This window comes from Coptis chinensis, chromosome 8, assembly GCF_015680905.1.
Source record: "Coptis chinensis isolate HL-2020 chromosome 8, ASM1568090v1, whole genome shotgun sequence".
Taxonomy (NCBI): Eukaryota; Viridiplantae; Streptophyta; class Magnoliopsida; order Ranunculales; family Ranunculaceae; genus Coptis; species Coptis chinensis.
The window spans coordinates 81,776,491-81,848,579 of NC_141463.1; the positions used below are offsets into that span (position 1 = coordinate 81,776,491).

Below are 72,089 nucleotides of genomic sequence, written 5' to 3' on the forward strand. Positions count from 1 at the left end.
TTTTGAGAATGAAATATATATTTATACTCATATATGTTTTCCACTTAATTAGATTGCTTCACAGGTGACGGGGAATTTGAACTCTGCCTTATATGAACTCCAAATGAACTCCACCACCAAAAGTGGATTTATAATATGAAAACGGGAAATTAAAAACTTGATGAAACTACATTGACAAAAAATAATTAATGGAAAATCGGAAATTGGATGTAATTACATTGAACTAACTTCAAAGAGTAATTAACGGGAAATTATAAACTTGATGCAAATCATTAAATTAACATCGAATAATAATTAACGGGAAATTGGAAAATAAATGCAAATGCATTGAACGAACTAACTAACCTCAAAGAAGAATTAACGGAAAATCAAAAACTGGATGTAGCTACATTGAACTAACTTCAAAGAATACTTAACGGAAATCGAAAACTGGATGCAACAACATCTAACTAACTTCAAAGAATAATTAACGAGAAATCGAAAAATGAAAGCAAATTCATCAAACTAATATAAAATAATAATTAATTGGATTTGGAAATAGGATGCAAATGCAACAAACTAATATCCAAGAATAATTAACGGGAAATCGAAAATTGGATCCAACAACATCGAACTAACCTCAAAGAAAAATTAATAGGAAATCGGAAACTGGATGCAAATGCATCAAACTAACCTCAAAGAATAATTAAGGGAAATCAGCAGTTGGAAGCAAATGCATTGAACTTAGGGGTGACAGTTTTGTACACGACCCGGTACCCAACACGAAATTAGCAGGTTCGGGTTAAGAAAAACGGCTTTTGGGTCATTTAAGGGTTGACCCACCAAACCCGTCAAATAAATGGGTTGGGTTAGGGTCACATATGTTAACTCGCATAACCCGATTTGTTCTCGGGTCTAATGGGACATGTATAACCTGTTTTAAGATAAATTTGTTTATATTTTGTAAGATCTCATCATCCTAACTACCTAAAATAAATGATTAAAAGGAGAATGATTAGTCGTCATATTTATTCATTCAACAAAAAAATGTTTCATTATTCAATTTTCATTGATATGCAATTGAATTATGGATGGACCAACTTAGGAAATAATATGGGTTGGGTTTGGATTTGACAAACTCGACACGGTTAGTAATTGGGTTGGGTTTGGATTTGCTCTCCTAACGCATGACCCAGATATGAGACAACACATATCCAACCCAACACGACCCATTGCCACCCTTAATTAAACTAACCTCAAAAAATAATTAACCAAAATCAACAACTGGATGCAAATGCATCGAATAAACTCAAAAAATAATTAAGGGGAAATCGGCAGCTGAAAGCAACTGCATTGAACTAACCTCAATAAATAATTAACCAGAGATCATAAACTGGATGCAAATACATGAACTAACCTCAAAGAAATAATTAACGAGAAATGAGAAACTCGGTGCAACTACATTGAACTAATTTCAAAGAATAATTAACGAAAAATTGGAAACTAGATGCAAATACATCGATAACCTCAAAGAAGAATTAACGGAAAATCTAAAACTCGATGAAAATACATCAAACTAACCACAAAGAATAATTAACATGAAAATGAAAATTGGATGTAACTACATTGAATTGACCTCAAATAATAATTAACATGAAATTCTAGATGCAACTGTGTAGAAAAACCTCAAAGAATAATTAATAGAAAATCGGAAAATAAATGCAAATACATCAAATGAACTAACCTCAAAAAATAATTAACATGAAATCGGAAATTGGATGTATCTACATTGAACTAACTTTAAAGAATAATTAATCGAAAATTAGAAACTTGATGCAAATGCATTGAATTAACCACGAATAATAATTAAAGAGAAATTCTTGATGCAACTGCATAAAACAAATCTCAAAAAATAATTAACAGGAAATCGAAAAATAAATGGAAATGCATTGAACAAACTAACCTCTAAAGAATAATTAAAGGAAAATCAAAAACTGGATGTAACTATATTGAACTAACTTCAAATAATACTTAACGGGAAATTAGAAACTAGATGCAACATCAAACTAACCTCAAAGAATAATTAACGAGAAATCGAAAAATGAATGCAAATGCAACGAACTAATATAAAATAATAATTAACGGGATTTGGAAACAGGATGCAAACGCAACAAGCTACTCCAAGAATAATTAACGAAAAATCGAAAACTAGATGCAACAACATCGAACTAACCTCAAAAAATAATTAACGGGAAATCTAAAACTGGATGCAAATGCATTGAACTAACCTTAAAGAATAATTAATGAGAAATATGAAACTAAATGTAATGACATTAAACTAACCTCAAAGAATAATTAATAATTAACAAGAAATTAGAAATTGCATGCAAATGCATTGAACTAACCTCAAAAAATAATTAATGAGAAATCGAAAACTGGATGCAAATGCATTGAACTATCCTCAAAGAATAATTAATGGGAAATCAGAAATTTGATCCAACTGCATTGAACTGACCTAAAAAAACAATTAACGGTAAATCAAAAACTGGATGCAAATGCGCATCCAACTAGCCTCAAAGAATAATGGGAATTCGGCAACTTGATGCCAATACATTGAATTAACCTCAAAAAATAATTCACAATATATCGAAAATTGGACGCAACTGCAATGAACTAACCTAAAAAAAAAAAGAATAATGAGAAATCGAAAACTTTATGCAAATACATTGAACTAACTTCAAAGAATAATTAATGGAAAATTGAAAACTGGATGCAAATATATTGAACTAACCTTAAAGAATAATTAACTGGAAATAGGAAACTGGATGCAACAGCATTGAACTAACCTCAAAAGAATAATTAACAACAAATTGGAAATTGGATGCAAATGTATTGAACTAATCTCAAAGAATAATTAACGAGAAATCGAAAACTAGATATAACTGCAATGAACTAACCTCAAAGAATAATTAATGGAAAATTTGAAATTGATCTGGATCCAATTACATTGAACTAACCTCAAAAAATAATTAACAGGAAATCGGTAACTGAATGCAATTGCATTGAACTAACCTAAAAGAATAATTAACATATGGGAAATCGGCAACTGGTTGCAACTGCATTGAACTAACCTCGAAAAATAATAATTAATGTGAAATAAAAAATTGGATGCAACTGCATTGAACTAACCTCAAAGAATAATTAACGGGAAATAAAAAACTAGATGCAAATGTATTGAACTAACGTTAAAGAATAAATTAACGGGAAGTCGAAAATTGGATGCAAATACATTAAACTAACCACAAAGAATAATTAAGGAAAAATCAGAAACTGGATGCAACTGCATTGAACTAACCTTAAAGAATAATTAACGGGAAATCGAAAATTGGATGCAAATGCATTGAACTAACATTAAAGAATAAATTAATGGGAAGTCGAAAACTTGATGCAAATACATTGAACTAACCACAAAGAGTAATTAAGGAAAAATCGGAAATTGGATGCAAATGCATTGAACTAGCTAACCTCAAAGAAGAATAATTATGGAAAATCGGAACACATTTAATTCAAAGTCACTTTCTATTATATTGTTGGGAGGGGTTCAAGATAAATGACATACAATCTCACTCAAGTTTAGTAATAGTTCTTTTACCCAATTTATAAACTTGGTGATGCTGAGTAGCATTAGGATTTTTCTTTCTCTATTTTGTAGTCTAATCGAAAAATTTCTTATTTGTGTTTCAAGTTAAGTGTCGGAAGATTCTTGAAGTAGACCTGCATTACTATTCTAATTTTGCTAATGATAGAGGTAACTTATTTATTCATTGAAGAGATTTGCATATTTGTATGTCTGTATTTTTTTAAAATTATAAATATTTTTATGTGTGTTTTACAATCTGTATTGAAATCTACATATTTGGTTTTAACAGTTTGTCGGATTGATAAGTAGAATGTAGCGAGGGTCGACTTGAAAGAATGATTTTTCTAAACATAATGAATAGTTTGATTCAATATTTGTATATACATACTATCGACCGTTTCTCTCTTATTAGAATTTTACCATCTAACTTGAGCATTCATAGCCCACTCTTCCATGAGAACTAGGCATTAAAATGAATTGCAAACTATCACCACATTATCACGTAGCCATACTATGCATAACCATAAGCGTGTTTGTCTCTCTAAGTAAGTTTTTTGTCTTCTTAGCTCAGTGGTAGTATGGTTGAGTGTGTGGCTTTTAACCATGTGATCGTGGGTTCGATCTTTACAGACGATGCTATTTTCATGAAAGACCGATGTTATTTCCATGAAATTGTACCGATAAAAAATAATAATTACACGGGACATATTCACCTCTACCATTGAGCCAATTGTTATTTTACTACTTGATACAAACATATTCATCATCATCATGCTTGATTACAAGTTGATGCTTTTTAAAAATGTTACAATTTTACACTTTCGCAATCATGAAGTTTCAAAATGGTACTTATAAACGTTCAAACATTTGAATTTATACCATCTAACCAATAACAAATATTTTACTCCTACTTACCTAATAAATGTAATGGCAACTACAACTATGTAATATTTGTCTTTCTACTATTTACAAAGCCATAAAATTGCTTTCAATTTATTCTTTGCTTTTTCCTTTGACCAAGTAAAAGTGTTCATATCTCATACATAGGCACATAGTTTTGCATGCTTACATATTTTCTTTACAATTTTTTTTTCCATATAGTGGCACCCGTTCGTAGGACGGGTTTGAAAGCTAGTAATTAATAATAGTAAAAGAGCTTGTGATTGCTAATCACATTCCCTCAAATGGTCTTAAGTACTAACATTACTTGATGGCTAGCGCGCAAACCTCGGAGGAGCAGTACTGTGCCTCAACTTGGCCATGGTCAGGTTTAAACTCTATAAAAACACTTAAAAACCTTTCATTGGACGACATGTCCAAAAATATACTTCAGGAACATGGTTAACAGCGCGGTTTAATGCGCATGGACATAAAGTTCTTGTGATTTCTGTTTCCTAAGTCAATTTTTATTTATTATAGCATCTCCAATGGGGTGTAAACAGTATAGAGTGGAAAGTTTAAACTTCAAATGTCAAAAAACTCTATCCAATGGAGGTGCTAAACCGTAGGTAATAGACTATTAGTTGATAGAAGGGGTGGGGAATTCCCCATCTCGCTATCAGTTGATAAATAGCCTAGACAACACTTGAACACACGTCTAAATAAAAGAAATGTTCACACGTCACTTGGGGTGTCGTTCCTATCTATTTTTAAAGTCATAATTTGAAAATTTTAAACTTGGACGACGTCACTTCAAGTGTCATCCGAGTTTAAAATTGACTTTTTACTTTCTCTATTGTTCAATAGAGAGTGGATATTTATAGGTTATACAATAATTTACAATTGGAGTTGTAAAATCCTAATGGCACCTAGGTGGAGCCTATGTCGAGGTGTAATTTTACACCCCCATTGGAGATGCCCTTATCGAATTTGTCTTTAGAGGGTCCATTAACATTATAGAGTGGAAAGTTTGCACCTCAAGTGTCAAAAAACTCTATCCAATGGGGGTGCTAAACCATAGGTAATAGACTATTAGGGCATCTCCAATGGGGGGTGTAAACTGTATAGAGTGGAAATTTTACACCTCAAATATAAAAAAACTCTCTCCAATGGGGGTGCTAAACCGTAGGTAATAGTGTATTAGCTAATAGAGAGGGTGGGGAATTCCCCCTCTCGCTATTAGTTAATAAAAGCCCGGACGTCACTTAAAATAACGCCTGTTTTAACTTAAAAACTTCGGACGCCACTTCAACACACGTTTGAAGCTTTAAAACTTCGGACGCCACTCCAAGTGACGCCCCAGGTTTAAATTAAAAGAGGGACGCCACTTGGTCGTCCGAAGTTTAAAATCTATTTTTTACACTCTTCATTTGGATATTTATGAGTTATACAATACTATACAATTAAAAGTGTAAAATCCTAATGGCACCTACGTGGAGTCTAGGTGGAGGTGTAATTTTACACCCCCCATTGGAGATGCCCTTAGTTGATAGAAGGGGTGGGGAATTCCCCATCTCGCTATCAGTTGATAAATAGCCTAGGTGACACTTGAACACACGTCTGAACAAAAGAAATGTTCGGACGTCACTTGGGTGTCGTCCCTATCTATTTCATTTGAAAATTTTAAACTCGGACGACACTTAATTTACAATAATTTACAATTGGAGTTGTTAAATCCTAATGACACCTAGGTAGAGCCTATGTGGAGGTAGGGATGTCCATCTTGCCTGAAACCCGCCCAAAACCCGAACGAAAAACCCGCACCGAACTGAACAAAACCCAAACCCGAACCCATACCGAAATACATAGGGTAGAGTTTGGTCACACTCTATAAATCCGAACAGACCCAAGCCCGACCCGATAATTTAGCCCGAAACCCGTTAAAAGGGCTAAAAACCAAAACCGAACCCGGACCAAAACCGAACCCCAAATCCGGTTTCAATTGCATACTACTAAATTCATATAAAATAATGAGTTAGATAAATATTTGGATTATGATCTCATTCATATTTACAATGATGAGTTATTTAATATATTGGATTATGGAAAAATTTATGTTGAGATATCCAATTTTTTCAGTAATTGCACGTGATCATGTATCTATAGTTTCTTTCGAGTCCATCTATTTTTAAAGCATATGGAAGAATTATGTCCGAGTATATGTAAAAATTATTTCCAAGTTCATTAGAAGTTTTATTTTATTTGAAGGATTGGTGGATAGCCAAAGAATGAATAAAATGTAGATATATATTTCAAATGAGGTTTCTTATTGTTTTCTTTTTCATTTATATCGGGTTTTATCCTACCCAAAACCCAATTCGAACCCGATGGGTACCCGAAATATAGGGTTAGAATAGGGTTTGGTCAAACTTCTCAACAAAATACCCGATTCCAAACCCGACCCATTGAAAAACTAGTCGGGTTAGGATAACCCGATACCCGTTCAAAACCCGAAAAGTTGGGTTCAGACCAGGTACCCGTTTGGACATCACTATGTGGAGGTGTAATTTTACACCCAGATGCCCTTATCTAATTTGTCTTTAGAGGGTCCATTAACATTATAGTCAAAGCCCCTTCTCCGTGGGATCTAGTTACTATTGTTTAATCTATAATCGAAAACTATCTGAAATTAAAGATTGTGCACAGTCAATTTCGGTAATGCTTGTCTTTCAATTATATGAAATGAATCCACGTTCCATTTTGATTAGCAGCAAGGAATGGAGTACGAGCATTGGTGTTGTACTAAATTGACACTAGGCAAATATGGGCACGAAGGCATCGCATTTGCAAGTATATAACTACCAACCAAAATGCATATGCACTGGCAAGCCTATTTAGCAGCTCTTACACTTAAAAACAAAATCTAATGAACTCAGAAAGCTGAAGCTCAAACCATGTCTGGTTTTGAAGATTAGAGCACATCCTAGCCTCTTCATAACTGAGCCTGATGCCCTTTCTCTCGGGAAGGGGAACCCACGGCTTAAAGGCATTGCCTAGGCATATGGCAAACTCAGGAAAAAGTAGTTAAGTGCATAATGTAACAAAGGTGTATGAATAATGAAAATGTATTGCAAGCCTTCAACATCTCTTGCAATTTTGAACAAAAAACTGAATATAAACTACCTACAAAACTCAGAGACAGTACTAGGAGCAAAATGTCATAAAGTTTAGGTCTAGCTGAAAAAAAGACATTCTTAGAAATTCAGCAATTGAAGCTCGAATCATGTCTCCTCCTAAAGTTAAGCAGGGGTAGCTGCTTGGGCTGATTGGCGCTTCCGAGCCTCCTCAATAACTGTGAGCTTAATACCCCTTCCCTTGGGGAGAGATAACCAAGGTTTAGTTCCTTTGCCAATGGTATAGACATTGCCCAAGCGGGTGGCAAACTCATGACCAGTAGCATCCTGGACGTGAACAGTTTCAAATGTACCTGGGTGCTTCTCCCTCCTTTTGATAAGACCAACACGCCCCCTATTCCTTCCACCAGTCACCATGATAACATTACCCACATCAAACTTGATGAAATCAACAATTTTGCTCGACTCGAGGTCAAGCTTGATGGTGTCATTAGCCCTAATTAGAGGATCTGGATAACGGATAGTGCGGCCATCATAGGTGTTCAGGTACGGGATTCCTTTCTGTCCAAGCTGCACAGATCGAACTTTGCATAGCTTAAACTGAAAAGGAAATGTCAACAACAATGAGAACTCTTATCTATGACAAGACAAAAAAGGACACTTTCTATTCTAGTTGATATAGGGAAGGCATCTTTACCAAATATAACAGAACGAGCAAGTAGGCAACAAGCTGGTCTACAGGATATTATAAACTAGGATAGGAATGTTTCATTGTATAATGAAGTAAATTGCACAAACCAGAAGAATAAAAACAACTATATAAATGATTTTCCCAACACAACCGCGCGAACAATAAAAGTAATGTGCTGTCTATATCACAAGCATAAATTAATTTCCTACAATACTAAGTAATAAACAACAGCAATTTGATCAATCCATGCTTAGAGAGTACCAGCTAACGGATTCATAGAATAGTGTGTTCGGAAATCAGTATGTATTGTCCCTCTAATACCAAACATTCAGACTTATCACACGAATACATAAAATTCTTATAAACTGTATAACAGAGACATGCAACACAACACACTTGCAGATTGGGAATGTGTCTCAACCACCTTTACAAACTTTATAATAAACTGAATCTGTATGGCCATATGGGTAGGGTGATGTTTTGCCCTATAGTCTACAGTCATACAGAAGATTCCAAATACTTCATAACGGATGAGTTGAATAAAAACTGACCTTGGCTTCTTCATCTTTAATTGAATGAAGTCGGAAGCGACCTTTGGTGTCATACAGCAAACGGAAATTCTCATTTGTCTTTGGAATTGAAACAACATCTGCCAAAGTTTGCCTACCGGTTACATTCAATTCCAGAGGTCAACAATATAGGTGCAACACAAAGGAAAGCAGAAGTAAATAGGTGTTGGAAAGTAGCTCTACAACCAATATCCATTAAGTTCACACCCAGTCCATTTACCAGTAAATCAGTGCCCTACAAAGTTATATTTATTTTCTAACATACCCAGTATGCAACACTCCCACCCGTTTCAACCTCTCCCTTCTTTTCTGAAGCACTCATCGTCATAAACTGTCTTTCTAACTAACTTGGAATAAATAAATTAATAAAACACATAACAATGAAGAGGTTCATACCCATAAATCCAGCAGGGTATGTCTTATCAGTCCTGACCTTCCCATCAACAAGAATATGCCGTTGCATTAATATAGCAACGACCTCACGGTAGGTTAGAGCATATTTCAATCTGTTCCTAAGGATCAGGATGAGTGGCAGGCATTCTCTGGATTTGTGAGGTCCAGATGATGGTTTAGGAGCCTACACCAAGATCATTTCTTTGACGTCAATAAATACAAGGGAGTCTTAATTTAAACGAAAAAAATATACGAGGGAAATTCATCCTTACAAAAGCACCACCAAGCTTGTCAAGCATCCAATGATGTGGGGCATTGAGCCTCTTCAAATGTTTCTTCAGTCCTCTTGCCTGGAAACACAGACAAGTATCAAAATGCTAGAAAACTAAGAAAGGTACATAATTACAACTTTTCCAGAGTATAACTAAACTTGAGGTTTCACATCCAATATACCAATAGTAGCCAACAATTAATTAGCCGGCCTACTTGTAATCAGATTATCCTTCCAACCCCAAATTGCAACGAGTATATAATTTCCAATTGTATAAATCTCGACAAGTTAAGAGCCAATCCATGGTACACAATACATCAACATTATTGCATGGAGTGCTGTATCTAAACACCATTTCCAAATCAGTATCTCGACTTTTTCAACCTCTATACTATTTTTATCCTTTCCACAATCGAGAAATAACAATTCATCATATTAAACATCAGTACCTAGCAGTATAGATTTAAAAATAACAATGGATTGGGTTTCTTTATTTTATCTACAAAGGGCCTTTTTGGTTTACTAAATAAATCAGATCTTTTTTTTATTATTATTTTTTCTCATATAATCATGTATACAAATGTTAAACAACAAATAAACTACAATAAAATGAAGAAGGTAAAAAAAAATTGGTGTTACCATGATTGAGTCCTTGTTTCTTCAGAGAGTGGTGAGAGAGAGAGAGAGATCAGAGAAATATAAAACCCTAGAAACCGAAGCTTATATACCCTACTGTTTTGAAATTACATGAGTATCCTTAGGGTTTAGGGTTATCGAAATATCGGGAAATTTGTTGTCGAAATATCAATAGGGCTTTGTGCTAGAATTTTTAGAGGACCCAACAATGTAGAAGGCCTCACGGGAAAATATAATCGCACTACGTTTTCAACAATTTAGCGGACTAGCTGACATCACTTATCGACGTTGAAGTTGATTAGACATCATTAGATATTTCGACAATTATTAAACAGTGTACATTTGATTGATGAGAATTATTTCCACAATCGGATACTGCAAAATAAGAAATATTCAGAAAAAATAATAATTCAGATATCACCCAAGTACAACTGCCACTAGTCACTGCTCCACATGCCAAACAAACTCTTTTTTTTCCGATAATAGTTTATATATTAATTATAACGAAATAGTCTGGACATCAACTAAAACATTACAAGGTGGAAGAGTGATCCGATCTACAGCCTTAGAAGCCCAGGCTGCTAGATCATGAGCCTCCCCTATAGAATTCCTACTAAGCCAACAAAACTTAAAAGTTCCTACAGATAGCAAAATATTCTTAATATGGTTCAACACACTTCTATATTTCCAGCAGCACGTACTCCTCAGGAGGGTTCTTCAAAGTCTTTATCACACTGATTATCCCCGCAAAAGGTCACCCTCTCGCAACCCATATCCTTAGCTAGTAGTGCAGCCACTTCTGCAACTACTAGTTCCGCTTCCTCTGAGGTAGTTGCACTGAAATTCCTGATTGCTGCCTTCAGAATTCCACCTCCCTCAGACTTGGCTATTGCTCCAGCTGCTGCTCTGCCACTAGATCTATCAAAGGAAGCATCAAAGGAGATATTAGTGTTGTTGTTAGACATCTCATTACTACTATTAGACTCATTATAATCAGCAAAAAAGTTATTTGAATCAGAAGTATAAGATGATGGTCTAGCTGATTCTTCAAAAGCCTACATAGTTCTGGTCCATAAGGCTTCTGTCTTCCTGATGATGGTGCTCCTATTCTTCTGCCCTGCCTCAAAAAGGATACTATTCCTGTGCTCCCAGATATTCATAAGCAGCAGTAGTGCATAGATCCCCAAGCTCCTTATGTACTCCTCTGTGTTCACAGTCCAGCCCAAGAACTCATCTAACCAATCTCTTGTACTTCTATTTGGATACACATCCACTCTTATGCTTGTGAAAGCAGTAAACCACACCCCTCTGATCCACTGGCATTGAAAGAAGATATGCTCAGTTGATTTCACCCCAGTTTGGCAGAAAGGACACAGGAAATCTCCTTCCATCCCTTTATTCAGCAGGACATTCCCTGTAGGAACCCCCCCCCATATAGGCTTTCCATATGAAATGCTGTGCTCTAGCTGCCATCTTGGCCTTCCAGATCCTTTGGATAGTTTTAGACTGGAAAGAAGAACATGCCAAACAAACTGGTTCTATGAAACCGAAGAGTATGAAGGAAATAAATTTGAAGATAAAATCTTCATAGAATTCACACATCTAAGTTGGCATGTTCTTAAAAGCATGTAAAGATGATGAATATCCCACCTAAGCAGATGGAACAAGTACACTATTTCATAGGCATATGCACCTTTCTTCCATCTCCATAGCAATCTACCTTCTGCTTGAAATCTACTTTATAAACAAAGGTTTATCCAAGAACACATGATTCTAGAACCTCCTACAACCTTTTTTTTAGCGAACGCCTCATCGCATCTAAACAGGAATAGGGGAAGATGTGGACATTTCTTTACAAAACAGCAATAGCATCCTTAATAGCACCATTAAGCAGCGACTGACCGAAATTCCATACTCCTGCACATCGACCAAAATGAATAAGATGTGCATCATTTTAGAGTATAAGGTTCCTGTCAGGTGAGTTGATGATTTCAGTTCAATCTTACCGTCGCCTTTGCCCACCCTTCTAAGTTGAGCAACATACTCAGAGATCCTCTTAATGGATTCAACCTAAATAAAGTACAATTGAGAAAAATAAATACCAAACCATAATTCGTATTTATGTTAACAAATGACATCCCCAGTTCAACTTTTTAGATGGCTTTACCTGTTCTGTCAAATATTCAGTTTCCACAAAATCTGCCAACTGGACAACGTTATTTCGAGTTGCAACCTGTTGTTCATGAACGTCAATCTTAGAAATCATTAATGTGTCAGATCACAATAGAAGAAAACCTCTAGTTTCCTGTGAAACAACAGGTAAATATGTGCAGCGACTAAGATGATGTTTACCTGAAGCAAGTTCAGAAGTTTTTTGTTGGTCAGCTTCTCCAGAGATAGTGCGAGCCCCATCGCTAAAATCAGAAAGTAAGGTATTGATACTCATTTAGTGCAATATCATTCATTTCAGCAGATGAGGTAGCCCTAATCTATGACAAGGAAAGCAGAGTAATCTGCTGTATCATGTAAGAAGGAGAGAGGGATGGCTTAAACATAAGCATTTAATAGCTTAAATAAGCTTCTTAGTATATTAAGATGGATTAGATTCCAAAAAACAAAAAATCTCCCCACACCTGAATGATGATGACCGTCCATTCATTATAGAGTATAGACAGTCATCACGTAGTTCAATCTTATTTTGTATGTACGAACTACGAAAGCATCAATTTTACATACAAGGGTTTCAAATTGGACTTATACGCACATGTGTCAAGAGGCCATGAAGTGAACTTCTGGAGAAAATATTCTTCTCTAAGGTGTACCTAGAAATCATGCTTTATCTAACTTTTATGATCACCGAGTCAACTGCCAACCACAACTGTATCCTTTATACATCGCAGAAAGAACCATACAGTATTATACTAAGCAATCAAAGATTGTTAAAATCTCAAGTTTCCGAGGTAGACTCACATTTTTGTGGAGGATCTTTTTATGATATAGAAGGTTACAGGGAGTTTTCCCACCACCTTCGAGAACTTTTCATAAAGACTTCTTCCATGAATTTTTTTAAGGCGGTGAACTATTCCATCACATGCTCCTATCTTACGAAATTTCCTTAAAAGTGTGTTTAGCGGGGAAAAACACACTGCAAGATAATTATAATTTTTCTTAGGGTACTAATGTTCTCACTCCCAGCATCTACACATTTCCCAAAAGTTACAAAAAAGAATAAGCAAAAATATAACTTGAGTTCGCTCATCATCTTCAACGCGCTGTTAACCACCACCTCAGAATCGTCTTGAATCACAGAAACTCACATATGTCAAAAGGGTCATTAAAAAGTTCAAACAAGTAACTTTTTCTGATTTAATCACTTCAAAGTGTAGTCCGACTTGAACTGTGAGTTAGAGTCATAGGTTGAAGACAGACGTTCCATCTGGTCGAGTTTTGGGATTCTTTTTGCACCATTCGAATTTTACTTTTTAGTGTTCTACCTTTTTGCTTATTTAGTGTTCTTACCACTAAAAGCTTGTAGTGATAGGACAAAATTGACCATAACCTATAACAACCTCATTGAACAAGTCACGCTGAAGGAAAATTAATGGAAAAAATGGCACCCCACATTCAGTCCAAGACATCTCAGAAAAAAACTATATCCACAGATGTTTCAATTGTCAGTTTTAACTTGTAACAGATTCACCTATCCTAACTGTTAACTAATACAAGAACCGAGAGGTCTATGAATTACACTGCAATATAATAAAAAAAGACAAGTTCATTGAAAAAAAATCATCTTTAGAATTCTCTGTTTATTCTCCATGTTCAACAAGTTCTCTTAGGCTGTGCTTGTTTCTGTGAAATTCTGGAAACTCCATGCTAGACATTTAACTAAATCAAAGGGTTGGTGAAGGACTAGATAGGTTTTTCCTACACTAAAACCTACCAATAAGGAGGAAAACTCGATAAAGGTTTGCACTTCTGTAATAGCAAACAAATATTACACTAAATCTGCACACTCCTCATAGAATTTTGGTGGTGATTACCTACTAATCACTTATTTTAGTTAAGTCTCTACAAGGAAAGATTTCCAGGAAACAGGCACTTCACAGGTTACTTATAAGCCAACAGACTGAGATAAAGCACCACTCATGACATCTAACAAGAAACAATATTTCGTAATCAAATTATTGAAGATGGGCATCCAACTTAAAACTGATAAGTGGAGAGGCCCCAAGACTAATATATTTTTATGTATGGCTTAACATATCCCCTTTGGGACTAAACATTTCAACACAAATAAAATAGCTTACCATACAAAGCATCTCCCTTCTCAACATGGTCAAATTCAGACAGGGGCATGATTATTGATTGTAATTTCACTCTGCCTCCTCTCATATTCTAACAAGTATCAGAAAATGATATATTATACATATTCCGACGAAACGAAATGGAAATAGATAACCTAAATAACTAAAAAGGAACCACTAAATGCAACCTGATATTCCATAAATTTCTCAGCGTGTTGCCTCTCTTCTTCGCTCGACTCCTTAAAAAAACTGATTCAAGGAAACATAACAACAAAAGAGATTATCAAATGTACAATCAAATAAGCAAATAAAACGTGAACATGCACGTTTACTTTTCCAACTTCAAATAATTATTACTTGGCAAGTCAACATTGTCTCTGTCGAAATATGCGTACATGGCATGATACACATAGCACACATTGCATTCCACACTGTCATTCCAAAATAGAGAACAGTTATTTCCAAGAAATGACTATACACCAGTAAACTAGTGTGTTGAACATCAACCAAAGAAACTCCCTTGCGCAAACATTGTATTCAACATATAATGGTTCTAAAACACAAGTATATGTTGGGGATTACACCAATACCAATCGGTTCCCCCACTACACAGATAACTTGTATGAACACACTTCAACTCCGGACAAAATCTAAATATCAACTACAACCTATACTAACATGCCCAACTCACTAAACAACTATCAACAACATATAATAATGTAAAGCAGTTAAACAACAAACCACAACACAAAGATTTACCGTGGTTCGCCAATGATGCCTACTTCCACAAGAGCAAAGCATTCTTAATAAAATGGGAAGGAAGATTACAATCTCTCTTTTTCTAACCTTACTAGATCACTCTTTATCTCTTTAGGGTTGTATCTCCTCAGTAAAGGTTCTCTCTTTGTTTTAGTCCGATTCCAACTTCTTCCGAAAAATAGGTTAGGTTTTCCAAAACCTTGATTTTTGGTTTTATCTCCAAAACCAAATTTGGAAATTGGATACCGTAAAGCAAGCCCACGAAAAATGAGCCTTGAGCTGGATGCCACGCTGAGCGCCGAAGTCGCCAAACAAATGCGCTAACCTCAAAAATACAATGTATGTTCTTGGTCGCCTCTATGTTATCGAACTCGAAACGCTGAAATCTTAAATTGGGCGCAAATTTTGTGAACTTCGGCGACCGAATTGTCCCGTTTTTCGCCGGTTTTCTCTCCCATGTGAGGATAAACTCGATAATCTCCCCTCCCCTAACAAAATGTAGGGGCTATCCACAATTGCCAAATCAATCAGGAGGAGTGTCGCCATTCCGCAATAGCACAACAAACATCAAACTTACCTTCAAAAAGACTTTGGTCATCATATCCGACCCGTTCTTGTCGGTATGGATCTTCTCGATACACAAATGCTTGTTTCGAAAGTACTTCTCTAATCCAATGATAACTAACCGACGTATGTGTTTTGGATCTAGAATGAAAACTTCGGATTATTTGCTCGTGGATGGCGCCTCGCCACATGTAACTACAAACCTTATTTTTCGCTTTGCCCTAGTTCGTCGAAGAACCTCTTCATCCATAAGAACTCTTTTGCAACAAGAAAGTCAGAATATACGAAGTAGTGGAGGCAACACACTTTTGCAACTTAGATTGCCAAGAAACCGCTCCCCCGCAAAAGTAACCAAATAACCGGAGAATGGACTTCATCGAAGTCAACATCACCGCCATGTCTGTGATCGATTGTAAAAAAAATAAGTAAGGGCTTACTTCCACCAAACCACAAACATGATTTGGAAGTGCCTTTAAAGATATCTCAATATCCACTTAACACCTTCCCAATGTTTCTTTACCCGGATTTGACAGAAATCGCTTACCACCCCAAATATCAAAAAAGCAATGTCCGGCCTTAGTACACACCATGGCATACATCAAATAATTTAATCATAAGCGGATGCATAAGGAATCTTTTCCATCCGATGATTAAACCGCTTCATTTAGGACACATCTTTCGTCAAATGAATCGCCACCGTTTTATTAACCGATGCGGTTTTTTGATCCATGTCAATCTCTTCAACACTTTTCTCAATGTAGCTTTCTTGAAAGCCACAACTTTCCACTCTTTCGTCACGAAAGTGATCCGCGATCCCAAGTATCCGCTTTTCTTTGACCCAAATCCTTCATCTCAAAAGGACTTATCAAGTCAAAACTAGATATCTTGTTGATGTTTGGACAACTATCAACATATCATCCACATACACAATCTAACAAGACAATGAAATCCCCATCCGAAATCTCGAACAAACACACAATGATCTCAAGCGGATTTCTTGTATCCCGCTTTCCGCCATAAAGGAATCAAACTTTATGTACCATCAGATGCCTCTGCGGTTCAATCCATACAAGCTTTTATCAGAGATACTAAGGTGCTCCTCGCTTTGACCTCTATAGACATCTTCTTCAAGCGTCTCCATGAAGAAAAGTCGCCTTAACATCTAGTTGCATTTCAACCTCAAAGGTTCATTTTTGAGGCCATACCCAATACCAACCGGGATAGAATCATCTTCACTTTAGGAGAGAAAATCTCATCAAAGTCAATTCCTTTCCTTTGACCGAATCCCTTATTATAACAACAAATTATGAGCTTTGTGCCTTGGGTGAGGATTTTCTCCTCATGCTTGACTTTTGTATATCCACTTATTCTTGAGAACTTTTCTCCCCGTGGGTTTTCAACTAACTTCAAAAGTGTGAAACATGCAAAAGTTAATCCATCTCGTCACTAGAATGGCCTTCAACCACTTTTCTTTGTCTAATCCAAAAACGCTTGAGTGCCGCTTGAAAAGATTAATCCATATAGGTTCTCCACCATCCGATAGTAAAGACGTGATGCTGGATATGTGGTGGATACCCGTTGAAGTCTATTCTCTTCGTCGTAGGTCTGCCGGGTGCCTCGGGGAGGATGCACTACCGCTTGCTTTCGGTGGTGGTTCATGCATCTCATCCGCATCTTCTATTCCAATAGGTTCTATCCTATCATGAAGCTAAGATAGGATTCTCATCACGAAGCTTCAAAACTCATGGTTCTTTCGATTTATGCCTTCGAAGACGTTCCACGTTGGAACTTACGGTTCTCAATCAACAAGATCATTGGTGAAAGCTTGTATTATTCACCTCCTCAAAGTTTCGCTATGGTTTGGTCTTCTAGGAACACAACATCTCGACTTCGGATTACCTTCTTGTTAATCGGATCATAGAGTTTGTAACCAAACTTTTCATCTCCGAAAAATGCACCGCTTTGGCTTTGTCAATCAAGCTTGAATCTCTCAAATACGCATAAAATGCCCAAACCCAAATAAGTTCAAGTATCCATAATCAACATCTCTGTTTGACCATACTCTCTCGGATAATCACTATTACTGCCTTCAACTTCGGTGACCTCAGGTTGATCCACATGCACTGCCAGACCTATCACGCTTCTACCCGGATAAACCAGGTAGCTTATTTGAGATAACATAAATCTTATCTCTCTACAATGGTGCGGTTGATTCTGTCTAGCTATTCCATTCATGCTATTGCCATCTCGGGGAAATGTGCTATTCACGACTGAATCCAGTGACTCGCAATACTCTTCAAATGATGTACTGCACTCCCCATTATCTTCTGTTAATACACTTCAACAACTTCGAGTCTTCTCTTTCCACCATTTTGGATTTTTTATTTCTTCATCCTCGGGACTATAGGCCTATATCTTTCTTGGCCGATCATCGATGAATGTCAAAAGGCTTTTCCCTCTGGTGGGACTTCACACACATCATAGGACCACATAAGTAATTTGTGCAACTACTGAAAAGACGATTGTCCTTTTCGTGAGAAGGGAATCTTTGGAAAGATAAAACCGTGTTGCTTTCCTACCAAACAATGAAAGTACATGTATTTAAATGTGTACCTTTAATGGAACAAGCACGGCCTTTTGCTTAGCAAGAACTTCCATCCCTTTTATGCCCGTGTGACCATTTCTCTTTAAACAACATTAGGATTTGTTTCCTTAAAACCTAAATTCGCGCATTAAACCGCTTTTACAAACTATTTGTGTTTTGTAAAGAGAGCAAGTTTTCTTTCCTCAAAACAGGCATCCTTTCTGATGGAACCTCACGGTCGGGTTTCCATACCATTACCAAAACGAGTTTACAAAGCCATCGCCATTTAATTTTTGACCCGAAATTAGCTTAGCCGTATGTCGGGGACATGCCTTTTACATCCGAGTGTCAAGGTGTAGCCGAGCTTAATGGTTTCTACATGAACATTCCAAAAATGCATAATCTTGAGACTCCTTTGTACCCGCATGGCCATATTCACCGGTCAAAATGGTAAAGTGAAGAATCCCCAATGGCGATTATTTGGCGTTGCAGGGAAACATATCTATCACCCTCTCAGTATGTGACATGAGGTACTTCTAGTTTCAACCAAAGAACACCGACCCTGATTCCCTTTGAACCTAGTGCGGGTAGTATCTTGTTTCCGTTCCTGCGCACCATGTCTTCATGTACCACGGTTATTCATTTTCATCCCTCTTCAAATTGATAGCCTTTTCATAACAAGTGGCCTTTTGGTAAACAATAGTAACATGGCTTGCCTCTGCGCATTTGGGAGTTTTAGCTTCTTCAGATTTAGATTCCAAAAACAAAAATTCTTCCACACCTCACCTCTGAGAGTCGAGATGGTTTTACATGTCATCAAAGTTCCGAACCTCTCCCCGTTTCTGTGAAAAGGACCTCGAAGGTTAAGATATACACGGTTTCAAATTGGACTACTCTTCTATCTCCTCATTCAATGAAAAGACGCGTGGTAGCCATCTCCATGGTAACAACTCCATCCTCGGCGCTCCATGTAGAAGCGCTAATGTCTCCCAACTTTTGTAAAGAAGCCTAGAAGAAACAAAGCCTCAACTTCTCCCAAATTGATCTTTCAAATCTTCGATTGATGATATTACGTACTTCGTTAAGATGCTTTCGGACGTTAACCTTCGGTACTTCGCGGTCGCAACTTTTTTAACGTTAGCACTTTGTTTCCAGAGGCTTTTAAAAATCTTGAGGTTTTTCCATGCAAAAGGTCGTAGTCCTAATCTGGGCATGGTGAAAGACAAATTCATCCATTGTCGAATGTACCCAATAGCTTTTCGTGCTTTTTCCACTTCAAATTTGATTTTTCTCGGTTTTACTTGAGACAGATGTTCTCAATGGGAAGTGCCAAGTCCTTGCAAATAAAAAGCAAAGTCTTCCATCTTGGCTTTCCGGATGGTGTAGTTCTTCCTATTAGGACTTCATCAAATTTGCAGTGTTCACCTTTAATGGTCCATCTCTAAAAAGTTATTTAACCTCAAATCTTTCTCGGAATTTAAATCAAACACCCCGACAAAGATTCGGATAACACCAAACGTTCTCTGCTATTCCAAACCAAGGCTCGATACCACTTTTGGGGATTTACACCAATACGATCGTTTCCCATACTGGCGGATAACTTGTATGAACACACTTCAACTCGGGACCAAAATATAAATATCAACTACAACCTATCTTTATGCCCAACTCACTAAACAACTATCAACAACATATAATAATGTAAAAGCGGTTAAACAACAAACCACAACCACAAAGATTTACACAGGTTCTACCAATGATGCCTACTTCCACTGAGATCAACCCCCATTCTTAATAAAATGGGAAGGAAGATTACAATCTCTCCTTTCTGATCTCTCACCCTTACTCTTAGATCACTTTATCTCACATTTTTGAGGGGTTGTATCCGTAAAGGTTTCTCTTTGTTTTAGTCCGGATTCCAATCCCTTCCGACTTGTTTGGTTATTGATTGGGTTAGGTTTCCAAAACCTTGATTTTTGGTTTTATCTAAAAAAAACCAAATTCGCGGATCTAGATAACCAAAAGAAAGCTAAAACCGAAAAAAATAGACTGATATTCCACACTCTGGCCTCGAAGTCATTCAACAAAACTGGAATTATCAAAGCGGCGCAAATAATTCAAGCACACATGGGTCGCCCTATGTTCTTGGAACTCGAAGCAACAGCGAAGTCGCATGCGTACAGGTAGCCATTGCATTACAAAGATGCGACATCCGAATTGTCCCGTTTCTGTCCAGCTCCAGTTTCTCTCCTCATGTGAGGGATAACTCCAACAGTATACACAAAGAAATGAAGCTTAAAAACAGCAACACCCTACATATAGTAAACAAAACTCACTTGATTTGTTCATTAAGAGCAGCTTCACATTCAGTTTCAAAGTTCTGACGAGCGAGTGAAGATTGTGGAACAGAAGGGACCATAAAATGTTCATTTTTCACTTCTTCAAATGGTTGAAACACAACACCAGTAGTAGTAGTACTACTTAAAATACTATTCTGATCCTTTAAAGCTGAAACCAAAAGACCGTACCATTACTTCTTCTCTTTGGTAAACTCAAAAAAGAAGATGAAGAAAAGGGTATGTGTGTTTCAACTTTCAACGTGTGGAGTTGAGAGTGAAAAAGTGGAAGTAGTTTTGAGAAGCACCTTGTTTTTTGCAGAAAGGAACGTTGGAGAAAGAAGAGTGTACTGTGTGCAGTGGTGAAGGTGAGAAAATAGTGATTGCGTTTTGTTTTGGACGGTTGGATTGATTGGAACGTGGAGGGTTGGGATTAAATTGTGGAAATGAGCGCGTGGCATGCTCGTGGTTGTTATGCGTGGAACTTGGGTCGGGTTAGTAGTCCAAGCCTGATGGACTAAAACCCGATTTTTATTGGTCCTGGGCTAACATGTCAAATCCGTGGTCTGAGCTTGATTTTGTAAAATCAAAACCCGACTTGGTTTTGGGTTGGGCTCGGATTAAAATATCAAAAAACCGAAAAACCCGAGCCCGTGTGCATATATATACCTATCTCTTTCAATCATTCTATTATTGTAAAAAATAAGATTTAGAATCTCTATTTTAGAGAGAATAATGTAATCAACAAGGTTATTTTTTATTTCAAACAATCAAATCTCTTAGATTTCATTAGAATATTTTAATTTTGGTATTTTTTACCTCCTAAAAAAAAAAAAAAAAAAAACCTCAGAGAAGTTTGACCAACCCGACATAACCCGACCCAATCCAAATTGGTCAAGCTAGGGCTTGGGCTGGAAATTGAAGGACCGACTAGGGTTTGGTCCCGGACTCAGGTTGAAGCATTTGAAACCTGGGTTAGGCTCGGGTTATACCTCAACCTGACCCAACCCGCTTGAATTCCACCCCTACGTGGAATTGTTTTATTTTGTCGTTATCGAAAATGAGACGCCAAGTGTTCGTGCTGAGTCCCCAAAAGTTTATCCATATCCAATTCTGGTTGGGAAACGAGATATCTCCAGTTTGATTCTAGGTGATCTTGAACACACTCATTAAAACACTCTCATACCACCCAAGACAAAACAATTCATTTATTATAATATATATACATGGTGGGACTATTAAGGACCTAATACTAAACCCTAGATACTCTAAGTTTTCAACTTGTAACTGAAAATTTTGTTCTGTTTCTTATATCAAAATAAAAAAGATAGTCTTAATTTCTTCTCCAATAACCTCTTTTTTAGCAACATTTCTCTTACAACATGCAAACACCCACATTTGATTTGAATCAACCATACTAAAGTAATGGGAATGAATACCAACCTAATGAGCACCTACATTTTTTTCCTGATAGTGAATAAAAAATGAATAGTTTCTCACACCGACATAGCTTGCAAGTAAGAGCCTCACGCTATTGAATACATTCTTCACAAAGTGAATGTGCATATTGCTTTGAAAAGAGGGCATTTGGTAATGGAGATATTCAATATTTGAAAGAACTTTGGCTTGATACGTTTAAACCTAAAATTCAATGAAGAACCCAAATATCATTAAAGTGAACTTAAAGAGAGATCTCACATGATAACTTAGTTGAAATCATAAATAATTTAATCTTGATTGTTTTTTTTTGTGAACCAATTAATTTAGATGAAACATGTTAATGAGTTTAGAACTTTAAATCTAAAATTTGAGCTGTCAAAAAAAAAATAGGAATCGTATGTTAAGTTTGACTTCTTTGCGGGTCTAAAGATATTAATAAAAAAGTTTATTTAAAAAAAATTCAAAATCATTAATTTTTTATAGTGTATACTTTAAAGTTGATATACTTTAAAGAGAACCCACCCCACAATACCGTTCGCACTTATTTTATTTTTATCTTTCAGACTCACGTATGTCCACTCCCATAGCCTCCGACTCATGGGAGATGGCGTAGTCAACTATTTTCATAGTAACTCCTCTTGTTTGTTCCCCATTAATAAAAAGGAAAATAGTGAAGATTAGACAAAATGAGATAATAAAATCCTAATCTATCATTCTCATTCTCATATCTCTTTAGGTTATTGGAAACAGTCGTGATGCATTTCTCAACATCCGGTAGGTCGGCAAATATTTCAGCTTGTTGTTTCAAAATACAACCCTTCAACCATTTGTTTTGTCGTTTTTTTCTTTTGTTTTTTGTTTTCCTTAAATTGTGCGTAGCACGTGCATAAATCTTCGTCATTAACTCTTCATCCGTCTTGTCATGATCTTGGTTATGCACTTGTACATCACACCACAACAGGCTATAGACCTATAATCACAGAGGGATACAGGAATTTGTACTTTAGGAATCAGTGTAATACACGTTGAGTTTACCTTACTAAACAACTGGTTTGAGTGGAAAAAGTTCCTTGCAGCCCTTATGAAATCATCCCCAACTATTCTCCAAGTGCATTTGAAGAAGAAATAGGAAAACTCATCACTTCCCGGAGCTTTCTCATTGCCAATGTTAAAGTGCTCTGTTATCTCATCCCTAGTTAGTTACCTCTTTTTGCAAATCTCATAATCTGCTGCGCATATCTGATCTCTCGGCCCAATCTCTTGAAAAACTGAAAAATTCATCTGTTGCATGTTGGTAAGACTGTATAAATCCTTATAATACTCCACACATTCAGCCCCAATGTCATTGAAGTCTTGTATCACATTTCCAGCACTATCTTTCAAACAAGTGATTTTATTAACCACTTTTCTAGCATGCATGGACTTAAAGAAATAAGTCGTATTGTTATCCCCCACTCCTATCACTTGATCCCTAGACTTTTGCTTAAACATTCCTTCCTCTGAGGTTGCCGCCTGTACATATGTTCTAATGACATCTTTTTCTTTCTTGATGATCATCTGGTTTAGTGGCTGGCCTTGCAATTATGTTTGAATCATATCCATTTCTCTCTTCGCTTCTTTGACCCTGTTAACAACATTGCCTACTATTTCTTTATTCCAGTCAATAAGTGTGGCCTTTGTTAGTTTCAGCTTCTTCATAAAAACATACATCAAGGATTTTTGCACGTGCTATGCACGATTTAAGGAAAACAAAAAACAAAAGAAAAAAAACGACAAAACAAATGGCTGAAGGGTTGTATTTTGAAACAACAAGCTGAAATATTTGATGACCTGCCGGATGTTGAGAAATGCATCACGACTATTTCCAATAACCTAAAGAGATATGAGAATGAGAATGATAGATTGGGATTTTATTATTACATTTTGTCTAATCTTCACTATTTTCGTTTTATTAATGGGGAACAAACAAGAGGAGTTGCTATGAAAATAGTTGGCTACGCCATCTCCCATGAGTCGGATGCTTGGGGAGTGGATAGACGTGAGTCTAAAAGATAAAAATAAAATAAGTGAGAACGGTATTTTCCACAACTCACAAGCCTACGCCTCTCTTTATAACGTAGAATAGACGTGAATTGAATTAAATATAAATCAAATTGGTTGTTCTCCTTTATATACTTAAGATTTTTTTTAATAGCTAAATAGAGTAGAGAAGAGAATTGTAAAAGGAAGAAGAGAGAACCAAACAAAAACTTTTTTTTTTTTCCTTTGCTACTAAAACCAAACAAAAACTTATCTCTTTACTGGTGTTCATTGGGCGTCACCTCTCTCTCTCTCAATCTCTCATCTTTTACGGGCTCTCTCTCATACAAAAAAAAGATAACAAAAAGAAAACAACGAGATATTCCTTGTTTGATTCTACATCAAATGGGTTGGGTCTCTTAGCCAACAAACCATGAAGCCCTCAATTGTTGAGGATCAGACCACAACATCCCCAAACAGTGAAATGATAGAGTACTAGACCACGAGGAACGTTTACTAAATAAATCTATATAGCTCTTTAAACAATTTTTGATAAGATTAGACATGTTCAAATGAGTTAATTTTCTATAAGGATTCTCTTTATTGTGAAAAATTATCTTCGCCAAAAATTAACATCTAGCTCATTGATTTTAGAGGTGAATTGAAGTTCCTATGGAGTTTGTGTAAGTAGAATACATCCGGGACATATAGAAGACAATCTCACGCGAAGTAAGGGGCAAGAGTGCTGTGCAAAACTGCAAAACCCGAGCCAAAGCGCAGAAAAAATGTTAAAAATCACATATGCAGCTTCTAAGTTACACGTGAAGCCCTCGTGCTCTCATCAGTAAACATGTTTAACTTTTTATGTCTGGATTTTCTGACCAAAAGCACTAGATTCTCTTACACTCGTGCTGCTCACTTCACTCACTTGAGCTACCACCTCAAAACCAAAACCCCACATAAACCACATAAACCACAAAAACACAAACACCCAACCAAAATTCTACCAATGCCAAGAAATCTTCATTCCATTTTATTCTTCTTCACCATTTCATTAATAATCTCACAATGGATTGTTGTTTCATCCATAGGTGTAAACTGGGGAACATCAGCATCACACCCACTGCCACCAGATAAAGTAGTAGAGCTCTTAAAATCTAATGGAATAAACAAAGTTAAACTCTTTGATGCAGATCCCATTGTTCTTGAATCACTTTCTGGTTCTGGTATTAGTGTTATTGTCGGCATTCCTAATTCTTTACTTAGAAGTTTAAGTTCTTCAAAGAAAGTTTCTGATAGCTGGGTTCATGATAATCTTACTCGTTATTTCAGTAATGGGGGCAGAACTGTTCGTATCGAGTAAGCTTCTTTTTTTTTGTTATGTGCATTGGTTCCTTGTGTGTGATTATTTTATTAGATTTAGAGGCTTTGAACTTGTTGGTAGTTGGTATGTAGTACATTTTGATTTATCTTATATTGTTTAGGGGGTTTGGGGGTTTTAACTTTTAAGTTAGTGTAATATTTTGTTCATTTTAGTGGGTTTTGGATGTATTAAGTGGGCCACATTGTAATTATCTGCTGTTGTTGTGGATGTTTTTTTTCATTTTGATCATGAAGAGTAGCTTAATACATAATTTATCTCAAATGAACAACTTAGAAAGGCCATAGTGGTGCACACCATGTTCGCAATCTGTCGTTTAGTTTGTGTGTAATACTCTAATATTTCGTGTATTCAATTAAATGAAGTGAGATGATTTTATTAAACTTATATTTACTTCTGAGTATTCTTTTCACATTTAAAATTTTAGAAGCATTTTGATGTATAAAGAACACTTTGTGATATGCCTTTGATATCTGTTGGGCTAGTTTTTTGGAAGTGAAATACTGATTTTTAGAATTAGTGAAACAATGGGGTTTTCATACTATGAAGAAAAGTTCTGTTTCTGCTTTGTGATATTGATCAAGTTTCTCCGTGTTTCTTCCCCAAGATCTAAGGTGTTCCCATGACCTAGAGTGAAAATGCTTTATAAAATTGGCTTTCTAATGGAGTTATTTATTCAATGCATATCATGACATACTGACTCCTGTTCTTCCATTACGCTTTGTAGAAGCAACCCCCAGCACCTGTGCTCACTGCAGGGTCTATATTAAGTTCTTGTTGCGCAGGGGGGGGAGGGGATTTTAGTTGAGGAGGGGCTGCTACTTAGTTAGGGGAGGTTTTTTTAAGGGAAACAATCAGTCTCATATACTACTGTAGTATAAGTATGTGAGACTATGGTATAGATAGTATGCACATAAGATAGGAGTTGATGTACATTGACGATTGGCAGCTTGTCGGTCTCCAATACTGTTTCCTTAGTAGCAGAATCCAAAAATAGAAATCTTATCAGTCCCATAAGTCATAGGTGTGTGTCAGCACACATGGTTTGCAGGAGTTAAGTAGATAAACGAATGCATGCTTGTTTTGTAAACTTGTTTGATTTTGCTTAAGCTTTGAATATCACGGTGTCATATCGCAACTTTAAACTTACCTATATACAGGTACATTGCCGTTGGAGATGAGCCATTCCTTCAAAGCTATGGAAAACAATTCCAGCCCTTTCTTGTTGGTGCACTGACAAACATCCAAATCGCTTTGACCAAGGCGAAGTTAGATAAGAAGGTCAAGGTTGTTGTCCCATGCAATTCTGACGCTTTTCTGTCAGAATCTGGTTTGCCTTCAAAAGGGCACTTCAGGCCTGACCTCAACAAAACTATGAATCAGCTCCTCACATTTCTTAGCAAGCACCAGTCCCCTTTCTTTATAAATATCTACCCTTTCTTGAGCATTCACCAAAACAAGAACACTTCCCTGGACTTCGCCCTATTCAAACCAACTGCTCATTCTCTAAATGATAGCCATAGAACATACAAGAACAGCTTCGATTTGAGCTTTGACACTCTGGTCACTGCATTATCCAAGGTTGGTTTTCCGGACATAGAAATTGTCGTCGGGCAAATTGGATGGCCCACCGATGGAGCTCTGAATGCCTCCTCTTCTATAGCTCAGAACTTCATGAAGGGCCTAGTGGACCATCTTCAGAGTAGATTGGGGACTCCGCTTAGACCCAGGAAGCCTCCACTCGACATGTATATCTTCAGCTTGTTGGATGAGAACCAAAGGAACATAACCACTGGCAATTTTGAGAGACACTGGGGTGTTTTCACCTTTGATGGTCAGGCCAAGTACAATATTGACTTTGGCCAAGGTTCAAGGAAACTTATGAATGCACAGAATGTCGAGTACCTTCCCTCCTCATGGTGTGTGGTAAACAACAACAAGGATGTCTCAAATGTAGCTGGCAGTGCTCTCAAGGCGTGTTCTGCTGCTGACTGCTCGGCATTGTCTCCTGGAGGCTCTTGCTTTAATATCACTTGGCCAGGGAATGTATCATATGCATTTAACAGTTATTATCAACTACAGAATCAAAGGGCAGATAGCTGTGATTTTAATGGTTTGGGATTGATCACAACTGTTGATCCTTCGGTGGGGAGATGCAGATTTGCAGTTGAACTTCGCACTTCAGCATCAATTGCACTAGAGTGGACTCCACTTCTCTGGAGGAGGCTCCTGATGCTAGCATCTTTCTACGTTTGTTTGTTTTGGCTTACATAAGGTAGTTTTCTCTGTGGCTGAAGGAATATTGATATCATTTTTGCGCCTTATAACGGTCAGAATTTTGCATGTTGTACAAGGTTGACACTACTTCTTTTAAAACCATTTGTAGTTGATTAAGAAGGATATAGAGAGAAAAAAAATTAAAAATATTGGATATCTGGTTTGTAAAATTGTTCTCAAACTGTTTGGTTTGTGCTTTATTTGTCTATTATTCTTCCAAACATTCCATCCTTCAAAGGCTAAAAAGACCCCGACATGATTAGTAAAATATTAACCATTTTTACTTAAAGATGCAGAATACAAAAACAAAATTTGTCTAGTTCACCAATTTTAATCCAGTGAAAACGTAGAATACAAAAACAAAAAAATTGCTGAAGTGATGGACTGGTAAAAAGTAAACCATTCTCCGGCTTTTATAGACTAGTTAGATTTTCAACAAAATATCCAAACAATAATACGGACTGACTTGATAACCACGGAAGTTGAATCTTCTCAGTCGAACAACTTTGTAGATTATAAGAATGGACAATAGGTGATAATCCATCACCTGTAATTCTGTAAGATATGTCCAAAACTGACTGTCTGGAATGACTATTGGCGGCCAGATACCAATTTGATGACATGCTGGAAAAACGAAACGTTGATGGACCCAAACAAGGTCATTGTAGTTCTTTAATACCCACAAGTCAAACGTAATTCCGTTGGGGGTAATCTCCCTAAAGAACATGGACAAACACCCTTCAAATTCCTGTAAATAATAGTTGGTCAGCACTAAGCTACTATTTTTCGGTAGCGGAATCTCACCTAATTTTTCAGTTTTGAGGTCTAACAAAATTATCGCACCATATCCTTTCCAAGGTAAGGCTCCGTTTAAGAAAAAAGATTCTTCAGACAACCCATAATTTGCAGGAGTCCTACCTATCCGGCTCCATGGACTGGTACCCACAGTAAGTACATGACATCCACTCCTCGGATGGATTTGAACCACTACGTACTTATTTGTAGAAGGATTAAACCCGAAACCAAAGTTATTAGTGAGACTAGGTTTGGATACTTCTATGTGTTCTCTTGTGGTTGGATTACACACGTAAAGAGTGTTAGTGCGAGGCATGTGGAAACATAGCAGACCATTACAGTGAGCTACTTTTAATCCTATACAATGTGAGGGTAGCCAATTTGTACCTATACGGGTAAGTATACCGCCTTCTCCGTTTATTGAATATGCAACTACACCTTTATCAGAATAACTGGCTAATGCCGAATAAGGACGTTCCAATCTTAGAACGATCCCAATGCATATTTATGAAGATGGGATCTTGGATGATCAAGGAGCACCATTGACCATTGCTTGCATACAGATTTAAACCTCAAAAGAGACTTCGCGGGTAGTCCGCTTAGTATGTTGGGTATGATATCATATGGAAGGTCAGGACGATTCAGCAGCAAACACTCACTTTGCTTTCTTCTTTCCTTTCTACTTTTCATGACTTGAAAAAACAGCTCTCCTGCAAACGATTCCCCTGCCTCTTCACTACGCTTTTTCTTTTGTTTTATTTTTGTGGCCGTCTCTTTTATTCCAAAGATGAAACTTAAAGGACCATATATAACCCTGAATACCTAAGACGGTTGTGAGCTACCTAAACTAAAAAACAGGTTCAATGGTTTCCCAGACTCGTTCTTCTGTTTCACTTCCTTCTAAAGGATGATTTTTTTAATCATCAAAATTCCCGATTTTACTAGTTTGTCCCTCATAAGTCATAACTAATAACTAAATAAATAAAAAGGAAAAGGAAACAAAAGTAAAAGAGGGGCAAAATCAGATTTTGGGTTTAATCTCCCTCACCAAAAAATCGTTACACAAAAACCCCCTGGAAGCAAACAAATGCATAAAACCTCCTTATTATTTAAAATATAACAAAAGCCAAAATAGGAATCAAAATCTCTTTTTGGGTTTAATCTCCGACTCATTAAAAAAACTTATAATTACAAAACCCCAAACCGGCTGAACAAATCCTATGTAAATTTGTATTTATATTGAAAATATAAAATTAAATCTTCAAAACCTATTTAAATTTAAATTTTCATATGAAATTTTTTTCATTTAGGAAAATTTAAATTTACATGCATATATTTTTACATATTAAAATTTAAATTTACATATGTAAATTTGTAAATTTAAATTTTAATATTGACAATATAAAATTACACAGTCTTCTTAACCTATTTAAATTTAAATTTACATATATTCTGTGAGGGAAATTTTCAAACCCAAAAGTTACTATGTCAATTTAAGTTTTTATAACTCCAATGACTATGTAAACTAGCAAGATGCACGTGCTATGCACGCGATGTCAAACAAAATTTAAGGAAGAGTGTAAATAAAATTTGGGTGAGCACACTTACAATTGACATTATGCCTGAACAGACACACTGACAACCGTTTAAAATTTGAATTAAATGGAACTCCATGCCTATTTGATTTCCAGATATACGTAAGCAATAAACTTCTAAGTATAGCTCCAAATCACATGTACTTTGAGCATCTCATCCTAGCAAGTGCACGTTGCAAACGACAAAAATAAAATGTTAGTGCATCAAAAGCATTCATGTAACGTTATGCATTAAAACCAATATCCAAACCTTAGGTACATAGGTAATATGCAACTGTAGGTATTGAATCAAAAGAATGGGACATACCCTCCAAAAGATGAGTAATTTGGTTTGTTAATCAATCATCCAAAATGGAGTTACAATGGCATAATATTTAATAAGGAGTTACTCACATAGTCTTTTTTTCGCTTGACTGCATGCTGGACAATAAATTGAACGCCTTTTGGGCGCGCTCGTTGAGCGTGAAGTGGTGAGGTGGTTTTGAGTAATTGTTTCTATTTGAGTGAGGATGTTGCCTCTGGTATTTCACAACATTAGTTGACATGATGACATATGTTGGATAACATAGACATAATCGAAAATTTGAATATTTAAAGAAAATCTTCCTTGTGTATCTCAAATACATGGCAACAAATTAAACAAAATGGCTATATACATGGTAAGAGAAAAAATGACAAAGATATGATGGCCAAAAGAGAAGGGAAGAAGCTGCGAAGAAACCGCATGAACTGCATACCGCTTCAAGCTGGCAAATGTTCCTAGGAAGTAATATGGAACTTGGAGTTGTGTTATGCAGTAGAAGCACAAATTTATATATTTGATCACCACGATCCAATATGTTAACTATTTTACTTGCCAAAGCAATGACACCAATCCCAAATAGAAAAAGCATTAAGAGCCTTGTAACTGATATACAAATTGTAGTTTTTATTCCAAGTTTACAATCATTTGGCCATTCAGCAAGCATGCCTACAAGAATTAGGATCACTTTAGGTACGATGATGCACCACTCAAAATTTCTAGACTACATGTGAAGAAGGATAGAGGAGCATCATATCCAAAAAATAGATCCTTTAGTGGTAACAGAGATGCTATAGTTAGGAGTTGAAGGATATGATGTATAGTCCAAACATGTTATACGCTTTATTCAAACCTTCTGAAAGAGTCCACCAATGTTTTACACTATACCTTCTGTACATATTAAAAAGATAGCGAGTGTCTATTGGTGTGAAATAACGAAATGTAAGAAATACAGAAGAATAGGGTCCTTAAAAAGCCCTTATTCCAACTTAAGGTATCTCCACAAAACACGGATACCACATAGGCATTAGTACACCTTAAAATGAGCCGTTAGAGTAAACTGATAGCTTTAAAACCACTTTGGAATATGAAGTATACCATGTCGATGAGATTGTAGGATGCGAAATAAAAGTATAAAACCAATTTTGACACCACAAAAAAAGAGGTAAGAAAATAATAAACAATTAATGGAACATACCTCCAGCCGTAGTACACTTGATTGTTAAAACTTGTGAGTTGATCCAACGGAGGGTGCACCAAGATCCTGGAATCCTTGTTTAACAGCTTGCATTGACAACGGAGGGGTCTGTTAACTGTTAACTGTAATTTTTTTTTTAAAGAAAAAAGACAATACTAATGTCTCGCTTATATTGAGAAGCTTAATATCCTCTTTTTTCTAGGTGTTTTTCTCAAAGTATTGATTAGCAAGTTGGGCCGCCAAAGGGATGTATACTTTTGCCTAGCTCTTTGTTTCTATAAACATAACAAATTAAATTGACATTTGCTGTTGTACTTAAACGTTACTTTCAGAGTTTCTTGTTCACTTAAATTATGGAAGTATGTTCCTGAACATTAGTAGATGTTCAGAATGAAAATAGGGGCCGATCAATTGGATCCTGTAGTATTTGTGTGACACCCCAACCGCAACCAGAACCCCTCCCCAAGAGAATCCTAGCCTTTCTGAGCATCTATAATGTAACTGTTTCGACAGTAAACTGCTTCAACACAACGAGAGCAATGGTAAAGAACGCACTAAGAAACAGAGGAATTTGATGTTGGGGGAGATGAAACTGAACCAAATAATGGTTGCCTACGTACCCAAGATCTATTATCTAGGGATCAAGTTTCCACGTAGTTCCTTATGAAAAATAGTTTGGTATTTATAGAGGTAGAGTAGAGAGTCCTTGTAGCTCAAGTAATCTTGTAGCTTGAGTAATTGTGATAGAATATAACTGTCAACTGGTAATTATCTTTTGATAAGAAATGAGTCTGGACATAAATCAATGTACATTAGTGACAAACCATGTGGCTAAGGTTCAGCCTTAGACACATGAGTTAATGGGCATGTACATTGATCCATGATATTGCGAATTGGGCTTTAGCCCTGTTGATTAAATGAATAAAATAAAGACCCCTACTAATGGACGTTTGCCACGTAGGTGGGGGTCAAAATAGTAACCCTCCTATCCATTGTTTTGCACAATGTAAGCATCTCTAAGCAAACCCCATCTTTATTGGCATGCCCATGTGTAGCACCTCCAATGACTCCCTATAATCCTTGCATAATTGCTGTTAGAGTTCAAATGGGGCCAATAGAACAAAACAAAAGTATTATCTGCAAATGAAGATCGAGCAGCGGAACTCTTTCTTTTTCCCATGGTTCTTTAAACATTATAGCTATACACTCTTGTAACGATCTGTAATTGTACACATGCCGTAACATTCAACTTTAACTCATACAGCAAATTCGAAGACGAATAATTATACACCTTCCTGCCAATCAGAGAAAGTAAAAACGTCTTCTTCAAACATTTTGAGCACACTTGGGAGTTAGATACCTTGAATTATGTACTACAGTTAAGTTGTCCCTGTTTCTTTAGAGGTAGTAAGGATCCTCCAAAACTCAACTTGGCGTCTTGGATACCTGAAGTTAACTTAAACACAGGTCTTGGGTGGGCTTAAAAGAAGACCCTACTAAAAATCTTATTTCAAATAATGCGGGGATGCAACAACTCCAAAGAGCAGTAAACTTTAAGAAGTTTTGTTGAATTCAACTATCATCCAACTGGAGTTTCAGGGGAACATCAAAATCATTGTTGCTACAACCAGCTCCCAGTACATCAAGAATATCCCCGCCCCACCTCTAACATACCCCACATGTATATTGGTGAAATCACTACTAACAATATACTTACAACTTGTCCATAATAAAGAAAACAAAATCTATATATCTTCATTATTGTCGAACTTTACCTCACTCCTCCGTCTCCTAATATATCTATTGGTAACTCTACCTTTCTTTAGCAAATAAACAAAACCAGTGATTTGGGTTTTTTTAGGTGTTGCTTGCATCTCTTGCGAGATATTAGTTAAGCTACCTTGCTCTTTGTTTGTATCATCACTATGATGCTAGTGACCCTCTCTCTCACCACAGTACACCATTACTTTTAGTAATGTCATGAGTGAGTAATATCTCCTTCCTTATCAATAAAATTCAATTATTAAAAACTAAATAAAAATTAAAAGAACACTCGAGCTAAAACCAAGATTACATGAAAGAAAAAGAAAAAAAATGTCCTATGACTCCTATCTAATACCAGCCATACACCTTGAAAGAATACCTAACTTGTGAGGACACTATTAAACGAACTTCTAGAGGCTATATAACTTGAAAGAGCAATAATAATTGCTTCCTTCAAAAATTCATCCTGAGGGCACATAAATAAAGCGCTCAAGATGGGAGTCCTTGCTCGGCCATGCATGATTGCATCCCTTTGTTTTAGTTTTCTCTAATAGTCGTAGTTTCCTTTTTCTAGTATTGATTTTGTATTGTCTTTTCCTTTGTTCTATCGGAGTGGGATATCTCATCCTACGAACTTTGACTTTATGATTATATATATATATATATATATATATATATATATATAGGGTTAGGATACAGCCACGTGTATCGAGAGCCACATTGTGACACAAATACCGATCCACACCTTTCATCTCCCCATCAACCCAACCGATCCTACGCCAACAGAAATTCCAGAAATTTTGAAAAACGAAATTCCAGAAAAACCAAAATTTCCGGAATTTTGAAAACAAAAATTTTGAAACCAAAATTTTGAAATGTTTACTTCTTCTTCCAAAAACACCTAAATCACTCATAAACACCTAACCATTAATACCAAAACACTAAACCAAAACACTAATTTTGAAAACAAAACACTTAAATCGGACATAAAACTAAATGTTTACCTTCTTCTCCAATTAGTTCATCGTTGTGAAAAACAAAATCTCCTCCAATTTCACCGATCTCTCTCCAAAATCTATAAAGGAGAAAGTTTAAAACAAATCTATAAAGAGATTCATTTGAAGAAGAAATTAGGTATAACTATTCTCTCAACTTAATCTTATTTGGTATTAATGGTTCTTGACTGATTATGTATTTATGTGTAGTGATGATTAACCTGTGTGTATTCTCCACAAATTGTGATTAATGGTTCTTGGTCGAGTTCACAAATTCAGTATTAATCTTATTTGGTATTAATGGTTCTTGATCGACAAAGTTCACAAATTTCTTCTTCAATTTAATTTATGTGTGGTGATTATGATTATGTATTCTTTTCCTTGCAATGAGATAAGCTAGTGTGTAGTGATGATTAACCTTTATGTTTCTTATGTCATCTCATGGAGCATTCTTCATGACTTTAAACAGCCTTCTACCCCCCTAACTACACAAGCAAATGCTCCACCTACCTCGCACCAAATCAAAGACCAGAAATTTGTTCCTCTTCCGTGAGTTGCCATGTGGTTCTAACTTATTATTGTACACTTAGTTTGTTGATCTCAAGTACTATACTCTTACGGGTTTAAGTAATTGAATTTACTGTTCAAGGGGCCCCAATAAGCACTTGATCCGATTCCGCCAGTGAACGAAATGTAAGAATTTTTTTTTTTAATAATTTGTTTCTAATTTTGATAATTTTTTTTGTGTACTTTCATGTTAAACACAATCTTTCATGTGATACATGAAGTTTTTGGTTCACTGATGAATCAGACTTTATGATGTCAATCCATTAATCGAAATTACTACCGGAGACGGTAAAATGTTGGTTGTTAAAACTTATATGTGATGGTTTTGGTTCACGATGAATCGGGACTTTATGATGTCAACCGACACCGAAATTACTACCGAGACAAAAATGTTGGTTGTTAAAACTTATATGTGATGGTCATTGGCTCGACCTTGCAAGTAAATGTTTTGATAATCGATATGAAAAATGCATCCGCTTTGACTTGACCGTGATATTGAGCAAGTATGCAGAATCAATTATTATGGAAGTCTTCCTTTGTAGGACAAGCTTTAGTTAGTCCGCTGATGTTGTGTAAAAATTTAGAAACCACAACCTCTACTTACTCATTAGTGAGTATTATCTAGATCTCTAAATTGTTGAATGAAAGGGAACTATTAATCGGCCGACAAACCCAAATTTTGTACTCATACAATCCAATAAATATGTCACCAATTGGATTAATATTATTTAAAGCCGGTAAAGTTACATCATATATGATTAGAAACCACAACCTCTACTTACTCATTAGTAATACATCAGATATGATTAAACTTTAAATATTAATCCAATTGGTTTTGAACTCTATCAGAGTTTTGAACTCTTTCAATGAGTTTGTTCTTTTTCGTTTTGATTTCTTCTTCATTTTTTTTTTTTTTCTTTAGAGGTTCATAGATGTAAGGTGCGTGAATCAGACATTTGGTATGGCAGGAGTGTGAACGGATAAAATGTTATAAACCTAGAAGCACTACTCTAATTCAGTTTTTTCTTTTTGTCCTAGAACTTTGACACGTTCGCTTAGTTATTTCTTTTTATTTCTACCATCCTTTCTTTCATCCAACCGAATATCCAATTTCTATTTTTTAGGACAGAAAAATTTGCAACATATTTAATATTGTTCAGAATTGAGTAGGGGACAACTAAGTTGGTAGATACAAAGGCCCATTGATTAAGGCACGTGTCGAACTCATTGAAAAACTTTAGTCTACCAATCTCAATCCAAGAAAGTTTTGAAGTTTTGAACTCTTTCAGAGTTCGGTGAACTCTATCAGAGTTTTGAACTCTTTCAGAGTTTTGAACTCTGTCGAGTTCAGAGTTTTGAACTCGTCGAGTTCGGTGAACTTTCAGAGAGTTTGAGTTCTAACTCGTTGTTAGAGTTCGGTGAACTCTTTCAGAGTTTTGAACTCTGTCAGAGTTCGGTGAACTCTTTCAGAGTTTTGAACTCTGTAAGAGTTCGGTGAACTCTATCAGAGTTTTGAACTCTGTCAGAGTTCAGAGTTTTGAACTCTGTCAGAGTTCGGTGAACTCTTTCAGAGTTCAGAGTTTTGAACTCTGTCAGAGTTTTGAACTCTGTTAGAGTTCGGTGAACTCTTTCAGAGTTTTGAACTCTGTCAGAGTTCGGTGAACTATGTAAGAGTTTTGAACTCTTTCAGAGTTTTGAACTCTGTCAGAGTTCGGTGAACTATGTAAGAGTTTTGAACTCTTTCAGAGTTTTGAACTCTGTAAGAGTTCGGTGAACTCTATCAGAGTTTTGAACTCTGTCAGAGTTCAGAGTTTTGAACTCGTCGAAGTTCGGTGAACTCTTTCGAAGTTAAGAGTTTTGAACTCTTTCGAGTTCGAGTTTTGAACTCGAGTTCGGTGAACTATGTAAGAGTTTTGAACTCTTTCAGAGTTCGTGAAACTGTCGCCGAAGTTTTGAACTTAGATATAGATTGGCATGCACACCGCCTTTATTTCGTTATTTGTTTTTTCACGTTGGTATTGCAACAATTTGAATTAGTTGAATGTCTTATTTTTAACTCCTATTTATTTTGTAGCAATGCCTCAACAAAGAATCTGAATGTGAAGAATGCCAAAAAAGTTTTCACCGGGTGCTAAGAAGTTGTTAGGTGGGGAGTAGTAGTTCGGTCGCTGATGAGGAGCCCGAGAAAAAGAGAGGAAGGAGAACAACCACTTCGCATCGGTTAGTAGGGATCGGAAAGCGGATGATCCCAGTAATGTTGTAAGTGGTGTAGAGTTAGGAAATCAAAAGAGAAGAAAGGGGACAGTTCTTAGTGATGTAGATGTAGATGTAGATGTAGATTTAGATTTAGATGTAGATGTAGATGTAGATGACGATGACGATGACGATGACGATGGAGATGGCCATGACGTAAATATGGATCGTGGGAAGAGTGTAGTTCTAAGTCATGCTGATAGTGAAGAAGAGGGTGTTGATGATGCAGAAGAAGAGACCGACGAGGAGGAAGAGGACGAGGAGGAGGAGGAGGAGGATGACGAGGAAGTCCATGTAATTGCCTCCGCTGAATATTGTGGAGAAAGTCTAACAATGACTTGGAGTTCAAGAGAGGTGTTTATGGAGGTGGCCCCTTGTGTGTCACATCCGTTGTATGACTATGCAAAGTGCGGGCTCGCTGATGTTTGGGGAGGGCAGGTAATATTATCATCGAAAGTGTCTATTAGTATTTAAATTTTGTATTACTAAACTTGTGCATACATTAATACTAAGTTTTTTTGTTGTTTTAGGCGGAGCGAGGGTGTTGAAGTGCCATGGGCACCTAAACAAGTTGGTACAATGGGATATCCTCGAGGAGAGTGTTCAAACCGTTCTACTTTTCACGTGGAGCTTCAAAGAACCGCTTATGTGCTCGGTCTTAGGTGTATATTGTGCATCGATCCCGTGTTGGTCTCGCGTTTGTGGAGAGGTGGCATCCAGGAGACCAACACGCTTCATATGCCGGGCTTAGATGACAATCACGCTGACGATGTTTCCCAACTCTTAGGAGTTCCGATCAGAGGCAAAGCAGTGACTGGGGACACTGATTTGACCTTGGAACAGACAAAAAGACTCCTCCACAAAGATCTTGGCATACCCATGGATAAGATAGATGCGGAGATGAAATCCAATAAGTTCACTTCCAAAGTTAGGATGGATTTCTTGATGAAGCATTTCTTTGGGAAGGTAACCGATGAAGATTTATTGATGAAAATGGGGTTGTTGGAAGAAGGCGCCAACCCAAAAAGAGGTGCAGCTTTCTTCGTGAGAGCTTATCCAATTATTTTTCTTTGGATGTACCGCCTTCACCGACACGCCCGAACCGCAGCTCCCGCTTGTTATCCGAGATCGCCAAATTTGCGAGATCGAGACTACGCGTGGGTGCAGCCTTTACCGCTTACTTGTACAGGGTTCTTGGGACCGCCACAAGTGCCAAGGTGAAGCGGTGTTTCGTGCTATTTCACTCTCCTACAGGTATTAGTTTTTGTTTTTCTTTTCAATGTCAATTTTATCTATCTATTACAATATTAACTCGGTGTCTATATTAATGTAGGCATGGATTTATGAGTACTTCCGGTGTTCGTGCCATACCCAAATGAGGACTATCAGTTGAGCATGTGCCGCGGCTTTCGAGGGTACTCAGTTATTTCGATCTTTTTATGCTAGCACAACAAATGCATTGAAGCATACCCGAGCCACCATTGATAATATGACTTGTACCGATGTAAGCATTTTGTATGTAAATAGTTTTATTTATTAATTGATATTATTAGTATGTGGTTAATGATTAATTTCCTCGATCATATGCTATTTGACAAAGTTGAATGGTATCCCTATGTGCAAGTCCGAGCTATAACGGGCCGGTGGATGAAATAGCATTTTTCGAGGGATTTATATGCTTTCTTGATAATGTCGAAAGCAAAGATAATGTTTCGGAGGGTTGACGCCGGTTGGGTCATATGCAGCGGTTTGTACCCTCAGATCCCCTTAAGACCAAAGACCTCGACGCTTTAACTACTTCCTCGACGCGGGTATGATGTGAAATTTAATTGCATCTTCATATCGAGTAAATGGCGAATCACTTGATTCAACTTGAACAACGAGGACCCATTCCGCCTTATCCATGGGAGTGTGTTAGTAGATACATGAGTTGGTACGAAAACAATAGTCATATGAGAATGATAAACCCCGATCATCTTAGTCACTACTCCCTACGAGTCTTCCATATCATAACTGCGGTGAGTTAATATCTTACAACGTTAATTTTGTTTTGTTTTGTTTTGGTATTTTATAAATGTAAATGTATAAATGTAAATGTAGTTTTTCGTTTTAATTTTGACAAAGACCCATCGCCGATGAAATTTCTCGCTTGCTCAATCAAGGCCTGCAATGGGTGGGACTGCGATTCCAGACGATGCACGAAACCAGTTCATGGAGGCATACAATTTGACCGGTGCAAGTTCATTCATAGGACGATATCGCGGAATGAGCATCTTATACTAGGTATGTTGAGTTTGGTTAGTTTAGGGTTTAGTGGTTAGCATAGGATTTAGGTATGTTGAGTCCAAACTCAACATAGGGTTTAGTTTACCTCCTTTTATCTTGTGTTGGGGATGAGTGTTGGAAATGGAAATGGTGAACATGAGGAAGCAAGTGGAGAGGTTAGTTTTGCAGGAATAAAGCACACACACATGTTGACTTTGAAACCGGAAAGCTTTAAGGATTGTGCTAGTGTATAACAGATTAGGACAACAAGGCAAGTTTAGATATACCTTCATGATCCACCAAAGACGGGATAGTCCCTAACATGGGGTTTAGGAAGTCCCTAAGGATACTTACACAAAGTATGATTCCCAATTCACTAATACAAGTATCCAGTTATCTAAAGGTAAATTGCTCCTCGACTATCACCCAAGCGATGGATTTCACCTTCTACCCAATCGAACGACAACAAAAGCCCCACGCCACGCATGTAAGCCTTAGTTTGTCTACTCTAAACCGTTATGCAAATGGCATGTTTACTCAATTTTCTTCGAATTGAAGTTGCTTCTTTCCCATTACTCTTTGATTAAAGAGTGGATGCTACTAAAAATTTCAAATATTACCCACATAATTCACCTTCTCATGTAAACTTGATATCCGTTGTAATCAGATCCCCGAATCATTGATCAGCCCATGAAACTAAAAAAAAGTTTGTCTCTTTCAAACTGTTATACTAATGGCAATTCAACTCAATTTTCTTGGTGAATTTCAAGATACTTAACCCTACTAAATTTATTTGATGAAAGGATACTTAACTTTACAAATATTAGACACACACACTTCATCGATGGAAATTTGTCCAATTTGCCTTGATCATTACTTAACTTATCTTATAGTCGGTTAATAGAAGCTTGTTTGCTCTTCTTGACATGTCCGATGAATCCGAGAAGTCATCCACGCACCAACACGCACTTACGCTCGAGATGCAAAGGCAATGGCAGCAACAAATCCAGACATTAAAGAGTACCCAATTACTACGGTTTGTTATCGACATGCCGGATTTGAAATCTGGTGATATCAAGGTTTCATTGGAGGAAGACAATGTGCTTGTGGTCACCGTGTTTGAAAAGAGGGAAGAAGAGAAACAAGGGGCTAAGTATCCGAGGATGGAAAGGAGGATTGGGAAGTTTACGAGGAAGTTTGCATTGCCGATAATGGATACGGAGAAGATTTTCTCAATTGCTTGTCGAGATGGTGTGCTTAATGTGATCATTGAGAAGGTTCCACCACCTCGAAAAACAAAGAAGCCCAAGACTATTGAAGTGAAGATTGCTTAGATCTTAGAATATTATGGTTCATGAGTGATATGTGCTTAGATCTTCCGTGGTCTTTGTTCCAGCCGTTTGTTTAGGAATGTTGTTTATGTGCTTTTTAAGGCTTGGAATTAACTTGTATTTGCGGTTTGAACTTTGAACTATTAAGAATATGAGTTTGCATTTCTTTTGTTTTTCTGTTTGTTTAGAATAATCTTTGTTCAAACTTGGAAGTCAATCGCCTTTCTCTCGATCTTTTACACGCTTGTTGGTGTCCATACAAGCAATATGCTTTTCTCTGTTTTGACTTGTCTCATTGTAAACAAGTTACGCTTTCGCTTATAGGTATTGTTGAAGCATAAAAGATCAACTACAAAGCAGTTGATGAAGTATTTTCATCAATTAACTTAAACTATCGTTGAGGAATTTAACCGAATCATCAAAAAGTTTTTACCTCTTTCAAACTATTTCTTCATTCCTCTTTCAAACACCGAATCATCAAAACAGATAACACCATTTTTTACTCACCTGTTTGGGACTAAGGCCAAACGGTGTGGCTACACCGCTTGGGACTAAGGACAAACGGTGTGGCCACACCGCTTTGACTAAGGATAAACGCCAGTGGCCACATTTTTATTTAAGGCCAAACGGTGTGGCCACACCGCTTGGGACTAAGGACAAACGTGACAACACCATTTTTAACCCAGTTAAATCCCAAACGGTGTGGCCACACCGTTTGGAGATTAGGACAAACGCGTGTGGCTACACCGTTTGGGATTAGCGACAAACGGTGGGCTACATCGTTGGGACTAAGGCCAAACGCATAACACCATTTTTAACTAAGGACAAACATGACAACACCATTTTTAACCAGGTGAAATTTAAACGCCACACACCATTTGGGACTAAGGACAAAACGGTGTAGCCACATCGCTTTAGTCATTAAGGCCAAACGGTGTGGCCACACCGTTTGGGGACTAAGGGACAACTGCACAACACCATTTTTAACCTAAAGTTCAAATCCCAAACGGTGTGGCCACACCGCTTGGGACTAATGACAAACGGTGTGGGCTACACCGCTGGTATTATGACAAACGGTGTTTTTACACCGCTTTAGTTAAGGCCAAACGGTGTGGCCACACCGCTTTGGGACTAAGGACAAACCGACAACACCATTTTTAACCCAGTTAAATCCTAAACGGTGTGGCCACACCGCTTGGGGGATTAAGGACAAACGGTGTGGCCACACCGTTTGGTTTTAAGGACAAACGGTGTGGCTACATCGTTTTTGTATTAAGGCCAAACGGTGGCCACACCGCTTGGGGACTAAGGACAACCTGCACAACACCATTTTTACCCGGTTCAAATCCCAAACGGTGGAGTAAGTCCAAACGGTGTGGTCACACCGCTCAAGAGGCAAAAACACGACACCACCATTTTATCCAGTTCAAATCCCAAACGGCATGGCCACACCGTTTGGGACCTGAAGTCCAAAATGGTGTGGCCACACCGCTTGGTGTGCAACCTGCACTACCTAGCCGTGTCGTTTTAGCCTCAAATTTTGTCTCACCCAAATCAATCAGCACACATCAATAATTACTACATGCATAATTACGTTTAAATCAACTGTTATACTAAAACTCAAGTTCATATAATTTACACAAACTTGTGACATGTAAAACTTCCGAAAAGGTAATCAAGTTCGACATATAATCAAGTTCATATAATTTACTAAACTTCCGATTGGTTCAAAAAATGAATAAATAGTTTACTAAAACTATGATAACTAAAACTCCGACAATTCACCCAAATAACTAAAACCCAAATAAACTCAAATCACTAAAACTTCTTCACAATTTAACTCGACAGCCCCACCAAATAAAGTTGGTGACATGAATGGCGATATTCGTGGTCCTCAAACAGTCCCACCACCGCCTCCTTGCTAGGTTCCATACGAAAGGGGATAAAACCGGATAAAGGGAAATGTTATCATTTGTGCCCTCGCCTTCGTTTCTCCTCCCCATCCTCGTCTTCGCTTCTCCTCATCGCCGCTCCTCTGTCCTCTAACTCTACATCCAATATCAGAATCAAAAAGAATGGAAAACGTTAAGTTTTAAAGGCAATTGTGTAAGATAGGATACTACTTAATTAAGTTTAAGGAAACAATATTATACTTACTTGGGCCCTTCTTTTTTTGTTTGGATTTTCGTGACAATTTAAATCATCATGGTTAACACCAACTTTGTTACAACATGTACATCTCCTCTCTGCCTTTGCTTTGGCTTTTGCGATGCTTGTTCAAGACCCCTTTTATTCTACCATCGCCCTTAGTTTTCTTATAAATCTTCACGACTTTTTTCTTCCTTTTTGTTTGAGAGATGTTAGGATTCAAAAGTAAAACTTGGGATAGGTCAAATGGCGGTGCCGAACTATCGGCAATAGTGCATGAATTAACAACAAAAACACCGTGATCAACTTCCTTCGCTTTGAGCTCCATCGACAGTTCTTGCGCCTTTTGTAGCATTAATTGGTAAGTCGAATCAGTTTCCGCAGAGCTTCATAAACCAACCGATTAGCAACCATTTGAAGTCGAAAGTAATTCTCAATTACCTCGAGTTCTCATGGCCACTTACCAAATCCACTGGTCATATTTCACTCTATACTTATTTGCCCCTTTCATCCACCTCTTAAGAATAAAGAGCTCGAATCTCAATATCACGACTCAAATACTTTTATGAGGTGTCCACAAGGTATCCCCCTGTAAATTCAAAAGTTTTGCATTCACAATTACCTTCTTTTTGCATTTGGGTTGAACTTCACCTTTCCATTCACGCCACACCAGAATCTCGCGACTTATAAGTGTAGTTTCATGTCAGCAAGATTACTTTTTCATCATCATGCAGACATACCGCCAGTTTAACTCAATTTTGCTTGAATCTATCATAAGCATTCCTTGTGTATACACTTGTCGCGACTCTTCAAGAGAAATGAATTACCGCCTATAATCCGATTCGAAAGTGTTCAAGAATATAATCCTCCTTTTTTCTCTTTCAACAATCCTCATCAAACACTTATCATTCTTCACTACAAACTCTCTAAGAGTTGTCGAGATGTGAAAAGTTCTTGTAAAAGAATTCATGCTTTCTTAACTTTAGTCAAGTGCGCAAGATAAAAAGTATCCAAGTGATAAACTGGAGCCCATTTCAGGTTTAATCTTGTACATCTCTTGAAGCCATTCATTCTCCTCCAACTTAAAACTAGACATCAATTCTGCCCACCTCCTTTCAAACACATCAGAATAAATATTTGAATAATACGTTGTTTGAATTCTTTTTGAATTTTGACTTCCGATAATAATAATTTGGAAGTTTTTCAGTGGAACTTCTTCATAATATGCCATAAGAATCTGTGTCGAGTATATTAGGAATACCGCATCAATAACTAGAGTCATAGCTCTATCTTGATCTCGTGATAATTGCAGATGGGGCACGCCCGCCCATAGCTCCAAGCCAAGTCTCAAAACCCATGGAAAAGAATCTTTCCGCTTTCATCCAAAAGTAGTGCACAACCAAATTGGATTGATTGCATATGGTGGTTAACTCCAAAAATGGGGCTAATGGCATTTCATATACATTCTTCCGATATGTGGTATCAAAGAAAACCACGCCACCAAAATATTGAAACTGTACGCCGAATCGACCATCATCCACTAAAAAAAATTAATGGCCCTTGCTTCATGATCCATCCAGATTGCATAAAAGAAATTAGATCCTCTATACTTTTTTTTTTTTTTCTTGAAAATGAAGCACCATGTAGCATCACCTCTCACCGGTTTCTTGTATTCTTTTGAGGGGCCCAAATGGTTCCAAATAATCCCTATCATCAAAACCAATTTGTAATTCACAAGTATATCAACAACTTTATTCACAAGGTACACCACCATCATTTAAATGAGTCAATCAACACCTTAGCTGCAGCAGTATATTTCTATTAACAGTGCATACGATTCTTTTGCCGGACTAACCAAAGGTTGTGATTGTGCTCGCTACTAAATTTCATCACTTTCCAGATTCCACTATTTTGCTTTGTCACCCCATATCAAGCAAGGCACCCACATTTAATCAGATTTTGTTTTTCTCACTTTCTTTCGGCCCATCCACATTCTTATTTTTGCCTCCTCGATCTCTATAAACCCCAAATCAAGAAAGCAAGTCATTTGACAACTACTAACTTCATCCGAACGAGAAACCGATTTTTCAGAGCTTCACCATGGACTAAATCCAAACGATTTTCCGCAGAAGTTATATAGAATTGTTTTGTCAGCCTTCAAGAGTTTCAAAACACATTCCCAAACATGGTGGTTTCACAATTTCCACTTCCACTTCAAACTCGAGGTTGAACAGAGGGAAGAAAATGCCACGTAGGTGCCGCTAAGGTGTCGAAAAGACTCGCATCGCAAATAAATGTGTCCACGCCAAAAATAAAACAAATAAACTAACACGGTATAACAATACAAGATTGAATTCGCTGGTAGAAATCAAAATAAAATTGAAACATTAGCTCACCCGAACTGTGATTCTTCCTTCTCTCCGAACTTCATCAATCAATATTGAGTCGCCCATCTACAAGTAATAAAAAATGTCAAAATTGTGGAAACAAGGGCATTGTGAACAAAGTATAGTAGCAACTACAACTCAAACAAATTGTTGTCCATTTAAGCAAGTCACAAGTGTAAATGTATAATAAGGCTAGTCGAGAAAAATGCATAAGGAAATTCAAAATAGAGAAATTAATGAGAAATAGAGAAATAAAGGAAATTCTCGATGTAATGTTTTGTTTATTTCGAGAAGAATTTTTTGCTTTGCAAAATTTTGTTTTTATGAAATTTCGTTTTGGGATTTGAGTGGATCTGTTTTTTTCTCTTGAACGGTGCGCACACCGTTTTTCTAGGTCCCAAACGGTGTGGCCATGCCGTTTGGGATTTGAGTCTGTTTTGATAAAATGGTGGTTTTTTTCCCCTCTTGAACGGTGTGATCATACCGCTTGATTTAGTCCCAAACGGTGTGGCCATGTCGCTTGGGGATTTGAGCAATGACAAACTAAAATGCCAAGTTGTCGGAGTGTAAAACTAGTACAGACTTGTGTTATGTTATGTTAGCTTGTGCTTTTTAGTCGGTGTTCTCATTGTCTTTTTCTATTCTACTTGGCGTTTTTTTGTATGTTTCTCGTGAAATACCAATACTCGACGGACCTTTGTACTTGTTCTCCGATGCCTTGTAGGAACTTGTTTATCTTTATGTTTATGACAAAGAAAACTATTTAAGTTGTAGGAACTGTGGGATAACTTTTATTTAGTTTTTATTTTCCCACGTAAACTATTAGAACAAACTACCAATCAAACTTATTCATTGTTATTAGAACAAACTACCAATCAAATTTATTCATTGTTACATCAACACAAGATTCTGTAGCAAATAAATCGAGTCATAGTTACAAAGATAAGCACAAGTTCACCACAAGTTCATAAGAGTCATAGTTACATCGTAGTCATAACCACAAGTTCACCACAAGTTGTTACCAAGATAAGCAAAATGGATTAACCAGCAAGTTCACAAAATGAATTAACCAAAGATAATTACATTCACCACAAGTTCACAAAAACGCAAATACAAAGAACTTGAAATCAACCACGACTCATCTAATTTTACAATGAAACTCAATTTTTTCGACAAACCATCGCCGCCAATTTCAAGTGTAATTTTGACTTTTTATCTTTTTTTTTGAAGACGAGGGAAGAGGTGAGTGTGGAAGAGCTTGAACTCGCTGCCAACTCAATGTTGCTCCTTAACCAAGCTAACAAAGTATCCAACCATTCAAAATCCTTCCCACACTCGGTGTAATTCAAGAATTTTCTCGCTTCTTTTCATTTTCCGCTTTTTCATTGTTGTGTTAACCTTTTCAACCCCCAAGAATTCAACTGTTCTGATCTTAGATTCTCTAGAGGTACTAATGACTATGCTCTCGCCAGCCTTCCAACCATTGGAAGTCTCCTAAAGCTGACAGTCAAAAAATTTTTCCCAAGAGATTGGATTTGGCTCGACCGCTTTGTGATCCTACTTCCACGACATTTTCGAATGCAAACAAGGCGACAAACAACCAACAACATTTCTCTCGATGAATGAGTGTTATCACCACACCTATTGCATAGAAGTTCTTTCCATCTACAGAACAAAAATCCAAACAAACAAACATCCATTTAGCTACACTTGTCTAACAAAACCAATAAAAAGAAAACTACTTTAATCTATTTGAACTAGGACACAAGGACATTTAATTAATTAAAAATAAAACTATTTCTATTCTTTTAGTTACACAACTAACTCTTGGGTTCAAGATCTTAAAAAGTGTCTCTTTACAGATAAATAACTATGGAAGTGGCCATATGTCATATACAAAGTGTCCATGTTACTTAGCAAAAATCCCAAAATTTGATTTTTGTCATCATCCGGGTCAAGATATCTCTTCTTGGACACCCTCGATTGTATAACTATCCAAATCACCTTTTCCTTTGCAACTTCATCTCTAAAACGTATTTAAGAATTAGCCTCACGCCTTCACATTAGATATTCTAACTTCAACTTCCCAATTTTGTATCAATGCCTCTTTTTTCATATAGACTTTAAAGAAGTAAAGTACTTGAGGTACTAAGTAAAACTTCACAAGAAAAGGCTTCCATTAGCCTATAGTAAAAGTACATAGTCAAAAGAAGGGAAAACCAACCACATAAAGTATCTTCCCCGCTAAAGAACCTTTTACAAACAAAATAAGTCTATTACCCTAGTCCAACTGGTCAAGACTCATGAAAGTATTTTGACACGAGAGTTTGGTGAACATTCGGGCTTTAAACCTAGTGTTAGAGGAGGCCTCATGGAAATATGGCTTAGAAGATTTAAGATAAAAATCAATGCAATCGATGTCATATGTCGTGACTTTGTACAAATTCCAGCCTTTTACAATGATTGTTAAGGTGAACTAAAGAGAAGAGGGTATTCCACACTCTCTTCATGGCAAATGTAACGAAAGAGATAAAGAGAGGCCTCTGCGTTTTCAGTAAGAGAATCAAATGTCTTTCAAAACCAAAACATCGCAAGCTTCAAACACATTTCCACGTAAGTCCCCTCGATCCACTAAATACAAAAGAAAGCCCATGCACAACCATAAAAGTGAGTTCTTCCTACTTCACTTGTCCAACAAACCAATAAAAGTTGAGTTTTCCAATTTTATATAGAAAGTCGCTAAACCGAGATCCAAGAACAACTTAAAACCTAATCGCACAATGCATGCATCTAAAAGCTTGTCAGAGCTCATGTGCGCATTAATGCCTGGAGACAAAGAGGAAAAAGTATACATATTTCGAGGGTGGCTCCTAACTCACTTCATTTCAAATGAGCCAATTTAACTCAACTCGACAGTTCAAAACTCGGACAGAGTAGTTCAAAAACTCGAAAAGAGTTCACCGAACTCCTCGACAGAAACTTCAAAACTTTGAACTCCTCGACAGAGTTCAAAACCGAACTCGAAAGAGTTCACCTAACTCTAACAGATTTAAGTTCAAAATTCGATAGAGTTCACCGCTCATAACTTCATTGCTTGATTTAATGATTTATTTATTTTGAATCATTCATCTCTTATAACAGAAGTTCAAAACTTTGAACTCTTTTCAGAAGTTCGTGAACTCCGAAAAGAGTTCAAAACTCAACTCGAAGAGTTCACCGAACTCGACAGAAGTTCAAAACTCCGAACTCTCAAAAGAGTTCAAAACTCTAACAGAAGTTCACCTAACTCGACAGAAGTTCAAAACTCAACTCGTAAAAGAGTTCAAAACTCGGAACTCGAAAGAGTTCAATCAACTCCGACAGAAGTTCAAAACTCTAAACTCGAAGAGTTCAAAACTCGACAAACTCAACTTCGAAAAACTCAAAACTCGACAGAGTTCACCTAACTCGACAGAAGTTCAATGCTCATAACTTCATTGCTTGATTTAATGATTTATTTATTTTGAATCATTCATCTCTTTATAAATCCAATCAAGTAAACAAACAAAATATCTTCAATTAATAATTCAATCCCACTTAAATGTTTATAAAGCAAACAAATATCAAACAAACCCATAGCAACGCCAATTAGTTCCATAAAAAGAAGCAAAATCCCAATTTATGAACAACAAAAATCTTGTTTGAATGGAAGAAACAAACCTGCGGAAAATAAAGGTTGTTCGACTTAAACCAAGCTTGAAACTAAGATTGATTCACAATGAACACCTTAATTCAACACAACAATGGTTAATTAGCACATTGTTTTCGAAAGTGAAACACTCCATTTTTGGAGATAAGATTAAAAGAGAGAATGTAAACACAAACCTTAATTGTTTTCGAGAGTGTAGCCGTGGTCCACTCGATTTTTTTTGGAGATTGATTCAGAACACCGATTTTTTTTGGAGAAGAAGATAAACATTCGATTTTTTATTTGAATCCTATTTCATTGTTTATCACACTGGATTGTCACAATGATTGTAACCGAAATTGGAGGAGATTGTCACATCGATTTTTTGGAGAAGAAGGTAAACATTTTCAAAATTTTGGTTTCAAAATTTTTGTTTTCAAAAATTCGAAATTTTGGTTTTTCCTGAATTTCGCTTTTTCAAAATTTCTGAATTTCATGGGTCGTAGGGATCACTGGGTTGATGGGGAGATGAAAGGTGTGGATCGGTCAGGTCCACAATGTGAACCATTTGAAGTCGAGTAATTCTACGATTTTCTCCAGAGTTCTCATGGCCACTTACGGTCCACGGTCATACTCGACTTCATACTTATTTGCCCCTTTCATCCACCTCTTAAGAATAAAAGAGCTCGGAATCTCAATATCCGACTCTGAAATACCTTTATAGAGGTGTCCACAAATATCCCCGAAATTCAAAAAGTTTTGCATTCACAATTACCTTCTTTTTTGTTTGGTTGAACTTCACCTTCCATTCACGCCGTCACCGTTTAATCTTCGCGACTTATAAGTGTAGGTTCTGTTGCCCGTCGGTACCTTTTTCATCATCATGCGGGACACATACTTTCAGCTAACTCGAATTCTTGCTTGAATCTATCATAAGCATTCCTTGTGTATACACTTGTGCACTCTTCAAGAGAAATGAATTCACGCCTATAATCCGATTCGAAAGTTGTTAATATAATCCTCTTTTTTTCTCTTTCAACAATCCTCATCAAACACTTATCATTCTTCACTACAAACTCTCTAAGAGTTGTCGAGATGTGAAAAAGTTCTTGTAAACAAAATTCATGCTTTCGGCAGCCATTGATGAAGTCTTGGGCATAAAAAGTATCAAGTGATAAACTGGAGCCCATTTGTGTCGAATCTTGTACATCTCTTGAAGCCATTCATTCTCCTCCAACTTAAAACTAGACATCAATTCTGCCCACCTCCTTTCAAACACATCGAGAATAAATATTTGCGAATCTGATGTTTGAATTCTTTTTGAATTTTGACTTAGATAATAATAATTTGGAAGTTTTTCGGGAACTTCTTCATAATATGCCATAGGCAGATCATGCGGTCGAGTATTAGGAATACCGTACCAATAACTAGAGTCATAGCTCTATCTTGATCTGTGATAATTGCAGATGGGGCCACGTCCCCATAGCTCCAAGCCAAGTCTCAAAACCCACTGAAAAGAATCTTACGTTTCATCCAAAAGTAGTGCACAACCAAATTGGATTGATTGCATATGGTGGTTAACTCCAGAAATGGGGCTTAATGGCATTTCATATACATTCTTCCGATATGTGGTATCAAAGAAAACCACGTCACCAAAATATTGAAACTGTGTACGCGACCGACCATCTACCCAGAAAAAATTAATGGCCCTTGCTTCATGATCCATCTGTATTGCATAAAAGAAATTAGGATCCTCTATACTTTTTTTCTTGAAAAAAGCAAGCAGCGTAGCATCACCTCTCACCGGTTTCTTGTATTCTTTTGAGGGGCCCAAATGGTTCCAACAATCCCTATCATCAAAACCAATTTGTACTCCGTCAAGTATATCAACAACTTTATTCACAGGTACACCACCATCACGAAATGAGTCAATCAACACCTTAGCTGCAGCAGGCATATTTCTATTAACAGGCATACGATTCTTTTGCCGGACTAACCAGGTTGTGATTGTGCGCTACTAAATTTCATCACTTTCCAGATTCCACTATTTTGCTTTGTCACCCTCATTGAAGCAAGGCACCCACATTTAATTGTATTTGTGTTTCTTTTTCTCACTTCTTTCTCCCATCCACATTCTTATTTTTGCCTCCTCGATCTCTATAAACCCCAAATCGCGAGCAAGTCATTTGACAACTACTAACTTCATCCGAACGAGAAACTGATTTTTCAGAGCTTCGAATTACTGGACTAAATCCAAACGATTTTCCGTAAGCTATATAGAATTGTTTTGCTGCCTCAAGAGTTTCAAAACACATTCCCAAACATGGTGGCTTCACAATTTCCACTTCCACTTCAAACTCACGGAGGTTGAACGAGAGGAAGAAAAATGCCACGAAGGTGCCGAAAGGTGTCGCGAAAAGACTGTGGTACTGCAAATAAATGTGTCCACGTCAAAAATAAAACAAATAAACTAACACGGTACAATAATACAGTATTGAATTCGTTGGTAGAAATCGAAAATAAAATTGAAACATTAGCTCACCTGAACCGTATTCTTCCTTCTCTCCGACTTCATCAATCAATATTGAGTCGTCCATCTACAAGAACAAAAATGTCAAAATTGTGGAAACAAGGGCATTGTGAACAAAGTATAGTAGCAACTACAACTCAAACAAATTGTTGTCCATTTAAGCAAGTCACAAGTGTAAATGTATAATAAGGCTAGTCGAGAAAATGCATAAGGAAATTCAAAATAGAGAAATTAATGAGAAATAGAGAAATAAGGAAATTCTCGATGTAATGTTTTGTTTATTTAGTGTTTTTGCTTTGCAAAATTTTGTTTTATGAAATTTCGTTTGGGATTTGGCGTGGATCTGTTTTTTTCTCTCTTGAACGGTCGCGGCGGCCACACCGTTTTCACTAGGTCCCAAAACGGTGTGGCCATGCCGTTTGGGATTTGAGCTTGATAAAAATGGTGGTCTGTTTTTTCCCTCTTGAGCGGTGTGATCATACCGTTTGGATTTAGTCCCAAACGGTGTGGCCATGTCGTTTGGGATTTGAGCAATGACAAACTAAAATGCCAAGTTGTCGGAGTGTAAAACTAGTACGTGGACTTGTGTTATGTTATGTTAGCTTGTGCTTTTTAGTCGGTGTTCTCATTGTCTTTTTTTCTATTCTACTTGCGGTTTTTTTTGTATGTTTCTGTGAAATACCAATACTCTGACAGCTTGTACTTGTTCTCTGACAGCTTGTAGGAACTTGTTTATCTTTATGTTTATGACAGCAAAACTATTTAAGTTGTAGGAACTGTGACAACTTTTATTTAGTTTTTATTTTCTGACAGAAACTATTAGAACAAACTACCAATCAAACTTATTCATTGTTATTAGAACAAACTACCAATCAAATTTATTCATTGTTACATCAACACAAGATTCTGTAGCAAATAAATCAGAGTCATAGTTACAGTAGATAAGCACAAGTTCACCACAAGTTCATAACCAGAGTCATAGTTACATCAGAGTCATAACCACAAGTTCACCACAAGTTGTTACCAAGATAAGCAAAATGGATTAACCAGCAAGTTCACAAAATGAATTAACCAGCATAATTACATTCACCACAAGTTCACAAAAAAACGCAATACAAATAACTTGAAATCAACCACGCACTCATCTAATTTTACAATGAAACTCGAATTCTTTCGACAAACCATCGTCGTCAATTTCAAGTGTAATTTTGACTTTTTTATCTTTTTTTGAAGACGAGGAAGAGGTGAGTGTGGAAGAGCTTGAACTCGCTGCCAACTCAATGTTGCTCCTTAACCAAGCTAACAAAGTATCCAACCATTCAAAATCCTTCCCACACTCGGTGCAATTCAAGAATTTTCTGCCTTCATTTTCCGTTTTCTTCATTGTTGTGTTAACCTTTCTGAACCCCGCGCAATTCAACTGTCTGCATCTTAGATTCTCTAGAGGTACTAATGACGATGCTCTCGCGTCTTCCAACCATTGGAAGTCTCCGCAAGCGCGACAGGTCAAAAATTTTTTCCCAAGAGATTGGATTTGGCTCGACTGTTTCAGGATCCTACTTCCACGACATTTTCGAATGCAACAAGGCGTAGACAACCAACAACATTTCTCTGATGAATGAGTGTTATCACCACACCTATTGCATAGAGTTCTTTCCATCTACAGTAACAAAAATCCAAACAAACAAACATCCATTTAGCTACACTTGTCTAACAAACCAATAAAAAGAAAACTACGACCTATTTGAACTAGGACACAAGGACACGACTAATTAAAAATAAAACTATTTCTATTCTTTAGTTACACAACTAACTCTTGGGTTCAAGACCTTAAAAAGTGTCTCTTTACAGATAAATAACTATGGAAGTGGCCATATGTCATATACAAAGTGTCCATGTTACTTAGCAAAAATCCAAAATTTGATTTTTGTCATCACTCCGAAGCTGAAGATATCTCTTCTTGGACACCTCTGATTGTATAACTATCCAAATCACCTTTTCCTTTGCAACTTCATCTCTAAAACGTATTTAAGAATTAGCCTCACGCCTTCACATTAGATATTCTAACTTCAACTTCCCAATTTTGTATCAATGACTCCTTTTTCATATAGACTTTAAAGAAGTAAAGTACGAGGTACTAAGTAAAACTTCACAAATAAAAGGCTTCCATTAGCCTATAGTAAAAGTACATAGTCAAAAGAAGGAAAACCAACCACATAAAGTATCTTCCCTGCAAGAACCTTTACAAACGAGGGGTCAAGTCTATTACCCTAGTCCAATCTGGGTCAATTACTCATGAAAGTATTTTGACCGCGAGGAGTTTGGTGAACATTTGGGCTTTAAACCTAGTGTTAGAGGAGGCCTGCTGAAATATGGCTTAGAAGACTTAAGATAAAATCAATGCAATCGATGTCATATGTCGTACTTTGTACAAATTCCAGTCTCTTACAATGATTGTTAAGGTGAACTAAAGAGAAGAGGGTATTCCACACTCTCTTCATGGCAACAGAACGAAAGAGATAAAGAGAGGCCTCTGGTTTCTGCAAGAGAATCAAATGTCTTTCAAAACCAAAACATCGCAAGCTTCAAACACATTTCCACGTAAGTCCCCTCGATCCGACTAAATACAAAAGAAAGCCCATGCACAACCATAAAAGTGAGTTCTTCCCTACTTCACTTGTCCAACAAACCAATAAAAAGTTGAGTTTTCCAATTTTATATAGAAAGTCAGGCTAAACTGAGAGATCCAAGAACAACTTAAAACCTAACTGCACAATGCAGATGCATCTAAAAGCTTGTTGTAGCTCACGAGGCGGAATTACTGGAGACAAAGAGGAAAAAGTATACATATTTCGAGGGTGGCTCCTAACTCACTTCATTTCAAATGAGCCAATTACGTTAACTCAACTCGACAGTTCAAAACTCGACAGAGTAGTTCAAAACTCGAAAGAGTTCACCTAACTTCGACGAGTTCAAAACTTTGAACTCGACGAGTTCAAAACTCAACTTCGAAAGAGTTCACCTAACTCTAACAGTTCAAAACTCGATAGAGTTCACCGCTCATAACTTCATTGCTTGATTTAATGATTTATTTATTTTGAATCATTCATCTCTTATAACAGAAGTTCAAAACTTTGAACTCTTTTCAGAGTTCGGTGAACTCGAAAAGAGTTCAAAACTCTGAACTCTCTGAAAGAGTTCACCTAACTCCGACGAAAGTTCAAAACTCCGAACTCGAAAAGAGTTCAAAACTCTAACGAGTTCACCTAACTCGACGAGTTCAAAACTCTGAACTTCGAAAAAGAGTTCAAAACTCAACTCGAAGAGTTCACCTAACTCGACAGAGTTCAAAACTCTAAACTCGAAAGAGTTCAAAACTCGACAGAGTTCAAAACTCAACTCGACAGAGTTCACCGAACTCGACCGAGTTCACCGCTCATAACTTCATTGCTTGATTTAATGATTTATTTATTTTGAATCATTCATCTCTTATAAATCCAATCAAGTAAACAAACAAAATATCTTCAATTAATAATTCAATCCCACTTAAATGTTTATAAAGCAAACAAATATCAAACAAAACCCATAGCAACGCCAATTAGTTCCATAAAAAGAAGCAAAATCCCAATTTATGAACAACAAAATCTTGTTTGAATGGAAGAAACAAACTGTGAAAATAAAGGTTGCTCCGACTTAAAACCAAGCTTGAAACGAAGATTGATTAGTCAATGAACACCTTAATTCAACACAACAATGGTTAATTAGCACATTGTTTTCGAAAGTGAAACACTCTTGATTTTTGGAGATAAGATTAAAAAGAGAGAATGTAAACACAAACCTTAATTGTTTTCGAGAGTGTAGCCGTGTCCACTGATTTTTTTTTTTGAGATTGATTAAGAAACACTGATTTTTTGGAGAAGAAGATAAACATTCGATTTTTTATTTGAATCCTATTTCGATTGTTTATCACACCGATTGTCACAATGATTGTCACACTGAAATTGGAGGAGATTGTCACACTGATTTTTTTTTGGAGAAGAAGGTAAACATTTCAAAATTTTGGTTTCAAAATTTTTGTTTTCAAAATTCGAAATTTTGGTTTTTCTGAATTTCGTTTTTCAAAATTTCTGAATTTCATTGGCCGTAGGATCGGTTGGGTTGATGGGGAGATGAAAGGTGTGGATCGGTTGTGTCCACAATGTGGCTACAAGATTCGTGGCTGATCCTAACCCTATATATATATATATATATATATATATATATATATATATATATATATATATATATATATATATATAGATTTTACCGATAAAAGAAAAAAACAGAGAACACTTGATCTACGACCATGATTAGTCTATATCATGTCTTGGACCAGAACTGGACAGGACGGGAATTGCGTCCGACTTACACATTTGTCAAATTCAAGAGCAGCCTAATAGACTAAAGACCAAATAACTTCAGAAGAACACTGGATGTGAGCTAATAATAGCACTTATAGTGTAAAGTCATGAACCTAGTCCAGCAAAGAGACTAAGATGTCAGGGCCATAGTGGAGACAGCGTGATACTGAAATGGAAGGCAGCAGCCAAATTACCACTCCAACAATGATAAATCATCTTTTAAAAATTCACTAACGTTGGATGATTATTAGAATTATCAGTATCAGAAATTTATTATTATGAAGATCAAGATCCACCGAAAAAACCTTCAAACTACCAAGGTAGAAACAACATATAATTAGATGCTAGACTTTAGAATGGAAAGCAATAAAATTAGAACCCTAAAGGTAGAGATTCTAGATTTTGATCTTATCTAACAGTCATAATAGCATACTTTACACGCCCCAACCTAAGCTTGAACTCTTTCAATGAAAATAGTCTCATTTCAGTCATTATACATATCACATTTTTTTATAACAAAAGTGGCCTGCATATTATCAATGGTAAGGGCACAACTCAAATCATCCAAAAAAAAACAAAAAACAAAAAACAGATGCATAGTATTAATCCTAAGTCCTGGACAAACCAGCCTTTGAGAGGGACATGGATCGCAAACCTTTAATGGGAAAACACAGGTCAACACTTTATATGAACACAAATAAAAAAAAAGTAATTCGAAGTTAGTACCTTCTTCCCAGTTTCCTTAATGGTTCTCACTCACTATCCAAGAGAAACTCACTTCTTTCATTTATAGTATCTAGGGCACCTTCTACTATGGTAAAGTGTGATTCAATTGTTCAATCCATTATAGTGCACTTTTTCTATAATCACTATATATTATTGCCAGTCAGAGTTCAAATGCATTTTATCCAAGATTAATCTACCAGTTTAAATCATACGGTCAATTTTAATAATGTCTAAAACCAATAGCTCAACACACATACTTAGATTGAAACTTCAACAATTATAGAACATTTCATAAACTAAGGCATATTAAACAACAGAAAATCAAGCATCCATATATGAAAACTGCAAGCATCACTCTAAATTATGGATCGAAATCATCGAGTTGAAGCCGTGATTTGATTACATTTCACATTTAAGACAAAGTAAGCATAACATAATTCAATTACTCATATATAAATATCCCATTATCCCTGTCAATTAATTTTGAGGTACTTATATAATGCCCTAGTCTACAATGTTCTGTATCGCGTTACAAGTTTCCAACTTAAATTTACAGCAGTAAGTGTACAGAGATACAGAGTTACCTTAGGTCGTTACTTAAATTAGTAGAATTCCTTCACTCTTGATCTGTATATCCTCTATTATGGCAGAAGAAGGTCAAAGAGGTGGAGCTTGAAGAAGGGGAATCTCAGCGTATACTCATGCTTACCGGCGTGCCCTTTACAATTGTGGATACATGACCGGGTATGGTCCCTTCAACATCTAGAACTGGTGCTAGTCTTGAAAGTCCAATGTTAGCAACCTTGGCATTAAATCTGGAGTCCAACAGTATGTTGCTGGCTTTGATGTCTCAATGGAATATTGGAGGATCAACTTCATTATGGAGGTAAAGAATACCCTTTGCTGAACCCAAGGCAATCCTCAACTGTAGAGCAAAACCAAGAGGTGGGAGTAATAAGTGAAATGTATTAAATTTCCAAGATTGCAGAAGATGGCAAACCTAGGGGGCCTTCTAAAAGTACAGCACGAGGTCTGTTAGACTCAAACTTTCACCGAGTGCCACGAGCAATATCATCATATACTTTACGACTATGTAGCTCCAACAATATAGTATCCTCTATTTCACTGCAAAACAAACAATGTCATTTCAATTTCATATGCTATGAAAAATTGTTGTACTGAATGTAAATTTTCTTACCACCATTCCTGATCCACGCTGTACTATATATTCATGCATAATCCAATCTGTCTTTTCATCACGACTAGGCCTCCCTCTATAAAAGCTGAACGGCTTCTTGTACCTAACATTCCCATCTTTGCCGTAAATTTTTGAACTATTTCCCGTTATCTTCCAATATCCACCTTCACCAGCAGCACAAACTCGACAAAGTGCTAATAGAAAGTTCCTTGCTGCTTGTATTTCATCCTCAGAAGCTTGACTGCTGATTCTAAGCCTTTTGTATCAGTGAGTCATCTTACTCCAAAGATGCAACTGCAAGAAGAAATTAAACTGATATTAAAATTAAGAAGAAATGCACTCATTTACTCAAAAAATGAAATTCAAAATAGAGAATTGCTAAGTTTACTCAATGGTTAACTAGAGTACTATACTTAATATTATGGCTCATGTTAAACTATATTCAATACTTGAAAAAAAATAGGTTGATGTGCAGATGGGTGATTTGGTATTTGCTATCTGATAAGGTAGTAGGGTTCTATTGTGTAAGCGCTTATGAGCATCCATTTGCATCCCACCTCTTCTTAGATGAGAAACTGGGCGATCTTCCTTGATGCGATCCACAGTCCTCAAATGCGGGATCTGTTGTGGCAATGTTGGCAAACTGGTAAGCCGACATGAATGACCCCTTCGGGGATGTTCTCGCTTCGCCCGACTTGATCTCCGGTTTAGAATCCAATGGTTGATTCTTCGCATGTGTCTCCATCCTTTTGAGAGTTGGTTCCACTATGGTACTCATAAGTGGAGGTGTGTTCCGTGGTGTCGCTTTTTGTCCTCATCGTTTTAATGCGACTCGGCATCATCGTTGGCAAGGTACTAAATTAAAAAGTAGTAACGGGTCGATGAAATTAAAGCACCCTCACGAGGCTTAATAGCCCATATGAAGATTTTTCATATGCCCAAATTTAGGTTGCCTTACCAAACCTGCAAGTCGTGAAGTTAAAAGCAATCAAAACCAAAAAAATTCATGAGCAACCAATGCATGCAGACTTCTCGGAAGAATCTTATCTCACCATATTCATCTATGGGAACATCATAATCATAACTGGTGGTAACAAAAGGACCTCCGGAAGTTCATCCAAAGCTGGTCCCTCCATGGTACTGTGCCAAAATAGTATGGTAAGTGCTCATTATACATCAGTAAGAAACTCTTTCAATAACTGATTAGTAGGAAAGCAAGGGGATCTAACCTTTGTTGCCCAATAGTGACTTGGTTCTCACCAAAGTTAAATCAGGGAGTTATAGGCTTGCTTGAATCTCCACTTTTAGAGACCCTTGAGTCCATAGTCGATATTGTATTTAATTTTCCACACATCTCCCAGAAATTCCCAAACAGTCACGGTAACAACATAGTTCACAGTCATCAGCTCAATGTTCTAACTTCTACCATGGTTCGAGTGAAATACTGCACACTGCCAGTGAGCCCATGAGATTTATAGTATTGGGACAGTGATAGTAATCTATCTAATTAATCCACCCAAAACTTGTTCGACTTCTTAGTGAAACAAAGCTCAAAGCTCTACCGTGAATCACAAGAAAGCCCACAACTAAATCCATCCATAGCTCGAATTAAACAAACACTACTCAATCATTCCAAAAAAATAGAAAACGGTTTTCTTAAGCAAATATGAAGATAGAAATCTAGTGCGATATAAATAGAACCAACAATCATTGAACGGGGTCAAGTGCGATATAATTATCAAGTTTTCTTAAGCACAACTTAAAAAAAAAAAAAAATCAATGGAACCAACAGTTATTGAAAATGAAATAGATTGATTCAGAAACAAATAACTAAGAAATCAGAGGTTACCTGTATATCTCCACCTCAGTTATCTCCAAGTTGGGGTTATTAGATTTTTCAATTGGTCGTTTATGCATGGACCAATATGAGAGTAGTAGTTTCATTGTGAGAAAAAAAAATTATGAGAAACAGAAGAAAAAAGAATCGGTTCGTATTCTCTGATTAGACTTTCCCTTTTCTTAACCTCTTATTAAATGGCATTTATAGTATGGCGTACATTTGAGAATGGCGTCGATTTGGTTTTCTAATATACTGCCACATGAAAAGACTGATTGCTCCTATTTAAAGATGTTAAGCAATATTTTTATTTAAGGACAATATCGATATTAAAAATTTATAAAGGCATAAAAAGACAAAGTAGTCCTCATTAATAAATATCTAGGCATCTGATTTTATTATTCATCAAGGGTATTATGCGTCATAAAAATACCCGGATGAATTTAAGAGGCCATGATCATTATAGGCTATACTACTAGTAGAGATATAGCTTTATATATATATAATATGACTATGTAAAAATACATTTACATATAGTCGGAAAAATTTCAATCCCAAAAGGGTAAAAAAGAAAATAAGATAAAATGGTAAATAAAAACACACCAGATTATCTCTTTTTTGGAAAACAGGAAGGTTATTTAAGGAGACCTAAATAATAGGGAGGTTATATGATATGGGCCGATGGGAGGGAGTTTATACTTAACTGAGTTAGAACCAAGGGGCTGAGCCTCATTTCTTAGAATCAAAATATGAAAAACACGATAGATGCATTAAGAACAAGCTAACAAGAAAATAATATTATTGTTATTAACACGTTTTTGGGGGAAGTAGATGAAAAAGAAATACACTCGTTTGTGAGTCTGGTTTTGCTGTCCTAAAATACTGTGTCCTAGCTGTCCAGACTCAGTGTGTACCGGCGGTTTGCATTAAAATACATACAGACATTTGTGTGTAAATCTCGAGGCATTATATAAACGGTTGTGATCTATTTTGGATAGCTCCACAGCAAACTTTATTTCTTCACACTTCTTTTATTTATTCTTTTTATTTCCTTTATGAGCGACAAACTAGTAAAATTGGGAATTATGAGGATTTTGTGCAGGTTGTAACTTCCCTTTTTTTGTCGAAAAGCTGAGAGTGCATGACTTAAAATCAGTGTTTAGAAAACCGGACCGGACTGATGGTTGAACTATGGTCCGACCGAAACCGATAAATTTTCGGTTTGGTTCAGGTATAACTTGAGTTTTTGGTTGGACCATCGGTTTAAATTTAAACCGTGGTTGAACCGGCAAACCGGTTGAACCGATTCAGCTCTAAACCAGATCACTTTTATTATTATTATTATTATTTTTTAAAAAAAATTGATAATGTGGAGAGTTGAACCTAGCACCTAAACCAGATACTAGAAATTGGGTTCTAGACACTTTCTTTAGTGTGTTTTTTGTTTAGAGGAAGACCAATATTATCTTTTGATTCTACTCTAATTTTAGCAACACGTCACTTTTTGGGTGTATTAACTGTTTTTAAAACTTTTTATTTCTCCTTTTTACCCCTTTATTTGTAACTGCCAATTTCTTCCACAAATAAATAATACAAAAATCTAATGTGTGCAGGCTGTACGTGTGTGTGTCAATCGAGGTCACTCATCAAACAAGGGTCTGTGTGTATTGCTCCAAGATGTACTGCAATCAAATAATACAATTGTCTTATAAAAAAAAAAAACATTTGTCCTTTCACAATTTCACAATTTGAATTACATCAAGCTTAAACATGCTATTCAAAATTATTAGAGATGCATTTTAAATTATTAAAGCTGTATTGAAATTAGTTGTAATCAACATACATTTTTTCCGTTTTTGAAGTTGATGTTTTCCACATTGTTTTGGTCTCTCCAGAAATTCATCTCACTTTTAATTGGAATTTTGTAGATTTCGGATGAATTTTAGTTATTTTGATTAACCCACTACTCTTTTGGTAACTAATTTAGTACGTAGTTTTTTTTTGTTGGTAGTTGGCTTCTTTAGTTGGGACTAATAAAAGAGGTCAAAATTGTAAAAATCAATCTGAAATTTGAGACAGATGTCAAATTTCAGTTTTTATGGAGGAAAAACAAAAAAAAAGTTTGTTATTTCCTCTGAACTTAAAAAATTTGCGTCTGTGTACCTATACCAAATTTCCTGAAACCAGATAGTCCAAACTCCAAACCAACATGCTACTATGTGTTTTTTGTATAAGAAATTCGTTTTGATATATAATACCATTTAATATTGAATTAAAACATGTATTTATTCATTTTATTATTGTAATTATTAAAAAATTTGCTAAATAAACATCAATCGGTCCGACCGAATCGAACCATAGTTGAACCTGGTTGAACCATTTTAACAAAAAATCGATTCAATCACCGGTTCGGTTTTCAAAACATTGCTTAAAATTCCCTTAGAGCTTGGAGGAACCAACGGAGCAAAAAATCACTCCTTCAAAAGTATAAACCTTTCTATCTTCCTTTCTCACTTGTTTCATGCTTTCTTTGCCCCTCGACACCAATAAAATTGTCGAACTTTGAACTGAGTTCATTAGACCAAAATAGTGAGGATGAGTAAGAGCAATGCGTGGACTCAAAAACAGAGGACTTCCAATGGCTTCACTCGATGGCGGAGCTGGGGGCCTGTGGTACACCCCCGCTCACCCCCGAAGTTTTGGTACAAAAAGAAATTAGTCCGTAACACTCTTAAATAACTAACCAATGGTTGGACAAAAGGTGACAATAAATGACAATACAAGAAATTGAATAGAGCCCGCTATCCTGGGGATATCCTCATGAGGGCGCTTTGGACACCGTAGGATGCTAACACATCTCAAAAAAAGACCAAGCCCAAAAAATAAACTATTAACCGATAGAAAAGTCTAACAAAAAAATAAAACCCAAATAACTAAAAAACTCTGTCTCAATTTTGAAACAGTAAAACCCTTGGTCACTTCTCTGATCATCTTCTTCTCACCCACTTCTTCTAGAAATCGGAAGGGTCATTAATTCTTATAATATTTTTACAATTTATTTTCCTCCTCTTATATATATATGGGTTTTTAGTTCAAAAGGTAGAGCACTTGAGATGGAGAATAAATCTCTAATATATCTCAAGAGATGGTGGTTCAAATCCACCAAAACCCTTCAATGGTTTGTATTCTACTCTTACCTTTATTATTCTAGATTATTCTATTTCCAACTTCTCAAAAAAAAAAAAAAAAAAAAAAAAAATGTTTGCTTCTAAATTGTGTTCATCTGTTTTTTTTTTTTTTTTTTTGATAACATGATTTACTTTGAGGATGTGTGTGTTTTTGTGTCTACCAAACTTTTTGAAGGAACTTTTACACTTAATTCTCGATTTGTTACATTGTTTCTAATGGTCTATTTGCTTCTTCTAAATTATTGGTCAGAGATGTCTACGGTGAGTGTGGCTGTTCGGGTTCTTGATGAATCTGTTACTCCCCCGAGTTTGGGTTGTATGAGAGCTGCATTGGGATCGAACAAATCGATATTGATTTACCTTACGGTGGGTGGCTCTACGATTCCAATGCATGTATTGGAGTCTAATATGATTTGATTGCTTCTGTGAAGCTTCGGGTCCAGACACGTAAAGGGTTTGTTGTTAGGAAGCAGAAGTTGGTTTATGGAGGTCGAGAGCTTGCACGAAATGATTCTCGTGATCGAGACTATGGTGTCGGAGATGAGAATGTCCCACATTTGGTCTTACGGCTGTCTAAGCTTCAGAGGATCACTATTAAGACTATTTGTGGGAAGGAGTATGAGTTTCATGTTGAAAGGAATAGGAATGTTGGGTATGTTAAGGAACATATTGCAAAAAAAGGGGAAAGGTTTTGTTAATGCTAAGGATCAAGAGCTAATTTATAATGGTGAAAAGCTGGATGATAAATGGTTCATTGATGGCATCTATGGAATTAACGATGCACAATTCACTTACTGGTTCAGAAATCTGCGAAAGTTAGAGCTAAGCCTGTTGACAAAAAATTCAAGTTCTCTTTTGATGCACAATATTCCTCGACAAAAATTTACTTCAAGAATTCAGCCTTCATAATTTTGACATCAAAATGTGTTCACAAAACTAGATGTCTCATTCATAATTGATCACCAATGACTCAAATACAGTTGTGTTGTATTCACAAAAAACACAAAAAATTCTTGACTACCCTTTGCAAGACCTGAATGTTGTGCCTGCAATACCGATGAACGCCTAAGAATGAGTGTCCATCAAGAATATCAGCATACTGAACATCCGAAATAACCCCAAAAGAGAACAGTGGCTGCTTCTGTTGCACTTTTACTAGTCCATTTACAGAGGCCATTCCGTATAGCTAGTGAGAAAATCCTATAATAAGAAAATTAAATGGTCAAGAAACTAGCCATTCCGTATAGCTAGTCCAAAGTTCAAAAGCACTGGAATAGTCAAAATATTTATAGATACATTTTGCAGAAAACAAAACTAAGTTGTACATAGAACGACATATTTGGGAAGAAACCAAACCTCATACCAAACAATCTCAATTCTTGAATCCTTACAAGATTACATAAATCCCACATCTTCTTATGCCTCCGCACAAACTATAGTTGCAAGACACGACATAGTGAAAGCAATTCCTAGTCCCTGTGCTTTACTCATTACCATCGGTTTATCTCATCTTCTATTATAAAACCAATCACGTACTAGTTTGACTCAATTTCATCAAGCCTATCATCTCAATTGACGGGAAAAACACAACCTAAGATTATAAGTTTCAGTTGTTTTTAGGTACTGGTATTTGGACCTTGATACCTAGTTCCTCAAAGTTTGGGTTTGTCCTCATTCTCCTCTCCATATCTGACAGAAGTATTGAATTACTTTAGTTAACCTGAAAATCTGAAATGCTAACTGCTCTCAGAAAATCTGTAATGTGAACCTATCTATAGTTAAGATTTTACTATATTAACACATCGTTTGTGATGTGTACCAAACGATCAAATGAATTTTCTTCGAGCCTGATTAGTATATAGACATGAGGCTAACAACATTTAGTTTAAAAAGTAAGTAATCACCTCGAAAGAGGTTATTAAGGTCAAGATTTTCGATGAGTCGAACTTCCATGAAGTTGACGAGGCTCTAATTGGTGCATCCCATTGGAAAAATAATAAGGTATATGATTACGCATACCATGGAGAGACTGTTGATCTGTAGGCATAAAGTAACCCTACAAGAAAAAAAAATTAAATCAACAAATAAGCCATGCCAAAGTACTCGGCCTTATAATAACAACATTATATAATAAGAATACAAACCTGATTCAAGAATGGAGGTTGAAACCCATAAGTTGGATTCACATTATGTGGATGAAGAGAATGACCCGTAACACTTCTAGCTTGAGACATTTGTGTCTCATAATCTATCTCATTGCTAGCATGTTTATCTCAGAGCTTGCACTCTACTAGACCAGAAAAAAAACAGAATGGGTAAGAAACATATAAGTATATAGCAATTTAGATATAAAGCAATGCAAGAAATTATGCAAAAAATACACGCTCTTTTATCGGGCTTCATTTGTCGAAAGTAGTTGGCTTGTTCAATTGTCATTATTCTTCCTCACGGTCCCTTTATCAGCCCATGACTTTATTCTTTTACCGATGATGGTCTCCCTTTACTTCCCTCTTAACCGGAGGATCAAGCAATGTCTTCTGAATACCTAGAGGAGTACATGTTGCACTTGTTTCACCCTTACGTTCACTTCCACTTCTTTCACCATGCACTTGATCAAAATTTAATGTCATGTTTTTCAAAGCATCTTCCACTTCTCTTAAAGTTCTTTCCATACCTTTGATTGCCACATTGTATACTTCACCACAAGCAGAAGCCTTCGAAGCAATATTTACCCCCTCTCGACATATTGTACAATATCGACTTGTAGAGTTATCTTCAAAGTCATGTTGAATGCTTTCATCTTCACTAGAAACCATAGAACCAAACTTTGCTTCTTTCGTCCATCTCTTTTAGAGCGCGTCTCGTTCTTGAAGGCTCTGAACATCTTCAACCACAAATATCTTCAAAATGTGCCTACACAAAAAACCTGCAAAATCAAACAATCGACAGCTACAGTTGGCACTTTGGGTAGAAGGTTTAAATGTGACGGTGCACGCTACATGCTCATGTCCTTCCATCCACACATTGTACACAGATCTAATTTCATTCTCCTCGACTTTTCTATGGCGGTAGGACAGGCCTTCAAATAACTGTTCTTGAAATTTTTTAAAAGCTGATCTTGTGTAAAGTACAGCTCCTTGTTTCTCAATTTTCATAAAAACTCTCAAAACAGGCTTTTGATAATTGGTTTCATAATCTTCTCTGTTTTCAGCCTCTCGTCTATCGACCACAGCTCTTTGATATTGTTTTACAAACTCATAGAGGGACATACCTTTCTTAAGATACTTATCAAAGTAAGAATTTATACTTTCACTTCGTTGGGTGGTTAACATTCCTCCACAAAAAGTGCCTCTAATATAAACCGACGCCCATTTTTCTCGTTTCTCATACAACTTGTTTAGCCACTTGTTCTCTTTCAAATTGTAATTTACAAGCATCTCATTCCATTTAGCTTCAAATTCTTCAACTGTCTCATATCCATACATACATTTTTGAAAGTCACGAGCAAAATTTTCATGTGCATTTATTTCATGACCCAAGTGTGACATGACATTTTTCCATATATGCCACAAACAAAACCTATGTCGGCTGGTCGGTAAAACTTGCTCGATTGCCCCTCCAATTGCTGATTCTTGGTCGGTTAAAATTACCTTCGGTTGCTTGTCATTCATTGCCATCATCCATGACTTCATTAACCAAACAAAAGACTCTTCTGTTTCGGAAAAAAGTAGTGCACCACCGAATAATATTGTTTGAGCATGGTGGTTGATCCCTACTATCGGCACAAATGGCATATCATACTTATTTACCCCATATGTAGGATCAAAAGAAACAACATCACCGAAGAAATGGTAGTCCATCCTTGACCTAGCATCTGTCCAGAAAAAGTTTGTCATACGACCTTCTAAATCAAGTTGTATTGAGTAGTAAAACGACGGATTCACTGACTGTTGATGTTGCAGAAGATCTAATAAAGTTTGTGCATCTCCATTCGCGAGCTCCTTTTGTCGTTTTGAAGACAAATAGTTACTTGCATCCTTTCTTGTAAAGCCAAGGTTTCTAATTCCTCCAAATCACTAGCCATGAAGTCAACCATCAGATTTGTCCGAATTCCCACTCCACGCATGTCATTGGCAAATTTCTGTTGGGTAGGATCCATCTTTCGTTGAGATTTCAGCATGTATCTCTTGCTTGGAGTTACTGTAGAATGGTTATGCACTTCAACAAACTGAGAAATGATCCATGTATCTCCTTTTCTTCTCCGGATAGCGATCATTGCCTTACAACCCGTCCTTGAATCAGCTTTATTTCTTGATCTTTCTTCAAAAGGTTTTGATCTAGGATCTCTAACCCCTTCAAGTGAACAACAAAATATCCGACCAATCAACTCGTTCGATGGTTTTGATTTACATGTAGAACTCTTTCGAACACTAAATCCAACTTGACCAGCGTAACGGTTGTAAAATTCATAAGCATCATCATGAGAATCAAATTCCATCCCAACACATGGACAATGCAAATTTATATTCTCAAAATTGTTTGTATCATTGTTGTTCACTGCAATATTTTCTTCAAAGTTATCATTGATGGCATCCTCGGATATATTTCCTCAACTCCATCGGTTGTAACTTCATCCATAATGTCTTCTATGCCACTTGAAAAGGTACACATTCACAAAGTTATAACATTAAAACCCACCATTATCAAGTTCACTCAAATATACACGGACCAACGACAATGCCATGAGAAAAAAAAAAATAATAAGCCCAAAATCGTATATACAAAAAAGGAAGCAAACATTTTATATTCAAATAATAATAAGACCCTTACATTTGTTTTTTTTTATTCCGTCGAGATTTTGAGAAAAAGGAGGTGAGAAGAAGATGATCGGAGAAGTGGTGAAGGGTTACTCTATGAGAGTTTTAGTTCGCTGGGTTTTTATTTTTTTTACTGTTAGACTTTTCTATCGGTTAATAGTTTATTTTTTGGGCTTGGTCTTTTTTTTCGAGATGTGTTAGCATCCTACGGTGTCCACCAGGCGTCCTCATGAGGATATCCCTGGGATAGCCGGGCTCAATTGAATAACCACACCCTTCCAACTCTTGACTCTTGGTAAAACTGGAAATTTTCCCATTCCCTGAGGACTTGAGCATGTCACTATTCTCTGTATTGTCAATTTTACCTATAAAAAGGGAAATAGAGCAAGTGTCTCTACTCTCTAGTTAGATTTGCTAAGGGTCTAAAAGTAATAGACAATTAGATGCACCTTAACTACGGAAATTATCAATTAACAAAACAAACAAATTAATGAACTAACCTTTGCAATTCATGATCTTGCTTACTCTTATGAATTACAATACGTGTGAGTTATATATGACCGTTCTTTCAAATTAAAAAAATTTCGTTACCTAAACTATAATATGATTTGATTTTAAAAATTGACAAAATAAACTAGCAATTGTTTGTTTGCATTTAAAAAAAACGAGAGACTAACAAATATTAAACTAAACAGAAAAACAAGAAAAACACGTGTACCCTCTAATTGAGTTGCATTGAAAATTTATAGTGCTAATCGGATCACCTGGAATAAATTCCTGGCTCCGCCACTGGCTTCACTCCTATCTTTCCCTCTCCCCAACCCCAAGCTTAATTAAATTAAGGCTTCTTCATCTACAGAAACAGCACCAACACAGTTCACTACACAGACACTCGACGAGAAGTTCGGTTGTAAAGGCATCAAATTTACTGACTCCGGCCAAGTAGAAATGACAGTTAGAAATGGAAGTTCCCTTTCTCTTCAGATATCCAATGGCCATGTTACCTCCTACAAACCCAAAGTTTACTGGCAAGACAATTAGAGATTCTTTAGTGGTTGCACGTAGCTTTCATCGGTCTCTCCCTGCTTATGGGGTATTTTGATTATACAAGATGACTTTTTTTCTTATCACAATTACTTAATACGTCTTTCTATGATATCAATGCAAAAATTGGTAGGAGAGGTGGTTTTTTCTTTTCTAAGAGTAGGAGGAGAAATTAACTTCACCTTACTTTAGCTAGAGAGATTGTTTATGCGTTGTTGCATATAGCTTTCATTGGTGTCTGCTTGGTTTTTGTTTATTTGATTATAAAAGATGCCTTTATTTCCTTTTCATATTTACATGCATTCAGTAATATCATACTTCAACAGCAGTAAATGAGGGGGTGATGTGTTTCAGAATTCTCTCCATCCCCACATTTCTACTCTAAAGCACCGAATGGCTTCTTTCAATCTCCTCCACCCTGCATTATGTTTCTCTTACCTTACGTTGTTCATCTTTGTGTCAACTGATGATCACAATAATGTCTTTGCTCTCAACTTTGTGTCACCTGCTGCTGATAGTAATGTCTCGGCTCCCACTTATGTGTCCCCTGATGCTTACAAAAATCTCTCTGTTCCTACCAAGTATTATGAACCCCTTGCACCCTCATCTAATTCTTTTGACTACTATATCTTTGCTCTTCAATGGGGGTCAGTGTATGCAACGCAGCAGGAACACATTGCCTTCGAAAAGACTGTGGACAGCCCAAGTTTACAATCCACGGTCTCTGGCCCTCCAAGCTTAAAGGAAGACATCCTTCTGAGCGTAACCCAAGCAACGTGTTTGATCCTACGCTGGTACAGCTATTTCTTTGTCGTTGAATTTGATGAAGGACATCTTACTAGTACAAATGTTAATCATTTTATTGTACGGGTTAAAGATTTGCAGGGAAGGTTGGATATCGCCTGGCCCGACGTACAAAATCTTAACAATGCCAAATTTTGGGGCGAGCAGTGGAAGAAACACGGGACTTGTTCTAGGCTACAGCAGCACGAGTATTTTGAAAAAGCTTTGATTTTGTTTGATACGATTAGACTTGACAGACGTGTAAGCGGACTTAGACCTGTGATTGGGGGAGTCTTCTTAGCAATAAACATCTCGAGCTGACAGCATTTAAAACAGGCTTGCCAATGAAAAAAAAAATGAACCTTGGCATGCAGTTTAGCCCTCGTAGGTAAAATTAGGCAACAAATTTGAGTACAACAAACTTAATCAAATTCACCCACGCCAAAATGTAAGCAGCCATCATGAAGCTTTAGTAACTTTTGCCCCCCAAATCAAAGACCAGACTCAAATCACTAGTCAGGGTCCAAGTTCCTACCAAGTGACTACATAGGAATCAAAAGACGAAAAAAAATAAACAGAGGCAACATTATACTAGCACTGCCGCACTGGGATGGCGCATCCGCAAGTTGTGTAGACAAATGACAAATAATACTACTACGCATCAGTTGCTACATTACATTCAAAAGCACATTGAAGATGGGATGGAAAATAAACAAACAATATCAAAGGGTAAGCAGGTATCTTGGGTCATATCTTAGTATGACACCCTTCATCTATTCCACCTGCTTTGCAAGTTACTCGTCCACTCCCTTTACTTGTCTCTGAGTCATTTCTGCTAATGCATCTTGCCAGCCTTCATCGTAATTTACTTTGGGTGGGAAAAAAAACCTTAAAACAATATTCCAACCATATTCATATCTAACATCCAAATCTGAAACGGGGGTATGTCAGTATTCTCGGGAAACCTAGCTGTCAGTGGAATGCTCAAAGGCACTGACTGCCATTCGTTCGCCCAATCATGCCACCTGATATGCTTTGATTAGACATTTGAAAGAAATACTAATAATTTCCTATAACAATGTTTTAACCCGCTACAGTTTTCAAAGAACTAAAGAAATTGTAATTTTCTTTGTATCACAAAAGATTTGTCAATTGCAATACTGCATTTGACATAGACCTACACTTAATTCAACCTGCCATTCAAAGTACAACCAAATAATAACCCTCCCATGGCTTCAGAATGCCCTATACATTCAAAAGACGAGGTTATTACGCACATTTTGGCATCTGAGCACTTAACATTGAAGCTGAACATATGAACCTGATTAAACAAGTCTGTCCACCAAGAGTACCAACCATAAACAATAACATATTGTGAAATTTTCAGTACAGAAATAGACGCACAGTAACTTGAACACAACAGCCATCCTAGCTTGTAAGCTTAGCTACAGCAAAAACTAAAGGCACTCACAATATAACATACATGATTCAGACAGACATGGGACTAAACAATCTACACACTGGACATCGATATAAGGCCTGCTAGGCCGCTACCATATGCTAGTAAGCAAACAGCACGAGTAGCTTTGAACCATCTTTTCCTCTTCCATCAAGATGATTTTGTTGCTCAAGGATTCTACATAATTAGATTCTGGACTTAGATTGCAAAAGCTCATGCTGACCAGTGTTCTACCTGATCAATAATTACAAGTTTGGTTAACGAAACTTAAATGTTAAAATCCATGAGAAACTATCCACGTAAAAGTGCATGGGAATCAATAATAACTAATTAAATGAAGAGTACAAAAGCGAAAGGCACATTTTTTTCCTTTAACACAGAGATAGGCACTTGGACCATGGTAGATATCTTATTCCGACTCCGACCAATGACCATTATCAAAAGTAGATCAAAAGCCACACAACCCCAACAACAAAATAAAAGACATGCTATTGATATCTGGCTACCTCACCCAAAACAATAAACCAATCCATTTAAAATAAGGACCCGCAAAACCTAAAATACACTCCAACAGTCATAAATAATGCCAGAAGCCCAAAACCTAAACCATGCCTATCATATACAAACATTTCCATCCATTTCTAATACAAAATATCCTTGTCCATAAACACTGGTATTATTTTTTTACTTTTTCCTTTATTGATGAAAGATAATTTCATTCATAGGAAAATCAATTTCATCAACCCCTTAAACCATCAGCATTAAGCTAACTGAAAAATGTCAAAACCCCATTGCACCCCAATCCCCACCCAACCTATCTCAGACTCCTGAGCTCCGAAGAGATCTCCAAAACAACACCTTCCGTTAAAGCTTTGTTGTGACTGGCGCTTCACCTCCAGTATTCTCTATGTTTTGTCCTCCCCTAATCTCTCTCCCTGTCTTTGCTTTCCCCACATTCCCTTGTCATTTCCCACCACGCCAC

The 72,089-nt window shown here is 36.7% G+C and overlaps 5 protein-coding genes and 2 pseudogenes across 12 annotated transcripts in view; 2 read left to right on the forward strand and 5 right to left on the reverse strand.

Moving 5' to 3' along the window:
• Positions 1–7,596: 7,596 nt before the first annotated feature.
• LOC147483470 (small ribosomal subunit protein eS4z) lies at positions 7,597–10,280 on the reverse strand. The gene is made up of 5 exons (XM_086581567.1): positions 10,196–10,280; positions 9,558–9,635; positions 9,289–9,469; positions 8,875–8,972; positions 7,597–8,232 (listed from the first exon to the last, which is right to left on the reverse strand). The coding sequence occupies exons 1-5, from the start codon at positions 10,196–10,198 to the stop codon at positions 7,798–7,800; spliced, it is 795 nt and encodes a 264-aa protein (XP_086437693.1). The 5' UTR covers positions 10,199–10,280; the 3' UTR covers positions 7,597–7,797.
• Positions 10,281–10,686: 406 nt separating this feature from the next.
• Positions 10,687–21,091, reverse strand: LOC147483471 (ferritin-4, chloroplastic-like). 8 transcript variants are annotated; one of them, XM_086581575.1, is made up of 10 exons: positions 20,743–21,091; positions 14,857–14,930; positions 14,688–14,748; positions 14,503–14,590; positions 12,545–12,606; positions 12,360–12,425; positions 12,199–12,262; positions 11,843–12,109; positions 11,252–11,698; positions 10,687–11,110 (listed from the first exon to the last, which is right to left on the reverse strand). In XM_086581575.1, exons 3-8 carry the CDS (start codon positions 14,697–14,699, stop codon positions 12,045–12,047), a joined length of 357 nt encoding a protein of 118 aa, XP_086437701.1. In that variant the 5' UTR covers positions 14,700–14,748; positions 14,857–14,930; positions 20,743–21,091; the 3' UTR covers positions 10,687–11,110; positions 11,252–11,698; positions 11,843–12,044. The 8 variants fall into 8 exon arrangements, with proteins under 8 accessions (XP_086437701.1, XP_086437700.1, XP_086437694.1 ...); XM_086581574.1 differs by lacking the exon at positions 11,252–11,698 and having other exon boundaries at positions 20,743–20,882; XM_086581568.1 differs by having other exon boundaries at positions 11,843–12,262; positions 20,743–20,882.
• A 3,964-nt stretch (positions 21,092–25,055) lies between these two features.
• LOC147483472 (O-Glycosyl hydrolases family 17 protein) lies at positions 25,056–28,065 on the forward strand. Its single transcript, XM_086581157.1, has 2 exons — positions 25,056–25,560; positions 26,743–28,065. The coding sequence occupies exons 1-2, from the start codon at positions 25,211–25,213 to the stop codon at positions 27,854–27,856; spliced, it is 1,464 nt and encodes a 487-aa protein (XP_086437283.1). The 5' UTR covers positions 25,056–25,210; the 3' UTR covers positions 27,857–28,065.
• Positions 28,066–40,641: 12,576 nt separating this feature from the next.
• LOC147483473 (17.3 kDa class II heat shock protein pseudogene) lies at positions 40,642–40,926 on the forward strand (annotated as a pseudogene).
• Positions 40,927–50,647: 9,721 nt separating this feature from the next.
• LOC147483474 (protein FAR1-RELATED SEQUENCE 5-like) lies at positions 50,648–51,082 on the reverse strand. Its single transcript, XM_086579571.1, has one exon. It carries the CDS (start codon positions 51,080–51,082, stop codon positions 50,648–50,650), a length of 435 nt encoding a protein of 144 aa, XP_086435697.1.
• A 14,402-nt stretch (positions 51,083–65,484) lies between these two features.
• Positions 65,485–67,580, reverse strand: LOC147483475 (protein FAR1-RELATED SEQUENCE 5 pseudogene; annotated as a pseudogene).
• Positions 67,581–70,949: 3,369 nt separating this feature from the next.
• LOC147483476 (F-box/kelch-repeat protein At3g23880-like) overlaps positions 70,950–72,089 on the reverse strand; it is a 3,753-nt gene continuing 2,613 nt past the window's right edge. The window contains exon 2 of the mRNA XM_086575798.1: positions 70,950–71,341. Coding sequence (XP_086431924.1) covers positions 71,321–71,341 — 21 coding nt within the window. The 3' untranslated portion in view covers positions 70,950–71,320. The remainder of the gene's footprint in view (positions 71,342–72,089) is intronic.

Excerpts from the sequence above, each read along its gene's own strand:
- LOC147483470 (XM_086581567.1), bottom strand. Across the intron at positions 8,973-9,288 it reads ATACCCTGCTGGATTTATGG|ATGTTGTTTCAATTCCAAAG; the intron begins GTATGAACCTCT and ends AAACTTTGGCAG. Across the intron at positions 8,233-8,874 it reads TTAAAGATGAAGAAGCCAAG|TTTAAGCTATGCAAAGTTCG; the intron begins GTCAGTTTTTAT and ends TTTCCTTTTCAG.
- LOC147483471 (XM_086581568.1), bottom strand. Across the intron at positions 12,607-14,502 it reads GAAGGGAGATGCTTTGTATG|CGATGGGGCTCGCACTATCT; the intron begins GTAAGCTATTTT and ends TTCTGATTTTAG. Across the intron at positions 12,263-12,359 it reads CTGAATATTTGACAGAACAG|GTTGAATCCATTAAGAGGAT; the intron begins GTAAAGCCATCT and ends TACTTTATTTAG.
- LOC147483472 (XM_086581157.1), top strand. The coding sequence starts at position 25,211 with ATGCCAAGAAATCTTCATTCCATTTTATTCTTCTTCACCATTTCATTA. Across the intron at positions 25,561-26,742 it reads GGCAGAACTGTTCGTATCGA|GTACATTGCCGTTGGAGATG; the intron begins GTAAGCTTCTTT and ends ACCTATATACAG.
- LOC147483474 (XM_086579571.1), bottom strand. The coding sequence starts at position 51,082 with ATGCCTGCTGCAGCTAAGGTGTTGATTGACTCATTTCGTGATGGTGGT.